General features: G+C 41.4%; 1 protein-coding gene across 1 annotated transcript; it reads right to left on the reverse strand.

Annotated features, from left to right (window-relative positions):
- Positions 1 to 12,371: 12,371 nt before the first annotated feature.
- Positions 12,372 to 44,500, reverse strand: Cltrn (collectrin, amino acid transport regulator). Its single transcript, XM_036175129.1, has 6 exons — positions 44,169 to 44,500; positions 43,790 to 43,848; positions 37,659 to 37,744; positions 26,463 to 26,576; positions 23,126 to 23,320; positions 12,372 to 13,061 (listed from the first exon to the last, which is right to left on the reverse strand). Exons 1-6 carry the CDS (start codon positions 44,224 to 44,226, stop codon positions 12,905 to 12,907), a joined length of 669 nt encoding a protein of 222 aa, XP_036031022.1. The 5' UTR covers positions 44,227 to 44,500; the 3' UTR covers positions 12,372 to 12,904.
- Between the last annotated feature and the right edge of the window lie 15,664 nt (positions 44,501 to 60,164).

Below are 60,164 nucleotides of genomic sequence, written 5' to 3' on the forward strand. Positions count from 1 at the left end.
AATCCAGAAGAACTTCTCCATTAATTCCAGACCAAGTTGTCAACCCACAGAATTGTGAACTAAATTTATAACTGATGTTTCAAACCATAGAGTTTTTGGATGTCTAGCTAGGGAGCAAAAGCTAACTGATGCTACCTGAGTAACTTCACTAAGCTCTTTTTGTTTGCTTGTTTGTTTTTGAGGCAGAATCTCACTATGTAGCCCTGGCTGTCCTGGAACTCAATCTGTAGACCAGGCCGACCCACAGATAACTAACTGCCTGCCTCTGTCTCACAAGTGCTGGGATTAAAGGTGTGACCCTCATCTGGCTCACCAAGCTTTTTTTAAAATGAAGCTATTCAGTTGGGATGCTTTAGAACTACAACTAAAGGAAAAGTCATAATTGACCAAATTGAGCTGTAAAAGTAACTATTGGTTCATAGGAACAAGATACCATGATACATTCAATCAAAAGTTAACATAGTGGCTCTGCATTATCACACGTTCAACTCTCTTCCATCTTTCTGCTAGGCCACCTTCCACATGTTGACTTCAGTACTGATGAAGAAGCTCCTATTATTGTCACAAGATGGTTCAGGTGTGACATGCATAAATGACAGTATAGAAGAAGAGAAACTATTTCTTCCTCACAAATCTTCCTGTCCTTCTAATGAAAATTTTCAGAGTAAAGGAAGAATTTTCAGGAAACTGAAATAATTTGATGAGATTAACCAAGATTTCTATTTGGTTCATGAAGTGTGGTAGGTATCTAACTAGATTTGGTTCTGTCTTTTATATTTTTATTGAAAAATTTCATACAATATATTCTGATCACATCTTACCCTGCAACTCTTCTCAGATCCCCTGCCCACTTCCCACCCACACAAGTCCATGATGTTTCTTTCTCTTTAGAAAACAAACAAGCAAGCAATTAGGACAGACAAATAAGTCAGAATTAAAAAAAAAAAAAACAGAAACACACAGACACAGAGATACACATAAAGAAAACCTATAAAAACACAAAATCAGAAACTATGACATACAAGCAAAAAAAAAAAAAAAAACAATAAAACAAACAAAAAAATGCCCAAATAAAGTAATACAAGAAAAATGTCCACAAACGTACCATTGAGTTCATTTTGTGTTGACCATCCACTACTGGCCATGGGGTCTACCCTCAAGTGTGGTTAACATAGCCACTTGGAAAAAAAAAAAACTAATTTTTCTTTTGCAAGCAAATGTCAATTGGAGATAATGTCTTCGTTATGGATGGGAAAAGTTCGATCTTTTTTTAAGACTTTTTAAAAATATGTTTGCGTGCCTGGGTGAATTTATGTGTACCATGTGCTTGAAGGTCTTGATGGAAACAAGGAAACCAGGAAAAGGTATCAGATCTGGAGTTACAAGCAGTTGTGAGCTGCCAGGTGGGTTCTGAGAACTGAATCCACATCCTCTTCAAGAGCCGTAAGTGCTCTTAACCACTGAGCCATCTCTCCAGCCACAGCCTTGGTTCTGTCTTAAGGAAATACAAAAGGATGTCTTTCGTATGAATCAGTATAAGTAATCTACTTATTCCACCCACTCTATGAACATTCTGAGGAACAGCTTCTAGAGACTTCATCCCAAGTCTGATGTTAGGCTTCTTGAGAACTTTAGACACAGAAGGCACAACTCGCAAGATCGTGTCTGTGACTTTCACCTCTGTCCTGGGGCTCTTCCACCTTAGTATCAACATCATGCTAAAGCCTCTGCATACTAACTGAATCTGATATAATCAGAAAAGAATGCATGATAAGACAAAGCCCTGGCTAGAGAGCAGAGACAGTTGTTTCCCAGGTGTGCAAGCCCCCGTTACGGTGTTAACAAATACTAGTACTTGAAGCAGATGAGATCATGGAAAGCATACAGAACATGCTGAGTCTGTTGTTGGGAGATTGTTTTCAGATGATGTAGAGAAAATGTGGCGTGGGTACACTCCGACGTGTACGGTTACAAGGCCTTCCCTGATGGGGTGTCAGTAGAAGGCAAAGGAGTCAAGTAGATTTTCTGGGGGAGACAAAGAGCTGAATCACACAGTCTGCTGCTGCTGCTGCTGCTGCGAATGGTGAGATCTAAAAGGCATGGAGGGCTTGCTGTGTGCCAGACCCTTTTCCTGCTGTACTAGTGTATGTCAATCAATGTTCCCTTCCTGAGCGCTCCAAACCATATTTTAATGTTCAGAGGTTTGGTTAGTGCCTCATCTGTGTCACCCAGTATGAGAAATGAGCTTTAACCTATTTCTGTGGAAGGTGGTAAGAGACTCAGAAAAATGAATAGGCTCTTTGAAGGAGAAAATAATTACAATTTTTAAAAATAGATGGAAATAGCAGAGGACTTTTGATTGGGAGCTTATTGACGTCAACACATAAAAGACATTGACCAGATCCCGAAGCATCTCTTGAGACAGGAACAGGAGGAAATGACTGAGAGAACACTGCACAAGCTCATGTTGAGCCCTAAGGGAGACGCGCTTGACAGTTGTAAACAGTGATACACATTACTGAAGGAGGTTGTATAAGCCGCAGCTCGGGAAGGTTCCATTGGCTTGCTTCTTGGCTCAGAGGGTTGGAGAGTAGCTCTGACCAGAGTGAGAGAGCATGGAGGCTCAGAGTTCCAGATAAGCAATGCTCTAATATAAGCCCCAACTGCAGCCAGCTCTGGCCTGCCCCTGCCCCTGTGCCACCTCTATTGCTAGTATAAGGACATTAGTTCCTTAGGCAACGAAGCCCACCCCCATTATATCTGTAACATGAGAAGAGTGAAACCCTCTGTCCCTGGCTCACAGCCCTCCCAGAAGGCAGGCTCCCCTTAATCCTTTAGCAGGTCACCTACTAGTGGTTCAGTAAAGCCAGTAAATGGGCATGTGTTTGGTGTACTGATTTTCTACCCTTACCTCATATATGACCATATTTGTGCTAGAAGGAAGTGGAGAGTTTATAGGGGCTGTGAAAAGAATTTGTGGGGCCTTCTCATCACTGAGATACTTGGGCTTCTTCCCGGGGAAAAATAAGAAAGGTGTGTTTGAGACATGGGAATGGCATGGTCTAATTTTCTGTTTTAACAGGAAACACTGGGGTTTTCATCCTCTAAACTGGTCTTGGTACCAGGATGAGGAGAGTTACAGTTCTGGATGTGGCTTTTCTAGATCCTCTGAGACACACTCTGCACCACAGACAAGAAAAGCCCAAGGAAAACCTGAGTCCACTCAGCTCATAGGACAGGAATTTGCAGCAGGCAGTTAGCCACAAGGCTATCTAAATTCTCAAAAGAACAACCCACCCTTTCAGCTTCTCCAGTTGTGAAACACACCCCAACTGTCGAAGATTCTGTTTTTTGCTCTGTACTGCAGTGCTCAATGCTGTGCTCAGCTTGTACCAGCAGTCATCCTGGAAACCACCCCAAACATTCTCTAGTCACCCCCTCCCAGTTCCTGCCCTGTCTAGAGTGCACACCTGGCATGATATGCTCCAGTTATTCCAGGAAGAGAAGTTGATGACGAAGCATTTTGAACTGCAGTAAGATAAAGGTAGAATAAAAGTCATCAAAATGGAAACAAGTACGGACAAGGTGACTTGTGCTTGCAACATTAGCTCTTGAGAGACAGAAGCAGGAGAATTAGGAGTTCAAGGCTAGCCTCAGTTATGTAGAAAGCTCAAGGCCATTTCAGAGTACAAGAAATCTTTTCTCAAAATATCGAAATGAGCCGGGCGGTGGTGGCGCACACCTGTAATCCCAGCACTTGGGAGGCAGAACTGGACGGATCTCTGTGAGTTTGAGGCCAGCCTGGGCTACCAAGTGAGTTCCAGGAAAGGCACAAAGCTACACAGAGAAACCCTCTCTCAAAAAAAAAAAAAAACCAAACAGAAAATCAAAATGATAGTTGTTGAGATGGGTCAGCAAATAAAGGCAGTTGCTGCCACACCTAATGACCTGAGTTCAATTCCTGAGACCCTCACTGTGGTAAGAGAGAACCTACTTTCAGAAATTGTTCTCTGGTTATTGCATGTGCCACATTACACACACACACATACACACATACACACACACACACACACACACACATACATACATACACACACACACACACTAAATGAATGCAAATTTTAGATACTTATTTAATTTTCCATGTATAATTATATGCATGAGTATATTGGCTGGAACTGGAACTACACATAGTTGTGAGCTACCATGTGGGTGCTGGGAACTAAATCCAGGTCCTCTGTAAGAGTAAGCACTTTTAACTGCTGAGCCATCTCTCCAGCCCCAAGAGATGCAATTTTTTTTTAATTAAAAGGTTGGGGGCTTGGGAGATGGATAGCTGGATAAAGTGCTTGCAGAACAAGTGTGAGGACCCGAGTTCAGATCCCCAGAATCCACATAAAAGCTATGTATAGCCATGTGCACCTGTAATCCCAATGTTGGAAGCAAAGACAGGGATCCTTGGAGCTTACTGACCAAGCAGCCTCGCTTTAAAAACAGTGTTGAGCTCCAGGTCCAGTGAGAGGCCCAGTCTGAAAGGAATGATTTGGAGAGTGATAGAGCAGGACACCCTATGGCCTCCCCTGGCCTTCATATGTGTACACAGAGGCACAAGCACCTGCACACATATGTACATTTACATATACAACCCACACATGATCAGTCCCTATTAATCCCCCAACATAACTTATGAACTTGTTTTGGTGCTATGTGATTTGGGGCAGGATACTTAAATCCATTAACCTCCATTTCTCCCTTTTGTTAAGCAAAATGAGTCATATTTTTGCCTTCTCCACCCCAAGGGCTCTTTTGTTAATTGAGTGAAAGAAATAAGTAAAAACAGTAAAACATGAGGGGTCCTGAGGCTTCACCCTTAGCACAGAGATTATTAGCATTTGATAGTCGATGAGGGAGGGAGAGGCACTCATCTTTAGGGGTGTGGCTGCTGGTAGGTGCTCACTAGATGACAACATACACATGTCCATATGGGCAACACTAACTGGACTCAAGAGGTCATTAGTGACAAATAAAAAAGTGAAGTTGAGAGAGTGTTGAGGTGGGAGCACTAGTCGGAGAAAGGTACTGTTGAATGGATATGATCAAAATACATTGTATAGGGCTGGGGATTTAGCTCAGTGGTAGAGCGCTTACCTAGCAAGTGCAAGGCCCTGGGTTAGATCCTCAGCTCTGGAAAAGAAAAAAGAAAAAAATACATTGTATAACTATGTGAAATTTTCAAACAATAAAGAATTTTTTGAAACAAAGTCTCACTATATTGCTCTGTCTAGCCTGGAACTCACTGTATAGACCAGGCTGGCCTCAAATTTATAGACATCTGCTTGCCTCTGCTTCCCAAGTGCTGAGGTAAAAGGTGTCCACCACCACATCTAGCAAGAATACATAAATATTATTAATTTTAAGAAGAACAGTAAAGGTCACCCTGGTCTACATAGTGAGTTCCAGGACAGTCAGAGCTCCATAGTGAGATCCTATCTTGAAAAAACAAACAAAAGAACAGTAAAACTGAGTGAGCACAATAAGACCAGTGAATAACATTTTTATATGACTTATAAAAAGTGACATGGAAACTGCCCAACTTGAATCCACAAAGCAAAACAAGGAGGTGCTTATTTAAGGAAATTTTTTATGAAACGGGTTAGTATTCACACCCACAATGAGTAAATGGTTTTCAAATTTATTTATTTATTTATTTACTTACTTACTTACTTACTTATTTTTTTACATCCCAGCTGCAGTTTCCCCTACAATCCTTTCTCCTCCTCTTCTGCACAATTCCCCAAACTCTGCCTAATGTTTGGCTGTGGGTCTGCATCTCTTTCCATCAGTTGCTGGATGACACCTTTCTGATGACAATTGGGCTAGGCACCAATCTGGTCACAGGAGATGGCCAGTTTAGGCTGTTATCTGATATTGCTAGGAGTCTAAGTTGGTGCCCTCCTCATAGACTCCTGAGAGATTCCCCTGTGACAATCTTCCACCCGACCCCGAAAAGCCCCCCACTGCAGCAGTTCACTTCAGCACTCCTCCCCTTCATGCCCTTCCCAACCTGATTTCTCATGTTTCCATCCCCACCCAACCTCAGTCCACTCACAAAATCTCTCCTAATTCCCCTTCCCAGTGAGATCTGGGTGTTCTTCATGAACTCTCTGTGTTACCTAGCCTCTCTGGGTCTGTGGATTGTAGCATAGTTATCCTTTATTTTATAGCTAATACCCACTTATGAGTTTGTCTTTCCTCAGTCTGCGTTACCTCACTCAGGATGGTTTTTTCTGGTTCCATCCACTTGCCTTCAGATTTCTTTGTGTCTGTGTTTTTAATAGCCGAGTAATACTCCATTGTGTAAATGTACCACATTTTCTTTATCCATTCTTCAGTTCAGGTACATCTATGTTGTTTCCAGGTGTGCCTATTACAAATAAAGCTGCTATGAACATAGTTGAGCAAGATGATTGAGCATCCTTTGTGTATATGCCCAAATGCTGTATAGCTGAGTCCTGTGGTAGATTGATTCCCAGTTTTCTGGGGAACTGCCACACTGACTTCCAAAGTGGCTGTATAAGTTTGCACTCACACCAGCAATGGAGGAGTGTTCCCCTTGCTCCACATCCTCTCCAATATAAGCTGTCATCAGTTAGCCATTCTGACAGGTATAAGGTGGAATCTCAGAGTCATTTTGATTTGCATTTTTCTAATGGCTAAGGATGTTAAGTGTTTCTTGGTCATTTGAGATTCACAATGAGTAAATCTTAGGGGTAAGATAAGTCTCCAATTGGAAGGATAGGGAGATCTGTTAGAAAGGTGGTAGAAACAGGTAGGAATCTATTTTACTCTCAAATGCATGCCAACAAATTACAAAACTCAGAAAAATTGCCAATACAATGATTTCTGACCCTTCGTAAGATCTTCAATCCTCCTTCCACCCTACAGAAACAAAATTGTGCTCTATTCCTCAACAAAGTTTCCTATGCAGTATTTAGTGGACTGGTTTACTAGAAAATTCACGTCCAATCACTCCTATATGCAATTGTGGTACTTATATAAGCCTTGCTATTCTCCCACTGTAGCTACATAATCCAGCAAGCTAACAAAAAGGGTGATAGGAATTAAATGAAAGCCCCAGTCACTCAAAATGATGGCGAACTTATTAACATTGGTCATTTCTTACCACTTTTGAGCCAGTAGGTTCTAGGTCCTCTATTCATTGGTTTAAATTGTATTTAGCTGTTGTTAAAAGAACAAGTTGGGTCACCTGGAATTCCCCACAGGGAAGCCTGAAAGGCTTATCATGAATGTAAAAACTGTTCCTCTCCTTGTATAGCCCTGCCCTTCCCAGGACCTTTGGAACCTTGCTCATAGGATGATGAAGAAACAAGATAGATGACTCATCTCCAGGTACCTGACAAGCAAGTCAATGCAAAAGAGTCAAAGTGTCATTAGCATTTGATCTGATGCAATGCGTGACTACTTAATAACAAAACAATTTGTCCAGCTACTGGATAGAAGTTTCCTATTGGATTGATGACTGGGAAGATAATTTATTCACTAAATGTAAAAATGGAATTGTGTGTATCAGAGGCTGGGATGATGAGAGCAGTAGAAAGGGAAAGAAGAAATGGTCCAAAACTAAACAAATGCCAATGTAGCTGGGCATGATGCTGCAGGCCCATCATCCACACTGTTCTGGAGGCTGGTGCAGTTGAAGCCCAAATCCAAGGTCTGCTTGGACTGCAGAGTGTGTTCAAGGCCTTCCTGAATGACTCAGTGAGACCCTCTCTGAAATATAAAATAAAAAGAGAGCTGAGGCTGTAGCTCAGTGGTAGAGGGGTTGACCAGCATGAGAGAGATGGAAGTGGGAGGGAGAGAATCCTGAGCTGTATCCACAGGGTGGCCGTGCTGCAAAATACTTCACAGAGATTCAGGAGTGGGTAAAGACTAAGAAGGCCATGATGACCTTAGCCAACAACACTTCAGTGACCTTTGAGGGAGCAGCTTCATTAAAGTAGAGAATGGAAGCCAACAAGAAGAGCTGCAGAGAAAGCAGAAGCAATGAAGGAACTGGACCGACTCATTTTGTGAACAGGTCTTGCTTTGTTGCCTTGGTTGATGTTGAACTCTTGGGCTCAAGATATCGTCCCACCTCAGCCTCCTGATTAGCTGAGACCAGCGGCAGCCACCACTGCAGCTGGCTAATAGATCTACTTTTTAATTTACCAAGGCCAGTGAATCTGGCATGATTTTTTGTGAATGGAGTGAAAAGCATCAAGTATATTCATGAGAATGGAAAGAGAATGAAGAAAGGAGGAAGGAAAGTCAGAAATAAAAACAAAAGCTTTGCAAGTGCTCATTTTAGAGAGGGGACAGAGTAGAAAATATACTACAAAATATTGTTAAGGATCCTCATCACTTTTTAAGTAGAGTCTAGTAATTTGGAGACTGAGTTTCTTTTTATCCTTTTTCTTTTCCCCAAACTTGTTCAAATCAACTGTAGACTGCTCCAGAAAGCTGCTAGCTCCAGATGTTACCTCAGAATCCATATCCCAGGTTTCAGCACCAGATGAATGGAAAAAAAGAAAGAAAAAGGAGGACATGACTGCTCCCAGGTACGGTAGAGGAGAAGGTTTATTGTAGATATGAGGGGGAGCATAGCCAGAGGCAGGAACATCTGGGAGAGTCCCGAGTGGACATGACCCTGAAGCAGGCCATGTGAGGAGAAGAGAAGGGAAGAGGAGAGAGGAGCCACTGATCAAGAGAAGTGGCCTGGGCCAAGAGACTGGGGTAGCCAAAAGAGGGACCAGAAGAACTAGGGTTAGAGAAACCTGCCCCAATATCTGGGCTGGAAAGTTCAGGATAGGGGTTGGGTTATGCCAGCCAGGAAGGCCCTGTAACAAGCAGAGACTGAAGGATGCTGGGAGAACCTGGCCAGGTCTGTTTTGATATGTTAATGAGCACCTCAGTTAGCCATTTGTCCCAGGTTTGTTACTTACCTAGGATCGATACTAAATGTTTCCAGTTCACAATATCATATCTGAAACATGGTAATTATTCTATATGAATAAGCTCCCTGTCCCCTGACCCACGTATGTTGTGTGGGGGTGTATGTATTTTGCTGTGGAAGGAACCCAGAACCTCACACCTCCTACACGGTAGGCAAGCACTGTACCACTGAGGTACACTCCAGCCTCAGTGTTGGTTTTCCGGGCTCTGGCTCTCTTTTTCCGGTTTCATTGAGGAGTTTCTGCTAAAGACCTAGAGGGTGAAAACCAGCTCCATTTCCACCTGCTTTACAACATCTGGTTACCAGGACATAGCACCTCACAATGGTTTCCTTCGTGGCACAGTACATGATTATTATATTCCAAACGAGGAGTGTGGTTGATGATTGACCCCTCTCTTACTCAGAGTGTTTGTCCAAGGCAGGAGGCCTAAGCTCCATTTTGCTGCTATAGTGATTGTCAAGGTTACGGCACAATTCTGTTAGCATAAAAAAAAATTCCTCAAACAAGTTTAGTGGAGCAGACCTTTCCCAGTGGGAGGAAACCCTCCCTGTTAGGATAAACAGTAAAGAAAGTGAGCTAGTGGCCAAATGAGCTCATCTCATACCTTCAAAATAAAAGCCCTAACTGATATTAATGTTACTTACTCTTTTTCTATAACTAAGACATTTTCCTAATAGCTGTTCTATAAATACATATGTATTCTGTACATGTTATATTTTATAATCTTTTGGAGGGCCACAAACCATGGTAATATCTCAAATTTTACCTCCCCCAATTAAAAACAATATGTACCTTGTTGGGAATGCATGTCTTGGACTCTGCTTGCTAACACACACTGAGTAAATTCAGATGATGTTTCACCGTTGAAGACTTCTCTATATAAAGTCACATTAGAGTGCTCCTAACATGTACAACTCTAGAGGGTGTAAGATACAAAATCGTTCTTTAGGGGCTGGAGAAATGGCTCTGCATGAAGAGCACTGGCTGCTCTTCTGAGATTCTGAGAATCTGGTTTCATTCCCAGCAGCCACAATTTTTTTGTTTGTTTGTTTTTCAAGACAGGGTTTCTCTGTGTAGTTTTGCACCTTTCCTGGATCTCACTCTGTAGACCAGGCTGGCCTTGAACTCACAGAGATCCACCTGCCTCTGCCTCTCAAGTGCTGGGAGTAAAGGCGTGCACCACCACTGCCCGGCATTTTTTTTCCCATAATTTTCTATAACTCTGGTTCTGACCTGACTTCCTCCTCTGGCCTCCTTGGGTACTGAACACATGTGGAGCACGGTCATGCAGGCAAAACACCCATACACATAAGATATAAATAAAGCTCTAAAAATTAAATAAAATAAAACTGTAATTGTTCGTTGGTAAGTCATCTTGCTAACCAAAAGATCAAATCACATTCTTCTCATAGAAGCTGAGAGCAGAGGCCTGGGGAGGTAGATCAGTGGTGTAGTGCTTACCCAGTATATACAAGGTCCTGGGTTCAATCCCTAGTACCACATTTAAAAAAAAGAAGTTGAGCTCAGAATAATTATTAACAGAGTGCAGAGAGGGAGGCATAGAAGGAGGAGGGTTGATGAGTGGGAACCAAGTGACAGCTAGATAGTGTGGGAGACCAGCTCCTACATTTATTTACCCCAGGGGCTCTTGAAGAGTGAGGGATAAGACATTCAGATAGAAATGTAGAGGAGAGAGACAGACAGAAACACAGGATAGCCTCGGGAGGACCTGGATCCTTATCCACCGGCCCCTTCTGTCTCTTCTAAAGGACTTTTAAAGGAACGCCAAGGGCTGGAACAAAAGACCTCCCCCCAGCACAGTCAAGTGCAGACTATCCCAGATACCTGGTGACCATGTATGTGGTCAAGCCATCGCCTAACGAAGCCCTGCTGTGTAAAGCAAGCTCAGATCTCACTAGGAAGCTTTTGTGGGCTACCACAGGATAGGAGCATGAAGTTCAGGTACACCATTGCACAATAGGGAAAATACAGATAATGGCATTGTGTTGTGTATTCTAAAAACCTAGAAGAAAAGATTTTGAATGTTTTTACCATAAAGAAATGTTTGAGGGGTTGGGGATTTAGCTCAGTGGTAGAGCGCTTGCCTAGCAAGCACAAGGCCCTGGGTTCAGATCCTCAGCTCCACAAAAAAAAAAAAAAGAAAAAGAAAAAGAAAAAGAAAAAGAAAAAAAGAAATGTTTGAGAAGATAGATTTGTAAAATCTGAGTTAAACATTACATAGTTGTATATAGATAGCAAAACAACACGGTAAGGCTGGGTGTTCTGATGCACACCTTTAATCCCAGAACTATGAAAGCAGAGGTAGATGAATCTCTGTCAGTTTGAGGCCAGCATGGTCTATACAGTGAGTTATAAACCATCCAGAATTACATAGTGAGATTCTGACTCAAAAGAATCGTGCTGTATTGTAATGTATTATTATGAATATGCTGTAGATATATATTGCCAGGCATATATTGTACATACATAAATATATACAATCTGGTCTAGTAGATAATTTTGTGGATAGGGCTGCTTGCTGCAAACCCAGATGAACTGAATTCAATCTCTGGAGCCCATAAGGTAGGAGAGAATGATTCCCCAAAAATTGTCCCCTGACCTCCAAATACCACATATATGCCATGACACATGTAGGCATACGTACATGCACGCAAAAACACACACACACACACACACACACACACACAGACACACACACAGACACACACACACAAATACATTATGCACACTAAAATAAATGTTAAAAATTAACAATATACAATTTTATGTATAAGTTTAAGTCAGTTTACATTTAAAAAAACTTATGTCTGAAAACTAAAAAATGTCCACAAGACTCATAATTGAGAATGAGAGACATTGAAGGCTACTATGACAACCTTGCCCCGTGCCAAAAAGAAACAGTAATTCCCAAATCAATAAAAATATTACATTGAAAAAAGATAAAAACATGGAAGAAAAGATAAAAGTGTGAAGAAAAAAATGTCTGCAAGCAAGGATGTATACAGAGCCAGGCATGGTGGTGCATGCCTTTGATCCCAGCACTCGGGAGACAGAGGCAGGCAGATCTCTGTGAGTTCGAGGCCAGCCTGGTCTACAAAGTGAGGTCCAGGATAGCCAGAATTATTATACAGAGAAATCCTGTGTCAAAAACAAAACAAACACAAAACCAAAACAAAACAAACAAATAAAAATGATGTACATAAATAAAACCAACATATATTTCCAGGGCTGTAGATCAAATTAACTATAATTAATAAAGTTAGACTCACTATGTTCCATGGTGTGAAAACAAGTCTCAAAGCAGAGTCAGTCACATAATCAAAATGAGATGCTCAGTGCTTTATTAAATTAGCATAGATAGGACTTGTACAAATTGCAAATAGTCAACAACAAATAGATCTGCCTGCCCTACTAAAAACTGATATGCAGAAAATATACAAGCAGCTGTTGGTGGGAGAACAGAATAAATTCAATTTTTATCCATTCCATGTTTACTTTTTCTCACTTCATCATATGCAGAGTAATATAAACAATATTTTAAAAAGACCAATTTTCAATTATTTCTATGCCATTATTATATTAGAGCTATTCTCCACTGATTTTTTCTTAGGTCTTCAAACTGTGAAATGTATTTATAGCCATGACTTTATTTTTAGAAATGCTCAAATCACTAACTGCAACACATATAACTACACTTTCACACTCAGTTTTCAAGGAAAAGTTCTAGAGTATTTTGAGAACTCAACACCTTATGATATCAGTGGTCTTTGTGGGTATAATTCATTGTCTACCATATTCAAGCATATTGAAAATTTCTTACAAAAAAAAGAGTGGTGAGACCAAATAAGTGTGCCAAGCAACTATTACTCTCAGAGAGGTGTGAGACGCTCATCCTCTGTCGAAAAGCCATCATTAATGTGCCCTTCCTTTGTGTCCAAGGGATCACAGGGGATGCCATTTTCAATTGTGATTATGTTTTCACACTTGTCTTCTGCATCATCCACTCCAGGCGGTCCTTTGTTTTTCCTAAAAGTACATTAAAAAAAAGCAAGTGGGATCTAGGATGAGAAAGCTTTAGCTGAATATGATCTTGTTTACAAACGTGAGAACAGAAAGGGGCATAGGAAACCAAGAATGCTGAAATAATTGAGGGTGTGCACTTTCGAGGACCATAGCAGTTGATAAAGTAAAAAGACTACCAAGATAAGAATTCTGCATTACTGATATATACATACTAATTAGAACAAGTAGTCTTATTTAAAACACTAGAATAAATTTATAGAAATAGGGCTATTAATATATGTATACACATATGAATTTATTTTCACATAACTTCATACAGACAAGTTGCACGAAGGACCATGAAGAAATATATGGTGCATTGGCAAGTTTTAAAAAGTTAGCTCTGAGCAAACTTTGTAACAAATGGAATTTCAAGCAGCAATAAATTCCTCTCATGGAATTTGACAAAGCAATGTTTCACAAATGCTGAGTGAAACTGAAATTAATGCCATATCAGAATGCCAATTCACGTAACTTTGAAGAAAAAATGTGACAAACTGGCGGGCTTTACTCACTACCAAACAGTTGTGTTCATTGGTAAGTCAGGGTTTGGAATTTATGAAACACTTTGCTAACTACATGAGAGCTCACACGTGCAACTCCATGTCATTCCAATTCTACATGACAGAGTTAAGTGTTGGATTTTCTGATGTTCTGATATTCCCAATTCATATCCTTAAAGTTTCTTCAGAGTATGGAAAGCTGAAACACTGGAGGCTTGAGATACTGCTCAACAGTTTAGAGAACTTGCTCCTCTTGCAGAGGAGCTGCGTTGGGTTCCCAGAACCCACATGGCAGTTCACAACAACCTATAGCTCCAGTTCTATGGAATCTGGTGCCCTCTTTTTGTCCCCATGAGCACAAGGCATGCACACACAATACACATACATATATGTAGGCAAAAACACTCATACACATAAGATAAAAATTAAAACGTGTTTGAGAATAAGAAGAAGCTGTAATAAGATTGTCCTGAAGTTTATGAAAGACTAAGACTAGCTACTTGTGCTAGTGGGAAGAGAAGTTAGTGCCTCCAGGTTGCCTGAGAGTAGGGTTCCTCAAGGCTTTTCTCATGTTAGAGTTGGGACGCCAATCTTGGAGGCATCATGAAGGCATGATGTGAGTGGCTTAGACACCAGACTTGCCAGCAGGATTCTCTTGTAGCAGGAATCTGTTGACCTTCAAAGAGGCAGATCTCAAGGGATCACCTGGCTAGGATGCTGAAAAGTAATGTGATTATCATGAGGGACTCCCCACAATGGTGAGAGAAACTCTGGTGAGTCTCTGACAGATGAGGAGGTGGTCAAGATTCCTTGATGATGATCAAGATGGGATTTCTTGAAAAGCCCTACAGGAGGGTCAACTTAAATGTGCCTTAAGGAATATTAGGTACACAAAAGGGAGGAGAAAGCTCTTTATTTTTTATTTATTTTTTTTTTTAGAGCTGAGGATTGAACCCAGGGCCTTGTGCTTGCTAGGCAAGCACTCTACCGATGAGCTAAATCCCCAACCCTGAGAAAGCTCTTCTTTACAGAATTCTAGCTAATAAAGAAAGGGTAATGGAAAGCCACCACTGCTATAATAATCAATTCTGCTGAGGCTCATCAATGGAAACTAAACAGTTGATTAAGTGATGATTGGATACACATAGTCTCAAAATATCCTCATAATCAATGTATGAGATACAAAAGACACTTGTATTTTGCCAAAGGTTAAGTCTGTTGAACACTACCCATAGTTAGACAAACTGACAAGTGCCTTCAGATGAATTCTGAGAAGATCCAATTTTTTTTATTCTAGCCCCCCTAAAATTTTCCATCTGAAACTCATAATCAGAAAAATACAAATTTAAAGATATTTTATAAAAACAATTGTCACAGACTCACTCAAAGGTAGGCATTGAATTCAGGGGATAGATCATCCCTGTATCCATCCAATGTAGAACAATAACTGGGTGGATAGATAGCAAAGTATTGGATGGATGGATGGATGGATGGATGGATGGATGGATGGATGGATGGATAGATGGATGATTGAACAAACAAATGGATGAGTAGATGTACAAACTAATATTGTAGGCAAAGTTATTTAAATATTAATCCAATATAGATGTTAAATGAATCTGTAGTAAGTATAAGGAAGGGAGGAAGAGAAGTAAGAAGAGAAAGAAAGAGAGGAAAGGAGGGAGAACACACATACTTATGAAATTTCATGAATCGCTTGTATTTTCTTTTAGTGGCTGAAGAAAATACTCATGTTCCTATCTTGGGAATTAGGAGTTAATACCAATTTTGCCAGTTTTTGCTGATTACTTATTAATAATTTTAAATAGCTGACATTCATACTGAAAAATAAATAAAGTAGCATTCCAATTCTGTAGACCCAAGTGTCATCATTTGACAGTATTTTGACATTGTATATGCTATTATCAAACGGCACAAGTAATCCTCTAGGCAATTGCTAAATAAGAATCATTGGACTGTAAACATTAACTCATAAAACTTCTGGCTTAATGGTGGGTTGGAATTTTGGAGTTATCTTCACAAATAGGCTGTTGTGTGGTCCTATCCTTAAGGTGAAGATATATCACTGCCATTCCAAACCTCAACAGTCAGCACAGACTGGGGTACATGAAACTTCATATGATGAGAGGATCTTCCCACCAGGTTAATTTACCCACCGAAATACCTAAAACATTTTAATACTTCCTTCTGTAGGCAGGGAATGCCATCATTTTTTATGTCCTCCAAAAAGTAAAAGTAACTGACATCTGTAATGGTGAATCACATCACTTCCTTTCACAGTATCCAACATTTGCTAACAATTATGACTTGTGTTGGAAGACAGTCCTTCACCTAAAAGAAAGGATTCAACAAAAGGAGAAAATTCCAGATTCACCCATCCTCCCTCTCTTCACTTTTAATGCTTTATAAAGAGAGAAGTGATTTTTTCACAGGGTTTCATATAAATCCTACCAGGAAATGTATATTTATAAATGATCCTCAAAAACTGTGTCACTTGGGCCAGCAAGATGGCTCAGTGGGTAAAAGCACTTGCTGTGCACTTCTAATGGCCTGAGTGTGATCCCTGGAACCTACAGTAGAAGGAGAAGATTGTCTCATGAAAGTTGCCCTCTGGCCCTCACATATATACTGTGGCCTGCAAACACATGCACAAACACACACACATGTATGCACACACATACACATACAAATAATAAATAGAATTGTGTTAGTCCAAATCCCCCTAAAATCATTCTTTGGGCTTGGGGTGAATAACAACTTTCTACAACACTAAATTTTAAACAAAGTTTACCCTGAATTATATATGAGTCCATATGACAAAATCTTGCCAGCATGGTGGTTCACATTTTTAAATATCAGTATTCAGGAGGCAGAGTCAAACGATATCTATGAATTCAAGGCCAACCTGGACTACATAATGAGGTTGAGGTCAGCCTGGGCCACATAGTAAGTCTTTGCCTCAAAACAAAAAAAAATCTTGGTGGATTTTTGTAATATGGGATAGAGAGAGAGAGAGAGAGGTACAAACATATACATACTATCTTCGATATATGTGTATATAGCATATACACACATATGTATATATATATATATATATATATATATATATATATATATATATATATATATGTATGTATGTATTCTGAAATATGCAATGCAAAGGTAGCCTGAGAAACAATGGCCAGTGTCTACCAGACAGTTTTTTCTGTAAAATATAGTTTTGTGGGGTCAGAAGAATAATGACAGAGAATTGAACATGTGCAGATCAATGTAAGGAATCTGGCCTCCCCTATTCCAACCCCAAAGGCAGAATAAGCCAACAGGCATCACAGTTAATGGGGAAAAAGTCAAAGAAAGATACAAACGGAAGGTGAGTTTCTCTTCTTTCAAAGAAGGATCATTTCCCACCCAGAAAGAACCAGAGGGAAACCTATCAAACTGAGCTGTGCTGGAGACAGTCAGGTACATCTTGTTAGGTGTGACCTTAGGTCCAGTTGTTCAGAGTCTTGGTGCTGCTGGGCTTCATAAACTGCGGTGTCAGGAACTTGCTGCTTGGTAGACATGATAAGCAGCTCAAAGGTTATCTGACAATTTTACAGCACTCTGTCACATTTCATAGCATGTGCCGTAATAAACTGATTCAGTGCCCATGAGTTGCTCTTACTAAAGATAATAAAGCTTAACTGTCTTTCTGGATTATTCTGATTTGATGTTTTGCTAAAAGCATGAGTTCCTTTCCCCGAAACATAGAATTGAAAGGTATTAGAAAAAAAAAAAAAAAACATGATGAAACTACCTTCTAGGAGTTTTGAGAGTGGTTATCCCTATAAATTCAGGGAGAAGAGGGTCGAAACAGATGACACAAGAACTCTCTGGAGGCCCTCGAGGCTATAATGTGTCATGGACCAGAATGTGCTCTGTTCCAAGATAGAGAAGTAAAGGCAGAAAGGGTATTCACTTCTCTCTTCAAACAAAATAGGGCCCAAGAGCTGAGTCCCAAGAATGGCCAGGAAAACAACAAAAGATAGACTAAACACATTTTTAAACAGATAGAACTAATTATTGGCAACTGGAGCAATTGGAGTGATCCATCTAAATTATGTCTCAGGGAAATGTCATTGTTACGGGGTTGACTTAGTGGACATTGCAGTATGGTGAGGTCAACAGGCTTTGGGATTAAGCTTCTCCGGCAACTTTCTAATCATGTGCACAGTAGGCAAGTTCTTTAGTATTAGTCAACAACAGGAATAATAATGGTGCTAATAATCTCCTTCATGGCATGAGTCACATTAGATAACTTCTACGCAGGATTTGATTTAATTCTTACTACAACCTAGTACAGATTTTCTTATTTCTTGTTTTTCAGAAAATGAGAACAGGGTTTCAAATGTATGTACTGACTTTTGTTTTAGAGTGGAACATGATCCATGAAAGGAGCTGGTGTAGAACTCTATTTTAGATGCATCAGGCTCTATCCAAAACCCACTAATTCCTACTGCACGAGTATTTTTTATTTCTTTATTGATCAGTCATTCTATGATAGGAGCTTTTGAACACATCACAGAAGACATGAACACAGATAACACAGATGGGCCCTGCTTACAAGGCAATCATTGTCTTGTTTAGTAATGCAGCAAGGCCAAGGACTTAAGACATAGACTCCTAGCTAATGTCCACACGCGAGCAGAGTCATTACTAAAGTTGCTTGGTTTGTTTCTAGTTACTCTTATTTTCCTGTAAGCTCAGTAACAAATCGGAGTGTATTTGGATTTCTATAAATCCTCCTTCTTGTACAAAACTGTAATCTTCTCAATAGTTTCAGATATTACAATTTCACATTCAAGCTGGGCTTTGGCGGAGCACACCTTTAATCCTAACAGAGGCAGGCAGATCTCTGTGAGTCCGAAGCCAACCTGCTCTACAGTGAGTTTCAGGGCAGTTGAGGCTACAGTGAAATCCTGTCTCAAATAAATAAATAAATAAATAAATAAATAAATAAATAAATAAATAAAAATTCACATTCTTATAAATTGTATTACAAATAAAAGTGTAAATCAAATGAGAAATTTCCATGCTAATTGTTTTCTCTTTCTGTGTTTAGAAATGTACATATCTAAGAGGGCCTCAGAAGACCCCACTCCCTCATGGAGGATTTGCACACAGTTAATGGTTGCTAGAGGAGGGAAAGATAATTTCCTCAATGGTACAGCCATTGGTGAGTTGCTGATGCTCCTATAAATAACACATCACCCATACTCCTGTAAGCAACCCCAGTGAAACTCATTGGGTTACCATCCCCCACAAAAAACCAAACCAAACCAAACCAAAACAAAACAAAACAAAAAAAACAACATCAAAACAAAGGGGGAGCTAGTGTAAGATATTAGATCATTATTTTAGGTGGGAAAACTGGGACATATGGAAATTAGGTAACTTGATCAAGTTTACATACATAAGTGAGACAGTTAGTAGTTTACCTAGTTTGAACTCTAGCCCACCCAACCCAGCAGTACTGAATGGTCAGCATAATGCTGTCATTAACAAAACTAACAGAAAGATTAAAGTCTTACTTGAGACATTTCCTCAATAGTAAGTCTAAGTATGCATCCATCTTGGATGACTTTAACATGACTCTCCATAGAAGCAGAACAGTAGCTTAAATGACCACATAGTCCCTTCAGGTCTTCTCAGTTTATGATTTTAGAACACAACTGTGTTCATTATTATTTAACATTAATGGGTTTATTAAACATTTATTTTTAAATAAAAGCTTTTACTACATTTGTGTGTGTGTGTGTGTGTGTGTGTGTGTGTGTGTGAGAGAGAGAGAGAGAGAGAGAGAGAGAGAGAGAGAGAGAGAGAGAGAGAGCTCGCTCGCACGTGCATGCCATGGCATGAGTGTGGAGGTCAGAAGACAATTTGCAGGAGTCTGTTCTCTTCTTCTGCCATGTGGGTCCCAGGGATCAAACTCAGGACGTTTAGATTCACCTGCTGAACCTTCTCTGCTGGCCCAAGTTGAACATTTTATTAGCTTTCTTCCTCAAGGCTGCAAAAAACAATCCCTACCTTTTCTAAGATTAGAACGAGTTTTCAGATCAGACACAGTCACTCGTACCTGTAATCTTAGTATATGAGAAGTAAAAACAGGATGATCAGTTCAAGGTCATCCTCCGATATATATTAATTCCAGACCAGCCCTGGCTACATTAGAGCCTGCCTCACGAAAATAGACAGGCTTTCCCCACTTCAAATCATACCCTTTCCTCATCTTTGAAGCAATATTTTGCCAGTAAAAAAATCATCCCAGGTAGTAACAAACATATAAACAATTTCCCCCCAGGAGGTCATCATAATTGTTCTGACTGTATCTGACTATTGATGCTTTCCAGGTTTACACAAAAGATTTGTCCATTTTTCTAGTTGGGATGTGAAATGAATTTGTGAAGGCAGAGTTGTAACAACAACTCACTTTTCCCAGGCAACATATTATGATGCTACGCAGCCAATTATTATATTACTGCAGAATCTGTTTGGAAGGAAATAGCTGATCCCATCACAAACTAGTTGAAAGACAAGCAAATGGCAAGATAATAAAATAATAGTAACAGCTAACACTTGCTGAGCACTCGATGTATGCCAGGTACCACTTTGAGCACTCTCCTGTACTAAAGTCTTTTATCCTATCAAGTTAATTATTTCCAGCACACTTAGCTTATTGGTCGAGAGAAGGTAGCTACATGCAGCCAGCAAAAGTATATTTGACCAGAATGACTCTGGGACCACAAAGCCATATTCTCCTCCCAAACTCAGTTTCTCTGCCTCCTTGTTTGTACTTGCATACAGATAATGGGTTCACTGTGAAAGCATAATCTAAAAGATCAATACTTTGAACCTAAGCAGTTTATCTCCTGAATCCATTCTTTTAACTCCTATGTTATATAGGAGTTCTAGTAAGGAAATTGAGAACCAAGCAAATGACGTCAATTTGCAATGGTTTCATATCATTTGATACCACCACAGAAGTACACCATCTCAGAATGAACACAAAACTATAAAGTACTAAACATAGATTTTCAAATATTACAAGAGACTGTGTCTTGACATTCTAAAATCCAAAAACAAATGCATGCCCCATAGCAAGGAAGCTGGCATTTCATGTCATGGTCACCCAGAAAAATCAGGCAAGTACCACTTGATTCTAATCTTTGGGCAGCGTTTAAAGTATAGCCATACATCACATTTGTACCATAGTGTTTCTTTTATCATTTGTGGGGAAAATGGAAATATTTGAAACTGAAACTTCTTTGTTAGTAACTATAGGAAGACACAAAGAAAAAGTAGAAATGTGGGGAGAAGCATTTTAGTCAACACATACTTCATCAAACACACCCTACATGTCCCAGCTGTATATCGATCCTTTCACAAACCTGCCATTTTGGAATGTATGTCCCCACAAGGGCCACTTCATAGAATTTTTGTCTCTGTACTAGAAAGGAAGGATTAGACAGGTTTTGACAGGTTTAGTGAAGAATTGAGGTTGGGGGCTGGAGAGATGTCTCCGCTTTTAAGAAAGGGTACTGCTTGAACGGAGGACTGAGGTTGGATCCCCAGCACCACATCAGGTGGTTCACAACTACTTATAACCCCAGCTTGAGGGGGAGCTAACATCTCTGGACTCTTCAGGCTTCTGCACTCTTGAACACACACACACACACACACACACACACACACACACACACACACACGCATAATGCACAATCATAAAAATATTTTTAAGTCGAGGAAGTTTCATCTTCATCTCTGAATTAGAGATACTTATAACCAAAAATACATTTTCCTTTCATCATACTAAGAAATTCCACAGCCTTTCCTTGATGCTACATCAGTAACTGTCACTGATCTGAAATTCTATTTTGAAGCAATATCAATAACTTAGACACTAAGGCTTGTCTTACTGAATGCAAGAAAATGAACTCAAGAAGTGGGACCCTATATGTAAGCTGGTAAATTAAACATTTGAAAATTAATAAATTAGAACAACCTGGGCAAAATCAAAATGTATCTCCTTCAAATACTCTAATTTAGTGGATCAGAGTCGGCCACAGAAACTGTACTTTAAACAAAAGTTCCAAGTCATTCTGATTCAGGGAGTTGGTTCTAAAGCCACAAGCAACAGGATTCTTTACAAAAACAAACACACGGGGGTCCCATATCCATTAGTAGAAGAAAAGGCTGGCACAGCTAGAGCATCTGGAACAGGAGTTTGGCCTACAGGTCCTGGGCCAAAAAAGGTAGGGAGTCCTTGAAACATCTGTGCAACTATGGGCATTACTACCAAAAGATAAACTCTGCCTACCCAAAAATTGTGCTTTTCTCTGTGTACCCAGCTTAAAGATTTACACCACAGAACTTCACACTGCCAGGAGTCATCTGAGAGGATAAGCTCACTTAAGGAACTGCCTTTATCAGGTTTGTCTGTGGATATTCATGTCTGCGCCTACTGTTTTGATTATTAATTCATGTGGGAAGGCTCAGCACACTCGGGTCAGCACTATCCTCAGGCAGGTGGTTCTGGGCTGTATAAAAAAGATAGCCGCTGGGCAGCGGCGGCGCATACCTTTAATCCTAGCACTTAGGAGGTAGAGGCAGGCGGATCTCTGTGAATTCGAGGCCAGCCTGGTCTACAGAGTGAATTCTAGGACAGCCAGGGCTACACAAATAAACCCTGACTCAGAAAAAAAAAAAAAAAAAAAAAAAAAAAGCTAGCTAAGCATGAGCCTTTGAAAGAGGCAGAGTGTGAGCCAGCAAGCAACATTCCTCCATGGTCCCTGCCTGTGAGTTTCTGCCCTGAGTTCTTTCAATGACGGACTATAATCTGAACGAAGAAATAAACCCTTTCCTCCTCTATGTTGCTTTTGGTCAGTGTTCTGTCATTAGCAACAGAAAGGAAACTAGAACACAGATATTAAACTCAAGTCTGGATACAAGACAGTCAGTCATACAGCATACAATAGAGTAAAACCAGTGGGGCGACTTATTGGGTAAAGGTGCTTGTTATGCAACCCTGGTGACTTGAGTTTGATCCCTGGGGCCCATGTATAGGGGGAAGGAGAAAACGAAGGAACGAACTGCAGAAAGTTGTTCTCTCTCTCTCTCTCTCTCTCTCTCTCTCACACACACACACACACACACACACACACACACACACAGAGAGAGAGAGAGAGAGAGAGAGAGAGAGAGAGAAACAGAGAGAGAGAGAGAGAAACAGAGAGAAACAGAGTCATACACAAGCATCCAATAGTAAAGAGGATCGAATGAATAAAGGAAGTTAGTGATGGAAGGAGTCTTATTAAATAAGAGACAGTGGAGTCCAAAAACATCAAAAGATAAGAATTATGATAGTTCTTTTGTAAGTGATGGCTTTGTAAGTTTTAGACATTACTTTAAAACAGTCATAAGAAAACACAAAAAGGGTCCTTGAATCGCTGCCTCTAAACATCTTACCTTTGTCGCTGCCGTATTCCAGATAGAACCAGTAGTGCAATTGCCACTATGACAATGCAAAATATCACACCGAATACAATAATCCAGACGGGCACAGACGGATCCGTGGGGGGTGCAAGAGTGGAGGGAATTTTTAAAAATTCCAGAGTATGATCATCCAAAAAGAATGCGCTATTGATCCGGTTCCTATTCATTCTAAAAGGCAATGATAATTTAAAAAAAAAAAAATGAGGTAAGACAGAAATAAAAACATTAGAAACAAAGTACAGGCCCATCTCTCCACTGATATAAATCATGACCTTTGAGTTCTGCGCCCCCCCCACTCGAGTTTACTTCTTGAGAGATATCACTTAGATTTGAATGAATAACAGAACTCTATTTAAGGTGGCTTACATAAACACCAGACATTTCTTTAAATTAAACTCTTTTTAAAAGTGCTCCTGTATGACTACACACAATGGCCATTTGGCAGTCCAAAAGTCTAAAGGCATATGAAGGCAAATGTGTTTGTTTTCCTAGGGGAAAATCTACATATTGAGTGCACTAACAGTCAGGTTGGTAGTGAAGATTTCTTTAGCTGAAAAACAAAAGGTTCATTTCTATCTGGAATTTGCAAAACTAGTTGAAGAGAGTTCTTGGAGTCATTTTATTTGATTGTTTGTTTGTTTGTTCAATGTGTGTGGCAGGGAGTCTGAGTGTATTTATGTGCACCACATGTATGCAGGAGCCCTCAGAGATCAGATGAGGGCATCAGATCCCCTGGAACTGGAGTTATAAATGCTTCTGATCTACCATATGAGATCTGGGGACCACATCCGGGTTCTCTGCAAGAACAGTAAGTGTTTTTAACCACTGAGCCATCTCTCCAAGCCCTTTACTGAATGTTCCTTTTACACAAGCGAACTTCATCTATACTTAAGAGTATCCCTGACAAATAGAAAACAGAACATGAGACTTGAGTGAAATAAAATTTCTCAATAGCTGCATTTTTGTTGTTATTATTTTGCTTTGAGACAGGGTCTCATTATATAGCCCTTGCTGGCCCAGAGCTCACTATGGTCACTATAGACCATGCTGGCATTGAACTCACAGAGATCCATCTGCCTCTACATCCCCAGTGCTAGGATTAAAGACATGTGCCATCAAGCCCAGCTCTAATAGCTGTTTTGTTTTGCTAAGTGTAAGAAAATAGGAAGACAAACTGTAATAATTGTATATATCCCTACATATTGAATAAAACATAATTTCAACACAATATTTGGTTGATCTCGGTTTTCTTTAATACAACTTGATATTTGGTGTGTTTTTCACTTTGTGTTCACACCATTTTGGACTAGCTATAATTCAATTGCTTGGTAGCATATTTAGCTGGCAGCTTCAGGACTGGGCAATCCTGGACTAAAGCAGTGGCTTGAGAATCTCTGTAGATCAACAGTAGGCCATCCAGAAAGATCTCCATCAGAAACTATGCTGAGGGCTGAGGATGTTGTTCAGTGGTACATCACCAGTTAGTGTGTGCAAAGCTGAGTTGCAACCCAACACCAGAGAAACTCACAAATCTATGCTCTGCCATGACCATTCATAGATATGAAAGAGAAATCCAGTAGCAAAGTGGCAATTTAAATGTAATTTTAGCAAACAATAAAATGTTTCCTTTTTAAATAATCTAATCTTTTAAAATCTTTGTGTGTGTTGAGAGAGAGAGAGAGAGAGAGAGAGAGAGAGTGAGTTTCAGAGTGTGAGTGTCTCAGGTGCACCTGGAGGTTATTGAGAACAACCTCAGATATTAGTCCTCACCATCTTCTTTGAAACAGGGTCACTTTGTTGTTCACCACAAGAATTGGCAGGCCAGCTGCCCCATGAGCTTCCCTAGATTCCCTTACTTCTTCCTCCCACCTTGATATAGGAGCCCTAGTATGACTGACATGGGCCACTGTGCTGGTTTTATGTTGATTCTGGAGATCCAAATTCAGGTACTCTTGCTTCATGGCAAGTACTTTATTTGCTGAACCATCTCCCCAACTCTTGTAATCCAATCTTTTTTAAAAAAATATTTATTGAGCTGGGCGGTGGTGGCACACGCCTGTAATCCCAGCACTCGGGAGGCAGAGGCAGGCGGATCTCTGTGAGTTCGAGGCCAGCCTGGTCTACAAATCGAGTTCCAGGACAGCCTCCAAAGCTACAGAGAAACCTTGTCTCGAAAAACAAAACAAAACAAAAAAAAATTTATTATGTATACAGTGTGCCTGCAGGCCAGAGGAGGGCACCAGATCTCATTACAGATGATTGTGAGCCACTATGAGGGTGCTAGGAATTGAACTCAGAACCTTCGGAAGAGCAGCCAGTGCTCTTAACCTCTGAGCCATCTCTCCAGCCCCATGTAATCCAATCTTGATTAAGTATGAGAATGCAAACTTTTCCCCAAAATAATGAACATCATTGCTAAGCTATGACCAGAAGGAAAATGAAGTTTCTCTGCACCCTCACTCCATCTCCCTGCTTGATTAACCCTTTGCTGCTATCTTGGTCCACACCAGGAACATACTCTGTCACCTCTCAGGTAGATTGGAAGTTGTAGTCAGGTACAAATAATATCACCGCCACCACTGGAAATCTTCTCTAGGGATCAGACACCTTAGATCTTTTATATCCAAGACCTGGGATGAATTAATCCAGTCTTCACAAATAGAGCTCTAACAGACACTTTAGAACTGGTTGTTCATGACCGCACCTCATTCCATACATGTGACTACTCTAGGACAGATTTTTAAATTACCATAAAGATGGGAACAAGTAGAATGAATGATTATAGTATGTCATATGCATGTATAAAATGTACAGTGAAACACATTACTTTGTACAATAAATATATGCAAATAAGGTTTAAGTCAATTTTTAAAAATTACTAGAGATATGATAGCAACATATTTGGGTTTGGCTTTTTACTCTTTCTTAGTTAAGATTTAGACAAGACTTTCTAAATCACAGCGCAACTGACATTTGAGGTCAAGTAATTTTTTTGAGGGAGGTGCTGTCCTGTACATAGCAGGGTGGATAGCAACATCCCTAGCTTCTGCCTGCTTGGTATGGGTGGTGCCTCCTCCTCCTCCAGTTGTGACAAGAAAAATGTCCAAACATTGCCAACCATTTGTTTCCTTGAAGGCAAATTGCTACTGGATGAAAATTACTCATCTACACTAATCTCTGATGAAAATGAACTGAATGGAACACTCGACGTTTTAATCAATGCGCCATGTATGGAGTGGAGTATATATGAAAACAGCTGAGCTCATCAGTGACTTGATGGTCAGTAGACAGCATATGTGGAGGTGATTACCTTATGGCCGACTGTACTTCAGCTGCAGGAAGAGTACGATTTTTGGAAGGGTCTGTGACAACAAACCAGAACGATACCCTCTGGGTTACATTGCAAAGCAGGACATGGGAAATTCTGCAGAGATGGGGGAAATATGTTACAAGAATATCATCACAAATAGCAGGAAACTATTCACACTCTGATATAATTAACATTTCATGAGGGATCTTAGATGTGTGTGAGAAGTCATTTCTACCATTGGAGAGAACGTCTTAAGAAGATAATTTTCCCTGGGGGAGCAGGAGATCCCAGCTGGATCAGGAACAGAAAGGGAGAACAAGGAATGGTAGACCATGATGGATGAGGACCACATGAGAACAGGAGTGGGCAGAGTGCTGGAGAGGTCCCCAGAAATCCACAATGATACATTCTCTGTAGACTGCTGGCAATGGTCAAGAGAAAGCCTGATCTGACCTAGTCTGGTGATCAGATGGCCAAATACTCTGACGGTCGGGCTGGAACTCTCATCCAGTGACTGATGGAAGTGGATGCAGAGATCCTCAGCCAGGCCCCAGGTGGAGCTCCGTGTGTCCAGTTGTTGAGAAGGAGGAGGGACTGTGGGAGCGTGAATTGTTGAGCCCAGGATTGGAAAAAGCACAGGGACGAAAGGCCAGACGAATAGAAGCACATGAATTATGAACCAAAGGCTCTGGAGCCCCCAGCTGGATCAGGCCCTCTGGATAAGTGAGACAATTGAATAGCTTGATCTGTTTGGGAGGCTCCCAGGCTGTGGGACAGGGATCTGTCCTTAGTGCATGAGCTGGCTGTTTGGAACCTTGGGCTTACACAGGGACACTTTGCTCAGCCTGGAAGGAGGGGACTGGACCTGCTTGTACTGAATCCACCAGGTTGAAATGAATCCCCAGGGGAGTCTTGGCCCTGGAGGAGATGGGAATGGAGGAGAGGGGGTGGGGGGAAGGTGGGGGCGGGAGGGGGGAGGACAGGGGAACCCATGGCTGATGTGTAAAATTAAAACACAAATATAATTTTAAAAGGGGGGGGGACAAAATAAATAAATAAACCTTTAACAAAAAAAAAAAGAAGAACATAATTTTCACCAGGCAGTGGTGGTGCATGCCTTTGATCCCAGCACTCAGGAGGCAGAGGTAGGTGGATATCTGAGTTCAAGAACAGAATGAATTCCAGGACAGCTAGGGGTACACAAAGAGACGCTGTCTCAGAAAAAACAATAATAATAAAATAAAATAAAAATTCACTTTCTGAATGGGGATTTAAAGAAGCACATGCCTAGTACTGCAAATCTGGCCAAGAACCCACAGCTAGGGAGCTCACAGGCCCCAGGGATGATGCTACTATTATTATTTTGCTAAATGGACACAGTACCAACTGCTCTCTATATGTGTGTCTGTACACCCGTAGATGAGCGCAGCTTTCAGACCTCACCAGAGAAGTTTCTTTGTGCAATGGATGGCTGTTGATGCAGAAACTCACAATTGATGAAACTACAGAGAATAAATGGCAATGGAAGGCTTAGCCACAAGTGGGGGACATCTAGATCACCCTCAACCCAGGGCTCAGTGACTATAGAAGAAGAGGGACAGAAAGATTGCAAGAGCCAGAGTCAAGGGAGGGCTTGTGGACATGGCAGGACTATTGTACTCATGATAGTGTGTTTGCCTGCAAGTGAGTACACAAGATTGAGCCAATCACCCTTCTAGCACAGAACAAGGAGGAGTTCACAAGCCCCTACCCCTAACTGAAGAGCTATTGACAAGTTGATGGCTTGGGGGGGGCAGTTTTCTTTAAGGCCTTGGTAAGTTGATTACACAGCAGTGGGGGCCTTCACACCCATGAATGTACAGACTATGCAGACTAGAATTGCATTTTTTTTTTTTGGCTTTTGAGACAGGGTTTCTCTATGTAGCTTTGGAGCCTTTCCTGGAACTCACTCTGTAGACCAGGCTGGCCTCGAACTCACAGAGATCTGCCTGGTTCTGCCTCCTGAGTGCTGGGATTAAAGGCATTCGCCACCACCGCCTGGTTTAGAGGAGGGATTCTGTGAGACACTAAGCTGAAGGGTTGGGGGCTAAGAGCAGAGGTTCAAAGTGGACCCTTTGCCAGTCAGAGAGCAGTGGCCCGGTATCAGCTAGCTCAGGTATGGCCCTTGCAGATCCTAACAGTTTAGGGTTATTTGTGGCCTTTATAAGCTAAGCCAATAGTTCTCAACATGTGGACTGTGACCTCTTTGGGGGGTTGAATGACCCTTTCTGGTCACGTATCAGATATCCTGCATTCCAGATATTCACATTACTACTCACAGCAGTAACAAAACCACAGTTACAAAGTAGCAACGAAAATCATGTTATGGTTGGGGGTCAGCACAACATGAGGAACTGTATTAAAGAGTCACAGCATTAAGAAGGTTGAGAACCACTGATCTAAATAGAAGCAGCCCCTGATGGCATTGTGTCTGGTCATGGACATGGCCAGTCCGATAGGCAGAGGGTCCCTGGCCTCCTTCCTGTTTTGCTTGTACCCTAAGCCCAACCATCAGTTCCTCCTGTCCTGTGTGCTTTGCTGGCCAAGTCCTCAGATGTGGGGAAGGAGACTACCCTCTCAAAAGCTCTCAAAAAACCGGGCAGTGGTGGCGCACGCCTGTAATCCCAGCACTTGGGAGGCAGAGCCAGGCGGATCTCTGGGAGTTCAAGGCCAGCCTGGGCTACCAAGTGAGTTCCAGGAAAGGCGCAAAGCTACACAGAGAAACCCTGTCTCAAACCCCCACCACCAAAAATGGTCCCAAACCACCCACCTCCCTCCTGAGATGGGCAATTGAGTAGGCACCTGGACAGGCAGGGACCTCCCCCTCCGCCCCCGCCTTCTGCAACCAGGATCTCTGATTCAAGGTCCACTTGCCCTAGCTTCACAGAGCACTCAGAAAGCTGCCTCCTCTGCTCCAAGTTCAAGCCATGGCCTCCAGAGGCTGCAGCTTCACCAGAGGACCGATCGTGCTTGCCTTATGAGAAGGAAGCAGAGCCCCAAGACCAGGCCATCTGTCTTCAATCCTGTCACCAGAAAGAATGGTCTGACCTTTCCTGCCTAGGCTGAGGCTTCTGTACAGAAACCCTGCTTCAGGACAAACATCTCTGTGAGCCTTCTTTCAGCCTTCACTCGGCTGTCCAACCAGCCACACATCCAGGATACCTTCTTCTCAGAGCTTCTACTGGACAGCTAAAATTAGATTCAGTGTTGCCAGGGGCCTGGAGACCTAAAGAGGGCCACTGTTCCCTGAACACACCCACCCTACTAGCCTCGTCAGCCTAAGAGACAGCTACTGTCCTGCCTCTTCGCACTCAAGGCCCCAGCCCTTGTATCCTGTTGACTTTTTCCTAACTCTAGGGTTGACGGGTCTCACATGAGCCCACAGTGGAGACTTTTCTGGTATCAAAACCTTGCCTACTCCCCTACCAACCCACTCCTTCCATCTGTTTGGGACCAAACACCCAGTGTGCCCACCTTGTAGAATTAATTGTTCTTCTAGAGTAATGAGAGTTTAAATTATACTCAAGTTTATCATCTTTTTTGAGATTATCATTTCTTTCTCTTCAGGACACACCATGGTTTATGCTAGTGGCACTATTGAGGCTTGGGGCCAGATTATATGTTATGCCTTCTGGGAAGCAGCATCCTTGGGCTCTCTCTCAAGCAGTGACAAGCAACAGTAGTGACAAGAAGCAGTGTCCCCAGGCATTTCAGTAATCATCAGGGTAAGAAGCCAAAACCAAATAAGTAAACAGATAGATGATAGATAGATAGATAGATAGATAGATAGATAGATAGATAGATGGATGGATGGATGGATGGATGGATGGATGGATAGATAGATAGATAGATAGATAGATAGATAGATAGATAAGCACTGGCTGAGAACCACAAACCAATTCTGACCTCTACTGGCAAGAAACTGTCAAGCTTAGTATTCCAAAATATGCAGCTCTATATAATAAGTAACAAAGATACAAATATGACCAAAATGAAATAAGGCATCCTTGCTAAAAAAACAAAGTATTTCTACTTTAGGGAGGGGAAAAGTAAGGGAATGTAGTTCTATCTTTTCTTTCTTTCTTTTCTTTTTTCTGCAGGCTGTATTAGGTTGGGGATAATTTCTGTTATTTGGCCTCACTAATAATCAAAAATGTAAAATGGTTTAAATGAGCTACTTTAAAAAGTTTCAATTGCTAAACACTTTTAAAAGATGTGCTTAAATTTTATTTAGGTGTCTGTATGAATGTATGTGCCTGTGAACAGGTTCCTTTGAAGGCCAAAAGATGGTGTCCAAACACCTGGAACTGGGAAAACTAATTCAGGTCCTCTGGAAGAGTGGAAAGTGCTCATAACTGCTGAACCATTTCTCCATCCACCTCCTCAAATTCAAATCTAAATAATGCCAAGGACTGACTGGCAAGAAATGAAATCCCAAGAAGCCAATGGGTCAAGCTACTCTGGATCACTAATTGGAAGTATTTTCTAGACGACAGAAATTCTTCTGTGTACACACAATAACCAAGGACACTGAAGAGGATAGTCTTTGTAGCACTCTTCATTGAAGCAGAGAATTGGAACAATGGAAATGTCTATCAATAAAGAGGAATGAATAAAATAAATGTGACATGTGCTATCAAAGGAATAGTATCCCGTATACTACTAGAAAGAAAGAACTCAGCACAATCAAGCCAGATAATTCTGTTATGGGGAAAGGATGTATATTCTCTTAGCAACAAATTTGGTCTCTACTCAGCCTCCAGTTTTTGATGATCAAAAAATGTTTCCAGATATTGCAAAACAACCTCTGAAGGCCAAAATAATCATTTGGTAGAAACCACTGAAGTAAGAACTGCATATTTTTAACAAAAGGGTAGGGGCTAGAGAAAAGGTTCAGTGGTTAAGAGCACTTGCAGCTCTTCCAAAGACCTGGAAATCAGTTCTGAGTCTACATCAGGCAGTTCATAGCCATCTGTGACTCCAGCTCCAAGAATCTGGTGCCCTCTTCTGGCCACCGAGGGTACACACACATACAGATAAATAAAAATAAATCTTTTTTATTTTATTTTATTTTATTTTATTTTTTTAAGATGCAGTGGTGGTGCATGTCTCCTTTAATCCCAGCACCTGGGAGACAAAGGCAAGTGGATCTCTGAGTTTGAGGCCAGCCTGGTCTACAGAGTGAGTTCCAGGACAGCCAGGATGAAAGAAAAAAGAAATACTTTTATCACAACTAAATACAAATCCTATATTTCCTGGGGGATGTCTTTTTATACACTGTGAATATATGTTGTTCTCATTGGTTAATAAATAAGCTGCTTTGGCCTATGACAAGGCAGCTTAGAGGCAAGCGGGAAATTGAGGGAGAGAGACTGGAAAGAGAAAGGCAGAGTCTGAGGAGAGACATCAGCACCACCAGGAGAAGCAAGATGTGAAAGTACCAGTAAGCCATGGCCACATGGCAGCTTGCAGATAAATAGAAATGGGTTAAATTATAAGAGCTGGATAGCAAGAAGCCTGCCACAGGTCATACAGTTTGTAAATAACATAAGCCTCTGTGTGTTTACTTGGATCCGAGCAGCTATGGGATGGGACTACTGGGTAGAACACAGTAAAATTTCTGACTACATATATTTCCCAAATTTTAAATATGTGTGGGTCTAATGGATCCATGTGAGTTTATTTTAGCAATCATTCTGAACGATGGTTGATTGACTTTCTTTTAAGTGTTTTGACAGCATGTATGTATGTGTGTATTGAAGAACCAGCTTGCCTCCATCTTAGGCTTAAAAGCCATCTTATAGTAAAGACAAACTAGGTTCATTTCTGTTTATGATTTCAACCTGTTTCTCAAGGATGGGGCTATACCCCACTTGTAACCTTAACTACAAATGGTTCTGGACTGCCTGTTCCAGGAATGGCAATCATTTCTTTGTTTCAAAAAGTTAATAGTTATCTTGCAATCCTACCTGTAGTTCAAATGGGTTGTTATGACTACCTTGTTATGGCTACCTTGCAACCATGTCATTGTTTCACGAGCTTGTTAGGACTAACTTGCTATGTTTATGTTCTGCTCCTGTAACCCATTTTGCCCATCAAATCCCCATTTGGAAACCCCCTACCCCTGAGCTATAACAGTCTTGTCTTCCTCACATCCAATGCTGACCTCTGGAACCCCAGTATGTGAGTTTTTTTTTAAGCTTGCTTTAATTAATTGGTCATGATGATTTGGGTCATTGGTCTTTCTCCTCCCATGCACATCCTGGTGCCCATGGAGGTCAGAAGAGGGCATCAGGTTCCCTGGAACTGCTGTTATAGATAGTTGTGAACCATCATGTGGGTGCTGGGGACTGAACCTGGGTCTTCTACAAGAGCAATAAGTGCTCTTAACCACTGAGTCATGTCTCCAGCCCTTGACCAGTGATTTTCATCAGTGAATTATATTAACGTCTACATGAATGGCTTCTTTCAGCAACTCACTAAAAAGAAGCCACAAATGTTCTGTCTCCTTAAATGTATGAGATGCTGGCCTGAAAGCAATTCTCTGCCAATTGGCTCCATGCTACTTCTCATCAATGAGGCCAAACAGAGCCAATGGGTGGTAAGACTTTAGGCTCTTGTTTCTGAAAGTCAGGACTAAAAGAGAGTTGGGCTGCAAGCACGAGACAGGTAATCCCCTTACCTTTCCATGGATACAAGAACACATTGTTCCTTTTTAGGTCACAAGACTTATCCTTGGAGAGTTAAGTAGAGCAGGAAATTCATTACAAGCTCCATGCTACTTAGAAAGAGAAAGCAATGACTGCACCAGACTTCTATTTATACTGCTAAAAGTGAGAGATTATCCTAGGAGCCTTGTTTGTGTAATATGTAGTCAAATGTCTGTTTGCCTGAAAACTAAACTTCTAACTCGATTATAGTTGCCTTGAAAACAACTTAGAACACTTTGGAATTCCTGTGGCAGTAAATCTGGCTTAATGATATTGGAAACAGAGGTGGAATCTGTGCCTCAGTCAAGCCCAAACACCTATCCTCAATAAACCAGCTAATTAAAAGTGGAAAGCAGAAAGAGGATTTAGTTAACATGGCCACACTGGAAAAGAGACAAACAGATCCAGGGAAACCCCAAAGTCCATCTTGGGGGCCCTAAACTGAGATCAAAGTTTATATAGAGGGCCAAGGATATGCGCATCTAACAGTCTCTGCCAAGGTATGGTCCTGTCTCTTCTTGGCCTTGTCTGGGCTTCAGTCTCATCCTCTAAGGTGGTCTGACAAGTTGTTAGAACTGTGTGAAATGTCTTTCCAGAAGACAAACTCCCCTTGGCTGGGGCGTTTTCCTTCTCCCAACATGAGATTCTCAAGGAAATTCCCATTCCTTTTCCTTTTTTGTTTTTGGTTTGGTTTTTTTCAGATAGTGTTTCTCTGTGTAGCCCTACCTATCCTAGAACTCTCTCTCTAGACCAGGCTGGCCTTGAACTCACAGAAATTCTCCTGCCTCTGCCTCCTGGGAATGATGGGATTCCACCACCACCCACAGTCCAAAATTCCCATTTCTTGAGTATGGGGACATTTTTTTCAATAGTCAGGTAGTCAAATTGAGAGGCACAGGTTATCTCTTGAGAATATCATGACTTCTGTTAGACCTATTACAAGTTCACAGCAGGCTTTCAGGACAAAACACTTCTGTGGCTACCACTACAAAAATGTGCTTCCTTAGGCTGACCCCACAGGCCAAATGAAGAAAAACGTGTCTTTCACACTGTTACCTTTGGCCTTCACAGAAAAACCTTTATTGGGGCTGGAGAGATGGCTCAGTGGTTAAGAGCACTGACTGCTCTTCCAAAGGTCCTGAGTTCAATTCCCAGCAACCACATTGTGGTTCACAGCCATCTGTAATGAGATCTGGCGCCCTCTTCTGTATACATAATAAATAAATAAATCTTTAAAAAAAAAATAGAAGAAGAAGAAGAATGGAGAAAGTGTGCTGAATATTAGCATACATGCATCAATTCTCTGCTCTCTGGTCTTGATTATGGATGTAATGTGACAAGTTCTCCCAAGCTCCCGCTTATTTAAATTCCCTGACATTATGGTCTGTAACCTGGAATTGTTAGCCAAAAACAAAAACAAAAAACAAAACAAAAAAACAAAACAACAACAACAAAAAAAACCCTTCATTGATCTAGTTTTATACTTTGGGAAATGTACGATGAGCAATGAAACTTCTTTATAGCCTGGGTGTCTGTTGAAAACTGAATCACCTTTCAAATAAACTAGATCTGATATGCACAGACCACCGCAATGTCCCAGGTTCTAAAGGAAAACTTTCTGAAGGCAAATTCCTCAGATCCTGAAATGTTACACAGCTCATCACTTTTGCCCAAGAACAGAAGCGTCTGGTTGAACAAAGTCATGCACCAGATGAAAGGGAGGCACGCGGGGGAAGTCACAGTGCCAGAACACAGTAAAGTACAAAACTTGCTGACAGGGGAGTTAGTAAACAAGAGACAACGGTCAACTTAGCACTGTGAGATGGTGAGGGCTTTCTTCCCTTTTGAACTTCTGGAGTGTGGTCACCTTGTTTTCATTTAGATCGGTTTTGATCTTTAGTTCCGTGTGTGTGTGCCTATGTCTGTGTGATTGTTGTTCACAGGTGTGCAGGTGCCCCCACAGAGTCCGGAAGAGAGCATCGGATCCTCTAGAGCAGGAGTCAAGGAAGTTGTGGACAGCCCTATGTGGGCGCTGGGCACTGAACTGATGTATTCTGCAAGAACAGTGTACATTTTCACTGCTGGGTCCTCTATCCATCTCCCTTACTTTTATTTTTAAAAATTGTAATGCTAGGGAAAATGGAAGGAAGGTAATGATGATGGATATGATCAAAATACAGTGTATAAGTGTGTGAAATTTTCAAAGAATAAATTTAAAATGTCATTAAATATATTTCCTTTAAAATTTGATAAAGCATGAAGAGAATTTAGGGCAAAATTTTGTCTTTCTACACACTTTCTTTTTAAAAAAAACTTTTGTGAATGCATTGTTTTCAAGCATACACGTGTAGGAATTGGGGAGCTAGCTTAGTTGTTAAAGTGCCTGTCACACGATCTTGAGAACCTGAGTTCAGGTCTCCAGCACCCATGGAAAAGTGTGATGGCATGTGTCTGTAACTCTAGTGCCAAGAGAACGGGAGAGAGACACGTCAATCTTGGAGCATGCTGGCCAGTCTAGCCAATCCTTGGGCTCCAGGCTCAGTGAGATATCCTGTGTCAAAAAACAAGGTGGAAAACAAGAGAGGAAGATACCTGACCCCAGATTCCACACACGCACACACTGAGACAGGGCTTCTCTGTGTAACAGCCCTGGATCACCTGGAACTCCTTATATAGACCAGGCTGGCCTCAAACTCAGAGACCATGTGCCTCTGCCTTTGGAATAGTGAGATTAAAGGTGTGTGCCATTATGCCCAGCTTCCTTTTTTTTTTTTTTTTTTTTTACTCACATCAGATATTGGGAACCTGAGAGAAATCAACTGATAGGCTGTAATTTATTACAGAAGTTGTACTCTTTAGTAAAGCAGTTGTGGGGTGACGATAAAAGGACTAGTTGGAGGCTATTTAATCCCCAGGCAAATTTTCTTCCTAATCTTAAAAAGTTTTGAAATAAAGTCAGAAGGGGATGGTGCATGCCTGTAATTCTAGTACTCAGGAGGCTGAGACAGAAGGATCAGGAGTTCAAGACCATTTTCAGCTACCTAATGAATTCAAGGCCAGCCTAGACCAGGTGAGACCCTGTCTAAAAACAACAACAAAAATCCTGAAATGAAATAAGTTAACCATGACTGTCTTTGGTAGTGCTGAACTGAAAAAGGTGAAATCACATGCTTGGGCAATACATAAGCTCCTTAGCAGGCTGTGAAATGTGGCGCCTTCCCATCGAAATGCTCCTTCACTGTACACAGCAAGCATAGCCTGACAGTTCTACTAGGAAGCTGCACCAGGGAAGCCCAGTGGAAGCAGACACAGTGAGTTTGCTCCCTGAGAAATGAGAGCCCATGCTCAGATACTCCATCCAGCTCACCAGTCATTTCACCTCTCAACTGGAGGCAACTGAGGCAGGGAGTGGAGAGCCGCCGGGAGTGGTAACCTAATCAATCCCAAAGAAAAACGGGGAAGAAGCACTATAAACAGAAACAGTTCCTCCAGAAGAACAGGGAAACAAATGTCAAACTATGAAAACTGCCCATGCAGGGTGGCAAGCACCTTTAATCCCAGAGAGACAGGGCAGACAGATAGATCTCTGTGAGTTCCAAGCTAGCTTCATCTACCTACATAGCTATAAGGACATAGGACAGCCAGGGCTATATCATGAGACACTGTCTCAAAAAAAAAAACCCTATTAATAGTTCATACTAAATATTTTGAAGAAAATTAACAAGATATTCTGATAAATACCAATGTGGGGATAGTCTATCCATGTTTAGGTTACTTTTTAAAGGAGAATAGATTTCTTTGATATTACCTAGCTCTCTGAAAGAAAAATTGTATGTGTACACTAGAAATGTATAAAGCATCTGACATAAAAGACACAACTAGAATTTTGGTCATGGCCATTAACCTGTTGAACAAGGGGAATATGATATAAACTATAAGCTGTGCTCCATTGCAAAAAGTTCTTTTAAATGTCCCATAAAAATGCAGGTCCCAGGCTGGGCGTGGTAGCCTGTTACCCCAGCACTTGGATGGCTGAGGCAGAAGGATTACCAGAAGTTCCATACTGGCCCAGGCTCCACAGCAAGTTCCAGGCCAAGCAAGATTACATAGAAAGTCTCAAAGCAAAGCAAGGGCTGGAGAAATGGTTCATTGGGTTAGAGACAAACCTGAGGTTCTGAATTCGACCCCCTGAACCCACACGGTAGAAGGAGAGAATCAACTCCCACAAGATGTCCTCTGGCTTCCACTTGCACGCCATGATGCACACACACACACACACACACACACACACACACACACACACACACACAATAATTAAGTAGATAAATAATGAAGAAATAACCAGAAATCCTGGTCCCTTAAATTTGGGGGTTACTAAGTTATTTTCAAGATGGAAATTTGAAATAATGTATTATCTCAAACTTGAGATGTCATGCTGTTGGCTTACTCTGTTGATTCTCTGTTGGGAACTTTTCTCATAGAGAATGCCACCATTGCTCTGAAGAGATATTCTTCATCTGTGTCCCAGACATACTGAAAGAAAAAGGGGGAAAAAGTATACATGAATAGGGTGGAGAACAAACTGCCCATTTGGTGGTGTGTCACATCACCCTCCTTCTTGTTTTCTTTCTCTCCGTCCTCCATATATTTCTCATGCACTGGAGATCATGGCAACTCACATTCTTAGACATTCTACAATTCCAAGTTTGGTGTGTTTCCTGTGGAGCTCTTTTCTTGACCCTGCAATGCCACTAATCTATCAACAAACCTGATATTTCTACGCCTCATTCTGGTGTATCATGAGAACATTGTTAGGACTTGGGTTCATACTGAGATGGGAGAACTCTTTTATCATTACTGATCTGCCCTCTTATGATGGTAAGGAGGGGACTGTAGATAAAACTAGATGCCGGGTGGTGGTGGCGCACGCCTGTAATCCCAGCACTCAGGAGGCAGAGGCAGGCAGATCTTTGTGAGTTTGAAGCCAGCCTGGTCTACCAAGCGAGATCCAGGAAAGGCACAAAAGCTACACAGAGAAACCCTATCTCGAAAAACCAAAATATAAAAAATAAAAAAATAAAAAAAACAACTAGATGACCCTAAACAACAGCAGAAAATGTATCCCCTGGTTTACTTCCTCTAGACAAGAAAGATATATTCTTTTTTCTTAAATGCCTTCATAATGTGTGTATACCTTGTATTCTTTTTAAATTTTTAATTTAACTTTATTTGTGTGGGTGCATGTGTGGTGTATGTGTATGCATGTTTGCGTTTGTGTACACATGTATGCAGATACACTTGCCCATGCATGCAAATAAGGCCAGAGATTGTAGATGTTGAGCGTCTTCCTTTATTGCTCACCATATTTTTTGTTTGTTTTTAGACAAAGTCTCGATATGTAGCCCTGGATGGCCTGGAACTAGACATGGAGACCATGCCTACCTTTGCCTCCCAGGTGCTGGAACTAAAGGTATATGCCTCCACACCTGGGTCCACCTCATTTTGAGACATGGTCTCTCTCTCTGAACTTGGAGCTTTTGGCTTGGTCTGCTGACTGGCTAGAAAGCTCCAAGGGCCTCCTGTCTTTGTCCCCAGCCCCAGCCCTAAGTTATAGCCATCTACCACAGCACAAAGCTTTTTTGTGGGGCTGCTGGGGATCTGAACTCAGGTCTTTACGGTTGCATGGTAGGTTCTTTACTCACTGAGCTATCTCCCTAGCCCCCTAAGTTAAACAGTGGTATTGAAACTTTCTCACTCGCTTCCACTTGACCCCTTCCTTTCAGCCCTGTCAAACATCGCTGCAATAAAATGTCATCAAGAAGAAAACTTAGTCTCTTCTTATGTCACGAGAAAACACTAAGTGTTTCATTTGAAGGTCAACCTCAGACATTACCGAAATAATCTTTCAGTCTGGTTTTCCTTTTTCTGAAACAGTGTCTCACTATATTGCCCAGGCTGGTTTTGAACTCCTAGACTGAAGCAACCTACCCATCCCAACCTCCCAAGTGCTGGAACTACAGATGCATATCATCCTGCCCAGCTATGTTCCTTCAATCTTTTAAAAATATTTGTATTACATCTGTGCTTTTTTACTTCGGATGTGTTTTTGTGCACATGCACACATAGTCAGATCATTTAGGGTAATTTGGGGTAATTTGGGCATCAGTTCTCTCCTTCCACCATGTAGGTGGGTTCTGAGGATTAAATTCTTGTTATTTGGCTTGATGGCAAGTGCCTTTACCTACTGAGCCATCTTACTGGCCCACTATTTTAAAGTGAACTTGAAAAAAAATATTATCTGAGAAGTTTGTATGAGTGTGATATGTTTTAATTAAATCCACCCTTTCTTCCTTCCAACTCTCCAAATAGCCTCACTTTTCCCTAATTCATTTTAACTTTTTCTTTTATATTACACTCTGAAAGTTTATAAAGTATTAACTATTTCAGAGCGTAGATCTTTTTTTTTTTTTTTTTTTTTTGGTTTTTTGAGGCAGGGTTCTCTGTGTAACAGCCCTGGCTGTCCTGGAACTCACTCTGTAGACCAGGCTGGCCTCGAACTCACAGATTCACCTGCCTCTGCCTCCAGGGTGCTGAGATCAAAGGTGTGTGCCACCACCACCCAACAATAGATCCTACTTTTTAATGATATATGCTAATAAAATAATTGAGCACAAAATAGAAATAAAAACTGGTCCACTTAAAAGAGCAGACAAACATTACTCAGGCTAGGGAAATAGCTTGGTTGGTAGAATGCTTGCCTTGCATTCATGAGGTCCTGGATTTGATCCCTGGCTCACAAAAACAAAACAGCAACAACAGAAAGCCTGCAGAGTGGTGGCACAGGCTCACAATGACCTTAGGACCCGGGAGGGAGCTAGAAGAATCGCTGTAAGCTCAAGGGCAGCCTGGTCTACATAAAGAGTTCCCAAACTGCATATTGAGACCTTCTCTAATAAAAATTATACACATAAGGCTAGAGGGATGATAGCTCAGCAGATAAGAGTACATACAGTGATTCCAGAGGACCTGAGTTCAATTCCCAGCACCCACATCAGGTGATTCATAATCACCTGTAATTCCAGCTCTGGGGGATCTGACACTCTCTTCTGATCTCCCTGGACACCCATACATACACAAAGAGAGAGAGAGAGAGAGAGAGAGAGAGAGAGAGGAGAGAAACACAGATAAAGAAGACTAAATCTTGATGTTTTCAAAAATAAGTATACATACACATTACATGTGTATATAATTTTATATACAAGATTACAAATGTGTATGCATTTATACACCATACATAGGAAGCCTTGTTGTGAGAATGTGGGGATGGGGAAGGAGCCTGCTCACCTATAAACTAGAATGCCTGTGTACCAAACAAAGATGAAGATGCTAGCCAGAACTTGCCAGAGCATGGCTTTCAATTGCATTTTGGATCTTGGAGAGGATTCCTTAGTGTCTCCTACAAAGGGAGCAGGAGCTCTGTCAGCAGGAGCACAGTTGAGGTCACGGAGTAAAGCTCCCAGCTACTGAGATCAGGAAGAGACTAACTAGTGTTATTTTGTGTTCGTAGTAAACCCACGGAACCAACCTGAGTGGAGAAAAAGGCTAAAAGCCTGTGTTGCCCTCATATCGCATTTCTGCTACACCTTTCAAAGTGTTTCAGAGAGTTTCCCGGCAAGGCATGCAACACATGATAGTAATCAGAAAAAACATACAACTCAAGAAAGGAGAAGGAAAGAGTCCCGACTTAATACCCAGAGACCAAAGTAGCACATGGACAAGAAGGCTGGTGGCACTTCCTGTGCCTGTCGTCCAGACACTTGGCACATGGACACCAAAGTATATGAAACTGAATGTATCGTTAGAGTCCACTTGTGACTTCACACACCACATGGTGCATCTTAGCTGCATGTATTTACCTGTCACTTCAGCTTCCTTGCCTCCTCGTTTCAGTAACAGTTATACCAAGGCCTTAAGTCCCCTGGCTCACTTTACTTTCTGCCCAAATCTAAGGACACCGAAACCTCACATTTTAGTGGAATGACTAAAAGTGACAAGAAAGTCACAAAACAAGGCTTGTTTAATTACAAATTCACGACATCCTACCCTCAAATTACCTGCTCACTTCTTAGAGTTCTCCTTAAGTTCTTTGTCTCAAGACAACTGTCTGTCCCAAGACTGCTTCAAGCCTCCTACACCCCTCCCACAATCAAACACTTTCCCTGCTACCTTGACTCTCCCTGCATGTCTTGGGTTTTATAGTCCTGAAAGCCTGAGAGCTGAAGACAGAACCTGGGGGCCTTTCCCTTGCTTGGCCAAAGCACTCTACCACTGAGCTAAATCCCTAAGCCCCGGTTTTGTAATTTAGAGATAATGTCTCAGCTTGTCCATTTAAACTCCCCTCTCCTCCTCAAAGAAACGAAACTTCCACCCCCCACCACACATCCCAGCCACTTCCTTTCCTTAAGTGCCAGACATTTCTCTCCTGATAACGGCTAATCCGCACAGCTAGGGAAGCTCGGAATACTTCTCTCCCCTCCCTTCATGGCTTAAAACAGCATCAGTTTCTTCTGTGTACTCAAGTCCAGATGGGGCCTGTCCACGGCTTTTACTCATGCTCAAGTTGTTCCCACTAGAAAACCTATGGCTCTGCTTCATCTTCCAACTGCTGGCTCTCTCCAGCCTTTCCCAGCCAGAATTTCTCTTGCTTTTGACACAGGCTCTCATGTATCCCCAGTTCACTGTGTAATGAAGAATGACTGTGAACTTCTGATCCTTCTGCCTCCACCTCCTGAGTGCTACCAGTCCTGGTGTATGGGGAGTTAGAGATGGAACCCAGGGCCTCACACATGCTAGGCAAGCACTCTACCAACTGAAGTACAACGTCAGCTTCCTGCCCTAGCAAAAGATCATAGAGAAGTTACCTATACATTTTTGCATGTTCATACCCAAAGCATGCTACTTATTTTAACCCCTCCAATATCTGATATCAGTTCCAGCACTTTATAAAAACAGCTCGCTCTAAATTCCTCATCTGCCTTCATATAGCTACACACAATGAGCTAGGCCTCTCAACAGCATTTGATGCTTTAAACAGTTCCTCTGTCTTAAAACAACCCCCCACCCCCCACCCCTCACCCCAGACCCCTCCCCCACACACACACACTCCCACGGTCATAGCATCTATTTCCCATGCAGTCTCTTTTTTCAAGGTACTTAAATGCCCTGTTCTTCCTCACAGCTTCAGTTCCAGACATCAGCCTCTCACCCTTACTCACTAAGCTCCTTTTTGTGATAATTGCTATGTTCATATGTGATGGCCCTCTTCCATTCTTTCTCCCCCCTCATGTCTATCCATGGTTACTTTAGACATTGCCGAAGTGTTTGGTACTGAGGTCCCTGCTAAGGCCAGAGGCCCTGTATATCTCTCCTTCCTGCCTCAAGACAGCACATTGCATTTGTCTTACTGAGAATCTAATGGACAAGTTATTCTCTCACTATTACAAGCTCCACAAGGCACAGAGAAGCCCAGTGTTAGCTACCATTGCATCTAAGGATTCTGGGATAAGAAATCTTATGCACTTATGCACTTATGCGGAGTCTCTATAGTCAAACTAAACTGCCTGGATTTGAATCTCACTCCTGCCATTTCCTGGCTTGAGATTGTCAAAGGCTCACATATGTCTTTGGGCCTGTGTTTTCTCACTCATCCCATGAGAATGAGCATACCTGTACTCAAGAGGGTAAAGGCTCAATACGCTGGTAGGAGTCAAGCGCTTAGAAGAGTCCCCACTAGAAAGTCAAACAATGTCTTAATAAATGTTTGTTATCATAACAACTGTTACTTATCAGATGAATAATGAAAAAGAAGGCAACTGACTGGTCAGCAAATAGAATACCTCTGAATTCCTTTAGCAAGCTGGGTTTTGTTTGTTTGAAGTATGATGCATTGATATCACCTACTAGTTTAAAATAAAATGCAGACCACACTGGGAAAACTGACACTAGAATTAGACAATACCATCTTCTTAATTCAATGACCTTTATTATTCTTCCACCCCCTATAAGGCTCTGTGAGGATTTTTAACTTCTATGATTTTATAAGCACAATTTCCATACTGTCACAGCTGGGAAGGATGGAAGCTTTGCATAGAACTGGAAAACGTTGTACTGTGGAATATTTTGATGTTAGTAGCGCAAGCCTTTCTTTTTGATGACTGGAAAACAGGCTGATAACATTTAAACACCCACAAAAGTGAAGAACAGACTCATCCTGGACATACACACCTTCATCAGACCAGACGGACCCCTTTGCTCCATGTTACTGGATTGAGAGATTCAAGTTTTCAAGACTGTTTTATGCAACACAGTCCCCCCCCCCTTCTCAATCACTCACTACTGATCAAGATCTATCAGCAAACCTGTTCTATCAGTGAGTCCCATTTTACTAATCTAGCTTTGGGGAAAGATCGGACTTGAAAGTCAAGATAAGGTCACTATGAAGAGAAGCCATTTATTTGAGAAAGCCTGACGCTGTTAGAAGAACAGAATCTGAAATGAGCCGGCAGGTGTTCCACTTACTGCTTTCTCTCCAAGAGCGCTTCTGATGCTGAGTCTTACTTTAAAGGCATTTTCTGCATCTGCCAGAGGAGCGGGAGTAATAAAGAGCAGTAAATTAGGATAAACTGATAAAACAGCCTGATAAATCCTAATTTTAATACAGCCCAGATGGACCTAACAAAGAACTACAATTGATCTGCCCCAGTACCCCTGCAACTCTAATGAAAATCATATTAAATCATTTACATGTTTCTTTCAATTCCTAAGATTCATAGGTTCAACTTTCGATCCACAGGTCTGCAGAGTTAGAAAAAAAATCATTTGGTTGTTTTTCACTCAATGACTCCACAAACATATAGGAAACTGTTCATTTATTTTTTTAAGTTTCAAGACTACGTACCTGGGTGACAGAGTTCAGCATGAATAGCAGTTACCAGGAAAAAGAGTGGCCACAGCATTCTTTCCAGGTCGAAAACAGAAGACAAACTGAGGGAAAAAATCCCCTCTCCACTTAAAGCTGCTTTAATTATTCTGTGACCCGGATTAGGGTATCAGAGAACCCAGCGAGCCACCATCTAAAAGGTTTAATAATTAACACTCATCAGTTGGGTTAATACTTCCATAGAAGCAGACCATCTCCTGTCAGTTATTTACGAAAATCCATCTGGGAAACAGGTCAGTTTTTTTTGTTTTGTTTTGTTTTTTTCCCAAGCTCTACCTCAGAAAAATGTTCCCTCTGCTGACATAATCAGAATTCTCCCCCATGCCTCCTGTAGTTGTGTGGTTAAGCTCATGGTGGAGAGCACTGAGTCCTCCTTGGAGATTTTCTTTGGCATAAAATTTGTGCCCTTTCAGACTATTCTATCTGAGTCACAGACAGGCTATCCAAATATAACTCCTTTTCATCTCTGGTGAGAAATGGCACACTTCTTAGAATGTTGGTTGGTAAAACAGTCTCCAACAAGGAGACGGTTGTGTTGAACCCTAAGGTCTGGCTGTTGTCTAAAGCTCAATGTTAATGATATGAAGACTTTATGCCCAATATGATGATCACTAGATGATGATGATGATGATGATGATGATGATGATGATGATGATGCCACCACTGATGACGCTCTGTCCTGGTGCCACTAGGTACAAGTGAATGGTGACCTCTTAAAAGGGGGCTAGAACCGCTAAGAAACTGTAATTTAATTTAGTTTAAGTTGCCACATAGTGCTAGTGACTACATTGTTCAGTGCACTATTTAACAGTGACTAAGAGCTGCTTGCTGTGAACTAGGCTCCCTGGATTATTCCTCAAATCCTCACAGTGGTTATAATCATCTCACAGATGAGGTACCTGAGGACTGGGTGTTAAAGTCGCTGGCAGCAATGGAATGAACAGAATGGCTGTCCCTTTCCCAGCTACCCTGACCTACCTTGAACCTTGTCAGCATCATACTGAATCAGACAGGGTTTCTCTGTGTAGCTTTGGAGCCTTTCCTGGATCTCACTCTGTAGACCAGGCTGGCCTCGAACTCACAGAGATCCGCCTGCCTCTGCCCCCTGAGTGCTGGGATTAAAGGCATAAGGTGTGTGCTATCACACCCAGCTAAATGAGAGTCTTTTTTTTTTTTTTTTTTTTTTGGAGACAGGGTCTCTCTACATAGCCCTAGCTGTCTTGAAACTCACTACATAAACCAAGCTGGTCTGGAACTCACAGACAGCCACCTACCTCTGACTCCCGAGTGCTGGGATTAAAGGTGCCACCACACCTGGCACATTATTTAAACTCTTAAACAAATTGCGATTTCAACTTTAAGTTTAGTATTGATAGTTTGTCCTAGAGTACTTTTTAAATGTTTATTTTATTTAGAATGATGTTTCATGCATGCGTCTGGTGTGTGCACTTGAGAGTACGTACCCAATGAGAACAAATTAGAGCTCCCTTGGAGCTGGAGTTCCAGGCAGTTTTAAGCAACTGGATCTGGGTACTGGAACCTAATTCTGATCCTCTGCAAGAACAACAAGCACTCTTAACTGCTGAGCTGCCTCTCTGCTCCCTCTCCCCAGTAGGGTTTGTTTTGATTTGTTTTTAGCTTATTTTCTCTGTAGAAAGAAACATCATATTCTCAAGTGCCATGGCTTGTAATACTTTCTCCCTTGCTCTTACAACATCATCTTGAAAATGATAAGAAAGACTCTAACACTTTCTATGTTTCTGCCACTGAGCTCTATTCTATCTCCTCTTTTTTTCAAATTTTATTTATTTTTTTTATCTATTTATTGGAACAGGCTCTCACTATACAGCTCTGGCTGGCCTAGAACTCACTATGTAGACCAGGAAGGTCTTGAACTCACAGAAATTCACCTGATTTTGCCTCCTAGTACTAGTATCAAAAGTGTATGGTCTCTCTTTTTCCTTTTTTTTAATTCATTTTTAATTTGAGACAGGGTCTCACTAACTTGTCCAGGCTGGCCTTGAACCCATTATGTAAAACATTCAGTCCTTAAACTTTCATTCCTCCTGCCTCAGCCTCCTAAATAGCTGGAGTTACAGATCAGCACTGCCAGACCTCGGTAATATGTACTGTTTATGCTTTTTAGTGTATCAGTTTCTCTCATTTTTCCATTGAACTTGACAGAGATTTACCTATTAACGTTGTAATTTTAGAAAGAGCAAGGTCATTGATCTAGTTTTCAATTCCATTTTGAATTCTGATGTATTAGCAGTTTATTTCTATGGCCATTATATGTTTTTTCTTATTTTTCTAATTTTGAATTGGTTAATAGGCTCATTTATTTTTAATCTTTCTCAGTTGATTGCAAGAATATAAGATTATCAGTATGTCTATGACCTAAGACATACTGATTACATTCTGTTTTTAGTTTTTCAAATTTTATATGATTGTTATATATATGTGTGTGTGTGTGTGTGTGTGTGTGTGTGTTTTGCCTGAATGTATGTTTGTGTACCATGTGTATGCAGTGCCTGATCTCCTGGAACTAGAGTTACATGTGACACAGGGATCCTCTGGAAGAGCAGCCGATGTTATTAACTGATGAGATATTTCTCCAGTCTCTACTGATCTGATTTTTATTTTCTAAAAGTTTAAAGTTGGGGCTGGAGAGATGGTTCATCAATTAAGAACACTGGCTGCAGTTGGGTGTGGTGGTGAATGCCTTTAATCCCAGAATTGGGAGGCAGAGGTAGTTGAATCTCCTCAGCACCCAGGTTCAGTTCCCAGCACCCACATGGCAGCTCACAACTGTCTTTAACTGAATCTTCAAGAGTTCCAGTGCCCTCTCCTGGCCTTCTCTGCAGACATATGGTACACTTAAATACAGACAGGTATGTACTCATGCACATAAACAAACAAACAAAAGAAAATAATACTTTTTTGAGTTTACAAGTACAGTTTTAATTTTTCTCTCTATCACAATAATTATCTAAAAAAGTGTTTTCTACAGCAAAAGAGAAACAATCTGTTTCAGGATATTTGATCACAATCTGTGAAGATGTGTTTCTGTTTTACCTCACCTGCTTAAGGCACCTTCTGATTGATTTAATAAATAACTGATCAATAGCTAGGTAGGATAGGATAGGTGGGACTTCTGGGCAGAGATAGGAACTCTGGGAAGAATCTGAGGCATGACAGATTAGAAATGAAGACGAGGAGGAAGTCAGATGTACTGTACTGAGGAGAGGTAATGAGCCATGTGCCAGGAAGTAGATTAATACAAATGGGTTAATTTAAGTTCTAAGAGCTACTTGGGAACAAACCTAAGCTAAAAGGCCAAGCTTTCATAAATAATAAGAAGTCTCCACATCATTATTTGGAAGCTGGCAGTCCAAAGAAAGACCTGTCCACAGCAGTCCAAAATGGAAGCATTTTTAATGTAGACTTTTATAGGTCCTTTCACACAAATTAAAAGACAAAAGCACAAGTGTCAAACAGGACACACTGCCAATAATGTTACTTGTCACAGTGAAAACGTTAAAAAAAAACTTGTTATTAAGTAGCATGATAAAGATCTCAATAAAATACAAGGAAGCAGAGGTGGATACCAGGGATCTTGCTCCTCAATATACCTTTTGCAGTTTTCAAAACTTTGCACAGATTTTGTGTTCATTTCAATTAGAATTATTCTATTTGTTAGATTTATTTACCTAATTTTTGCATATGTGTATATGTGTACATGTCATGGGGTACATATGGAGGTCAAAGGACAACTTTTAGGAGTTAATTGTCTTGTTCCACTATGTACAGGCTCCAGGGATCAAACTTGGGGCGTTAGACTTGGCAGCAGTTACCTTTACCTGCTTGTCATCTCACTTCCTCTTGATAATCTGTCTGTCTGTCTGTCTGTCTATTTTGCAATGCTGGGATCAAATCCAGGAACTCATACACGCTAAGCAAATGCTCTGCCACTTATATACCCAATACACTTTTTTTTGTTTCTTATTTTGAAAGAGGGCTCATTAAGTTGCCCAGGCTGACTTTGAACTTGCTCTGTAGCCAGGCAGTCCTTAACCTTTGATCTTCCTGAGTAGCTAAGATACCAGGCCTGCACCACTTGATCCAGATCGATGTACAAATTTCAACTAGCACATTTCCAGAGGATTCTTCTCTCTTTAACTTGCTTCACGAACTGCTCATTTTGGCAGCTTCAATAACGTTCTTGGTCACTGTGGTAATGACGTCAAATAAAAGAATTTCAATCATGGCATATCACAAATTACTTCCAAATGTTCAGAGTTCAGAACATCAAGAAAAGTTTTAGATTATTGTTGCTGGAAGCTTTCAAAGGGGCAACCAATATCCTGAGTCAGGAAAGCTACATTATCTCCCCATGTTTTTTTATACCCTAGCAGTTTCTGGGTACATAACTATTGATCTCCTGCTCAGAAGTAAGTAGAATATGAGATGACACAAAGTGGAAAAGTGTCTGTTGTTCTTCTGACTCATGTAGGATGCTATTTTTGTTATTGTTGTTGTTTCTTTTGAGACAGGGTCTCTCTACATAGCCCTAGCTGTCCTGGAACTTGCTATGTAGAACTCACAGAGATACGACTGCCTCTTCCTCCTGAGTGCTGGGATTAAAGGTTTGTACCACCACTCCCTGCATGAGATACTTTTAAAGCTCGCTAAAGTTGTAAAAGCACATGTGGATGTGGAGGTTTCATTGACCCACAACAAAGCAAGAGGTAGAGAGGACTGGCATCCCTTTAAAATCTGACCCTATTCTGTTTCCTTGTCACAACTGGAATGATTTTTTTCTCTTTAAATTAAGACACATGGGGAACCAAGACATTTCTGTCCATTCTGCAAAATATTCTATTTTGACTGTGCCATTTTCTCTTTCTTCTCTTTTTGAGATAGGATTTCACTATGTAGCTCTGGCTGGCCTGGAATTTACTATTCAGACCAGGCTGGCCTCAAATTCACAGAGATCCACCTGCCTCTGTCTCCAGAGTGCTGGGATTAAAGGTGTGCACCAGCTGGCAAGTCAGGCATTTTCAATCAGTGTGATTGTGTCCTCTGTAGACATTTTTGATTGTCACAAATGGGAGAAAAGAAATGTGCTCCTGGTATCAAATGAAGAGGCTACTGATGCTACTAACTATTCTAAAAATTTTAGAAACATCATATAGATCACCATCTAGTATCTTGTTCTCCTTATTTGTAGTAAAGTTAATAGAAGTAGCCCACACTGGAAAGACAGGAGTTAAAAGAGAACCAGATGTATGTGTCAGTATGTTAAGTTATGCACATTGTAAAGATGGTATAACAAAAGATAGACAGATGAGTCAGTGGTTAAGAGCAACTGTCTATAACCACAGTTCCAAGAAACCTAACTCCCTCTTCTTATCTCCTTGGGCACTGCATGAACATGGTACACATACATACAGGCAGGCCAAACACTCACACACATAAAATAAAAATAATAATGTTTTTTAAAGCCAGGCAGTGGTGGTGCACATCTTTAATTTTAGCACTGGGGAGGCAGAGGCAAGCGGATCTCTGTGAGTTAGAGGCCAGCCTGGTCTACAGAGCGAGTTCCAGGAAGGCTCCAAAGCTACACAGAGAATCCCTGTCTGGAAAAACCAAAATAATAATAATAATAATAATAATAATAATAATAATAATAATAATGTTTTTTAAAAACAATTGTAGAGCATCATTTGTTTTTTGTTGTTGAAAATGGATTTTTTCATACAATACATTTTAATCACAGTTTTGACTCTCTCATCTCCTCCCAAATCCTCCCCACCTCCCCACCCATCCAACTCCATGCCTTCTTTCTCTTCCTTTAGAAAACAAACAAGCAAACAGAACAAACAAACCAGATGTCTCAGGGTTTTTATCATTGTGAAGATAGATACACTGTGACCACAGCAACTCTTATAAAGAAAGCATTTAATTGGGGTGGCTTGTGTTGTAGAATATTATTTTAAGGTGTGTTACTTGTGTTTATATTGCATTTGTTTAACTCTGTGAAGCTGTGTTACTTTGCCTGTCTAAAACACCTGGTGGTCTAATAAAGAGCTGAACGGCCAATAACAAGGCAGGAGAAAGGATAGGTGGGGCTGGCAGGTAGAGAGAATATATAGACAGAGAAATCCGGGAGAAAGGAGTAGACAGAGAAGGAGGAGGACTCCAGGGACCAGCCACCCAGCTACACAGCAAGCTATGGGATAAAAGTAAGATTTACAGAAGTAAGAGAATGGAAAAAGCCTAGGGGCAAAAGATAGATGGGTTAATTTAAGTTAAGAAATGCTGGCTAGAAACTAAGCCAAGGTAAGGCTGGGCATTCATAAGTGAGAATAAGCCTCCAAGAATAATTTATTTGGGAGCAGCGTGGTGGGCCCCCCCCCCCCAAAAAAAAGCCAAAAAACAAACAACAGGCTTGCTCATATAGTTTCAGAGGTTCAATCCATTATCATCATGGTGGGGAGCATGGCAGTGTGCAGGCAGACATGGTACTGGAGAGGTAGCTGAGAATCCTATATCTTAACAGCAACAGGAAGTCAACTGAGACACTGGTTGGTATCCTGAGCATAGGAAACCTCAAAGCCTGTCCCTACAGTGACATACTTCTTCTAACAAGCCATACCTACTCCAACAAAGCCACACCTCCTAATAAATGTGAGATTATGGGGGCCAATTACATTCAAACTACCACATTCCACTCCCTGGCCCCCACAAGCTTGTAACAATATCATAATAAGAAATGCATTTAGTTCAACTTCAAAAGTCCCCATAGTGTATCACAGTCTCAACAATGTTTTAATAATGTCCAAAGTCCCATGTCTCTTCTGAGAGTCATGCAATTGCTTAACTGTAATCACCTGAAAAATCAAAATCAAAAAGCAGATCACATACTTCCAACATGTAATGGCACAGGATATACATTATCATTCTAAATGCAGGGAGGGGAGCATAGTGAGGAAATAATGGATCAAAGCAAGACCAAAAAACAACCAGGCAAACTCCAAACTCTGCATCTCCCTGTCTGATGTCAAAACCCTCTCCACATCTCCAGCTCCATTCAGCTTTGTTGATCGCAATACACTTCTTTCTCTTGGGCTGATTCCACTCCCTGCTAGCAGCTCTCCTTGGCAGGTACCCCACAACTCTGGAATCTCTAACATCTTGTTCTTCAAGGGAATTCAGACTTCAACTTCACAGCTTCACAAAATGGCCTCTCTACTAGGCCTCTATTCAGGGACAGCCCTGGCACATGCCTGGCCTCAGCAGCTTTCTTTAGTCAGGGAGGCAAATTCCATAACCCATTTCTTCTCTCCTTAACTCTAAAGCCAGAACCAGGTGGCTAAAGCTGCCAAATTTTGCTGCTTTCTGTCCTTCACTGCCTAAGCTTGGCTGTCCTGAAACTGGATCTGTAGACCAGGCTGGCCTCAGACTCAGAGATCCACCAGACTCTGCCTCCTGAGTGCTGGGATTAAAGGCATGCACCACCACATCTGACTCTAAGCTTTTTCTTTAGTTCCTTTTCACAAGTTGGAAACTTAGCCGGCTGGGATCTTGACCTAAGGTCACCACTCCCTTTATTCCATTTCTTAATCCATTTATCTCCTTGAACACAGGAATTAGCTCCAGTCCACTTCCACTTAGCTCTTTTTCTCCTCAAAATTTACATTTTGTAATTTACCCTGCTCAGCTTGCTCCTTTTCATTATAAATCTTTATAAGCATGAACACACAACAAAGTTTATACTAGGCTGTTTTGAGGTTTTCTCTGCCAATGGAATTAATCCAAATTTCTTCACTTTAACCTCAGGCAGAATCTTTGGACTAGGGCAAAAGGCAGCTATATTCTCCACCAAGATATCACAAAAATGATCTCTAGGCCACATATTAATATTCTCCTCCTTTGAAACCTCTTGAGTGAGCACCCCACAGTTTATCTGTCTTCCAGGCTCTTGCTAGTATGGCCCATTAAGCAGCACTTAAAATGTTCAACTGCTTTCCTAATCCACAGTACCAAAGTCCATATTATTCCAAACAAATGCATGGTCAGGCCTATCACAACAATATCCCAGTTCCTGGTGAAAGGTTTCTGTACCCCAGGAAAAATGTTCCCAGGTAATTTTCCCACCCCCAGAGATAAGACCAGGAGAGGAGACCAGAAAAAACCACTTGGCTGTTCTTTAAATATCCTGTAGGCGAGGTCTTGAGTAGCTCCAGGGGAGGAGCCACAGTTTGGCAGGCTTTCTGATGATTGGGTCTAGAGAGAGAGAGGTAGGGTCAAAGTGGAGTTCTAGCTAAATACCTGGTACCAACCTCTGTCTTAGTTAGGTTTCTATTGCTGTGAAGAGATACCATGACCACGGCAACTCTTATCAAGGAAACATTTAGTTGGGGTGGCCTGCTTACAGTTTCAGAACTTCAGTCCATTATCATCATGATGGGGAGCATGGCAATGTGCAGGCAGATGTGGTACTGGAACTGAGAGTGCTATAACTTGCACGCAACAGGAAGTCAACTGAGACACTGGGTGGTATCCTGAGCATTGGAAACCTCAAAGCCTGCCCCCATAGTGACACACTTCTTCCAACAAGGCTATACCCACTCGAACAAAGCCACACCTCCTAATAGTGCCACTCCTTATGAGATTATAGGGGCCAACGACATTCAAACTACCCACACCTGAATAGAACAAAACAAACAAACATAAATGCTGTAGAATATTATTTTAAGATGTGTTACATTTGTTTATGCTGTGGAACATTTGCTTAATGATGAAAGATGTGTTGCATTCTTTTATGTTGCATTTATTTAACTCTGTGAATCTGTGTTACTTTGCCTGTATAAAATACCTACTAGTCTAATAAAGAGCTGAACAGTCAATAGCAAGGCGGGAGAAAGGATAGGCAGGGTTGGCAGGCAGAGAGAATAAACAGGAGGAGGAATCTGGGAAGAAGGATCAAGGAGCAAGAGAACAAGAAGAGAAGGAATGAGAAAAGAAGAAGGATGATGCTAGGGCCCAGCTACACAGCCAGCCACAGAGTAAGAAGTAATGAAAAGTATATGAAAATAGAGAAAGATAAAAGCCCATAGGCAAAAGGTAGATGGGATAATTTAAGTTAAAGAAAGTTGGCTAGAAATAAGTCAAGCTAAGGCCGAGCATTATAAGTAATAAGTCTTCATGTGGATTTATTTGGGAGCTGGGTAGTGGGCCCTCCAAAACAGTCAAAGAATAACACCAGGCAGTGGTGGTGCATGCCTTTAATCCTGGCACTCGGGAGGCAGAGGCAGGCGGATCTCTGTGAGTTCGAGGCCAGCCTGGTCTCCAAAGCAAGTTCCAGGACAGGTGCAAAGCTACACAGAAAAACCCTGTTCCAAAAGACCAAAAAATAAATAAATAAATAAATAAAGAGTAAAAACCGAACAACTACACAAACAGAGGGGGGGAAACATGAGAAGCACACACATGAACATGCAGACACACACACACACACACAGAAAATCCACAAAAACATAAATCAGAAACCATAATATATAAGCAAAAGACTAACAAAACATATATATATATATATATATATATATATATATGTGTGTATATATATATATATATATATATATATATATATATATATATATATATATATATAGAGAGAGAGAGAGAGAGAGAGAGAGAGAGAGAGATGGATAGGCCAAGACAAAGCATTATGAGACAAAATGATCTTCCCCAAATACCCATTAGTTCATTTTGCATTGGCCACCTATTGCTAGGTATGGAGCCTCCCTTAAGCGTGGTTTATATCCAGTGAGACTCCATTGAGGAAAAGTAATTATTCCTTTGTGAGTGTTTGTCACTTGGAGATAGCTTCTTGGTTAGGGATGGGAGATAGATCCACTTTCCCCTCTCAGTGTTGAGACCCCATCTGGCTTCAACCTGTGCAGGCCCTGTGCATGCTTCCACCATCTCTGTGAGTTTATATGTGTGTCAGTCCTGCAATTGCTACTAAAATAAGTTCGTTCATCTTTTTACTAACATGGGTGAGGAGAAGAGTGATTTTCTGGTTATTGGAGCCCTGAGCATACAAGTGCCACTGATTCAAAAGCCCATGATTGGTATGTGCACACTGGAAACCCCTTCCTGCCTTCCTTTGTCCCTGTCATATTATACTCATGCCATTTCCATGTTCAAATATTCATAAGCATTCCAGTGTGCATGTGAGAGAATCTCAACCCTTTGTGCCCTAAAATCTGAACAAAGCTGGCTTTTTCAGAAGCATCCAAACCAATCCACATCCCCATTCTCTTCTGAAGCCTTCTCCCAGTTGTTCCTGCTATGTTACCATGGTCTCACCTCTGTCCTTGTGGGTTTCTTTCTACAAGATCTCCTGAAATGGAACCTGAGTGGTTTTATTTGCCTTTGCCCATCTCAGCCATTGTTCCAAGTCTGTCTTACTATCATCTCCTCTAAGGGACTTTTCCTTTGCTTTTCGGTACAGAGGCTCACATAACCAGCACTCCTAAAGTACGTGTTTCATACTTGTACATCCGTTGTTTTCCCCACATGATTAAGTTCCCAATTCTGCAAATGTCAAGCTTCTCCCTAGCGCAGGCTTAGTTTTGCACACCATAGCCCAAGAGTGTCTCAAAGATGCATAAAACTGAACTGATTCATTTGAACCAAAAACTGAAATTCTAAGAGCTTGACACCTTGGTGGTGAATGGCATTCATTCCCATGAATGCCATTGTCAGTTCATTCTTTTTTTTTTCCATTTTTTAAAATTTATTTACTTATTATATACATAGTACTCTGTCTGCATGTGTCCCTGCAGGCCAGAAGAGGGCACCAGATCTCATTACAGGTGGTTGTGAACCATCATGTGGTTGCTGGGAATTGAACTCAGGAAGAGCAGTTGGTGCTCTTAACCACTGAGCCATCTCTCCAGCCCCACCAGTTCATTCTTTACATCACTACTCAGAGTATCACAGTTTCCAATACCCTCCATCAACAAGGAATGCTACAATTTTGAGATGTCTCTACCCCATCCATGTCCACTTCTTTTTATTTTAATTTTTTTATACAATTTTGGGGGGTGTTGGTTTTTGAGACAGGATTTATGTAGCCTTGTTTGTCCTGGAACTAGCTCTGTAGACCAGGCTGACCTTGAACTCACAGATCTGCCTGCCTCTGTCTCTTGGATGCTGTAATTAAAGGTGTGCACTGCAACTACTCAGTTACCCAATATTTTTTCTTCTCCCCTAACTCTTCCCAGATTCTCCCCCCTTCTCTAACCATCCAACTTTATGTTTCCTTCCTCTCTCTGCTTCTGTCTTTCTTTTTTTCTCTCTCAAAAAAAAAACCCAAACAAACAAAAAATGAAAATCAAAACAAACAAATAAACAAAAAACACAAACACATGGAATCCATCTTGTTTTGGCCAATTACTCCTGGGAGCCTAACTAGAATTTTGTCCTATGCTCATTTTAACGTGGGGGAATCATATGCAAGGTTATTAAAAAAAAGCTCATCAAGTTTTGTAAGTTAATCAATAGCTATAATCATGATGAACTTTGTCTTATTTTTCCCAGGTTAACATTTTTGTTGGTCAGAGAAAGTTAATCACTACTGCTTGGAAATAAAAATTAATTCAGAGAAACCAGGTAAATGAAATTCTGCCAACTTTTCTAAGGTAGGATTTTTTTTTAAAAAACAAGTTCTCAGCCAGGCAGTGGTGGTGAACACCTTTAATCCCAGCACTTGAGAGGCAGAAGCAGTTGGATGTCTGAGTTTGAGGCCAGCCTGGTCTACAGAGCTCATTCCAGAACAGGTAGGGCTACCCTGTCTCAAAAAATAAACAAACAAACAAACAAATGCCCTGTTGCCCTGTCTCTCTATGTAGCCCTGACTGTCTTGGAACTCATTATGTAGACAAGGCTGGCCTCCCAAGTGCGGGAATTAGAAGTGTGTGCCGCCATGTCCAGCTTTAAGACAAGAATTTTTTTTTTTTTTTGAGACAGGGTTTCTCTGTGTAGCTTTGAGCCTTTCCTGGAACTCACTTGGTAGACCAGGCTGGCCTCGAACTCACAGAGATCCGCCTGGCTCTGCCTCCTGAGTACTGGGATTAAAGGCGTGCGTCACCACCGCCTGGCTTAAGGCGAGAATTTAAAGGACAATTTCTTCAATGAGCATGTGTCTCATCTTGGGAATGGAGATGTTATAATGAATTTCATCTACTAAAAGCAAGACTTAACTGGTATTTTGTCCTATATGTGCATCTGTTTCCACTGTTGCTTGGGTATGTTAAGCAAGGATTATGGAGGGCCGTTGTCTTGGATTTAGAACCTGCATGGGGCCCCAGGAGCCAGACCATAGCAAAATAGAATTGCTCTTTTGAAATGTCATGACTAAGCGGAAACTTTAAGAAAGCAGATAGATCTCAACAGACCAGCTTTTCCTGAAAATCTGAGGTTCTAGTTGACTTGAGTCATTCAAGATAAGGAAATCCCTTCTGCTGTATTTACTCTTACTAAGAGTACTCTAAAGACACTTGATGATGTTAGCCAACTCTGTGTGTATGTATTAATCTGGTCTCTATTTCCATCTTACAAAAACCACTGTTTTACTATTGCACAGTGCAAACTTTTATGCTATTTTGCAGAAGGGAAGCTATCCCAATTCATGAATCACAAATAAAAGTCAATTATATTGATTACTCCATCTGTTACAGTTTTTGATTTGGGCAGTTCTAAGAATTTTGTCATGGTTTGCACAAGTCATGACATTTTTTTCTAGCCTGAATTTATTGCATCCATGCTCTATGAAGTAGTATTCTCCAGCCTTAATTTTCAATTTTGCTGCTAGTTGGGCATTGCCCAGTCATGATTAGGCCTCTTTGTACAGACTTCTTATGCAAACTTCTACAAACATAGGGAGGCATCAGTCTATATAGTCTCATCTTCCTAACAGCATCTTAAGCTACCCTCCTTCTCATTGATACAAAAGGCAACTGAATTACCCAATGTCTCAGAGTTTCCAGTGCAGAGACCTGGCCAACAGTAATGAACTGGCGCCCTCTACCTCTGCTATCTGAATTTCATCAACAGAACCTTACAATAAGAAATAATTTTGTTGACTGCACACACACACGGCCCCTATGACTATAAACCAGAGATATAAAGTATGTTATTTCCAGATATTTTCCTTTCTTGTATGTCAGACATTATCAATTGATTATACATTTTTTTCCTTTTTGGTATAAAGGAAATATTACTTCCCATAGTAGTTATTCAGTCAACCAATACGGATGAAATTCTTTTGTAATCACAGGCAGGGAAAGATAGCCTGAATGCAACTTTGAATTAAGCCAGGCCATTGAGGGCCTAGGGACTCAGCTGAAGTGGAAAGTTTGGACAGTTTGTAAATTTCCTTTATTGTAATTATAGCAACAGTTTACATTAAGGGGGTCAATGGATCACTACATCTGACACTTTCTTCCCACTTACCTCACAACATCATCATCATGAGTTATGGTCTAGAGGGTTTGAATGGGTTTGTTCTCTCTGCCAGTTAAGGAGTTAAAAGGCAGGGACAATCTCCAGGGCAACAAGGTAGCTTTGTGAGAAGACAGCAGCAGTCAAAAATCAGCTGGTAAAGAAAAGGCTTTTATTGGAGGTAAGGAAGAGCACACACACACACACACACACACACACACACACAGACGACAGAGAGAACAAAGAGAAACAGAGACACAGAGACAGAGACAGAGACAAGCACACAGAGAAAAAGACCCTCAGAGACTTAAACTGAAGCCCAGTCTTTTGAGGTGGTCTTCCTCCCCTAATTTAGGGATAGTTTGAACAAAGGCAAGGAGGCTGATAGGTCCTCAAGTCTGGAGTAAACAGGTTCTGATTTGGCCTTGATCTTGTTGGACTACAAGGAGGGCCTTACTAGGAAGGGAACAAAGCCCAATAGGCCTTTTCTTTTTCTCTAGACAGGGTCTCTCTATGTAGTCTTGGCTGGCCTGCAGCACATTATGTAGACCAGGTTGGCCACAAACTCACAGAGATCCACCTCAGGCCTTTGTTTTAAGCTGCCAGTCTTTTGTCTCTGGTCAGGAGGGTGAGGAAGAAGCCAGACATCTTGAAAAGTCACCATCATTATTATCTAGTCATGGTGCCTATCAGGGAATCGGTCTAGTTCCTAGTCCCCTGCAAGGAATCAGAAGTTTCCCTCAGGGTAAGAGTTAAGAAGTATGCTTTTCAAAACTCAAATCTTGATTGGTTTTTATGAATGTTGTAAAACGTTAAAGTAATTGTTATTTCCTCTGTCCTATAGGCTTTTAGACCCTCACCTACTGTCCACCTTCAGGGACTGTTCTACACTGAAGGTTTGCAGTTGGATGACTTATTCTCCCTCAATGAATTTTCCCTCCAATTCTTTAAAATATTTCTCATGTAGAATGCTGTATATATGTTAGTAGGCTGCTTCAAATCATTTCTGGAAGATGAAAGATAACAAACGTTATCAAAATCAAAGCAGTCATTTATTCACAGTGAGGAACTTAGATGCCCAGGATGTAACACAGGCAAATACTCAAAGGCAGGAAGAGAACGGTACTGCCACCTGGCTTGAGAGTACTGCTCTGATAGGCCAGCAAGAGTGTTTAACGCAAAGTGTGTGTGTGTGTGTGTGTGTGTGTGGTGGGGGGAGGAATGTGACATAAACCAGCCGCCAGCCAGGCTTGGGCACCATGGAAACGGAACCACCTGTAAGGGGAGACAGATGGTACAGCCCAAGGGAAGGGGCGTGGCCTAGGCGTCTATTGCACTGTGAAGGCGTGGCTACAGATGGAGGCGGGCTGGTGACGTGGGTAAAGCACAGAATTAGCATCCTGGGGAACTTAATGCTCGAGTGTGAGAGTGTGGCGGTGCCGGAGGGCGAGGGCGATGGAAAGCCGGCGCCGGAGCCAGCTAGAGCACCAGGGCGAGCTCTGCCGCAGGGCGGGACTTCCGGTTTACGGGCCAAAAGGGCTGGTCAGATGTCCTGAACTCACGTAGTGTCATGACGTAAGGGGGCGTAGCCAAGATGGCTGCGCGCATGAAACTATGTGCCGGGCCTCACCGCGGAGATCTGACCCGGTAAGTGCGGCCTACTCTGTGTAGCATTAGCAACAGCATAGCGTGGCCTATCGGAGAGGACAAGGACTATTCCTTGGCCCTTTCACTACCACGCGCTACTATGGGCTGGGGAGGCCGGTAAGGTGGGGAGGTCCTGCCAAGCAAGGAAGGGGTGGGGTGTCGATCGTCATTTTCCCAGTGCTCTCTCTTCTATAAAGGGTCACCAGATACCTCTGAGGATTCTTTCCATTTAGAAGATGGGAGACTGCATTTCTAGAAACCGAGGCTGAAGAAACCGGAACTCCTCCGGATCTGCGTTTTTGATATCCCACCTCTGTCAGGGGAATGGATACTCCCTAGTATCTTCAGGATAAGCATCTGCAGCACAGCTGTGTCCGGAACACAAGTTTGAGCCTTTCCACGCCTCAATTTCTTATATCCTTTTTCTTTTGTGCCCTACACCAGAGCGAGAGAAGAGAAACTTCCAAAATAATGGGTGACTGGGATCCGTGTGACAATCGGCGTTAAAAGTTACTGGGCCAAAGCTGCTGGAAACTCTATACTGCAACTCTCCCTCCTTTGTTTTTTACTGATAGAGCTTGAGAAATACTTGGGTGTGTACACTTTAATTTGGATAATCTCTTGTGTGTCAGTCCCTGGAAACCACTGTTGCTTTTTCTCCTGCTTTATTACTGCCACTCTCCCTTCTCTGCAAAGATTTTGCTGGTGTGTATAGAACAATTAGAAATTCTTAGTGAGCAAAGCAGTCCTGTGCACCTCTCAGAGAAGTAAATGCACACAGGCTGGATGACA

This window comes from Onychomys torridus, chromosome X (assembly GCF_903995425.1).
Source record: "Onychomys torridus chromosome X, mOncTor1.1, whole genome shotgun sequence".
Taxonomy (NCBI): domain Eukaryota; kingdom Metazoa; phylum Chordata; class Mammalia; order Rodentia; family Cricetidae; genus Onychomys; species Onychomys torridus.

Coding starts and splice junctions, on each gene's coding strand:
- Cltrn (XM_036175129.1), bottom strand. CDS start 44,226: ATGCTGTGGCCACTCTTTTTCCTGGTAACTGCTATTCATGCTGAACTC. Junction 37,745..43,789: donor GCGCTCTTGGAGAGAAAGCA/GTAAGTGGAACA, acceptor TTTTTCTTTCAG/TATGTCTGGGACACAGATGA. Junction 26,577..37,658: donor CCCAACAGAGAATCAACAGA/GTAAGCCAACAG, acceptor CCATCTCTGCAG/AATTTCCCATGTCCTGCTTT.